A 69,824-nucleotide genomic window follows, 5' to 3' on the forward strand; every position below is an offset into this window, starting at 1 on the left:
GGGCATAAAGAGCTAAAAACAATTGTGGAAAATACAAATATCCTTATCATCTACAGTGGGGGCATATTATCCCTTATTATACATGAGTGATACTCAGAGTTCCCTGTATAACTGAACCTGCAGCCTTCTGTCTCTTTATGGTAACAAAACCCCTCAATGATTTCTAATATCCTTATCATCTACAGTGGGGATACATTATCCTTTATAATACGAGTAATAAGCAGAGTTCCCTATATAAGGCTAGGGCCACACGGCGCGATTTTGCCGCGATTCTGCGCTGGGCGAGTTGCGAGTCGCTGCGGTTTTTAAGCCGAAATAGCTTTGTTAACTTTGGCGCTGGCGTCAATGCAAATCGCGGCGAAATCGCTGCGCTAATTCACACGCGGCGATTCTTTTTCTACTGTCGCCCGGAAACGCCCAGCGAGGCAACTTCGGGCGACAATAGAAAACGAATCGCCGCGTGTGAATTAGCGCAGCGATTTCGCCGCGATTTGCATTGACGCCAGCGCCAAAGTTAACAAAGCTATTTCGGCTTAAAAACCGCAGCGACTCGCAACTCGCAACTCGCCCAGCGCAGAATCGCGGCAAAATCGCGCCGTGTGGCCCTAGCCTAAGTCTGCAGCCTTGTGCCTTTATATGGTCACAGAGCCCATCAGTGACATCTAGCATCCTTAATCCATATCATTTAAAGTAGGGGGCACATTATCCCTTATAATCAATCAGTGATAGTCCCCTGTATAACTCAGCCTGCAACCTTGTGCCTTTATATGGTTGTAGAACCCCAGTCCAGCCCCCAAGGCCCACCCCAGATCCACCCAAGCCTACACCACAGTAAAAAGGCCACATAGATATCAGCGCTAAAACTAAACCCCTCCCACACAAAATTTATAAAAAGCCATTGGTGGGTAAAACAAAAACATTGTTGGCTACAGTCCCACTTAACAGTTTTTAAAAAATCATTGGAGGTCAGGCCCCCCCCATAAGTTAATAAAAAAAACATTGGTGGCCAGGGCCCCCCATAAAAGTAAAAAAAAAACAAAAAAAAAACCCAACAACATTAGTGGTCAGGAACCCCTACAAGTTAAAAAAAAAATCATTGGTGACATGGCCCCCACTTAAAAGTTAAAAAGAAACATTGGTGGTCAGGGGCCCCCATAGAATATTTAAAAAAAACATTGGTGGCCAGGGGCCTATATAGTATTAACATAATACATTGTGGACAGGGATTTAATAAAATAAAAAAACAAAACACATTTATGTTTAGTGGAACTTACCTTAGATTCCTTTCCTTACTTTGGGTCCTTTCGAGGCTTCAGTACTTCAACTTCGGGTCTTTTTGCAGCTTTGAAGAGCCCCCCGCATAGTCTTTGATTTCAGGTACTGCAAAATCAACACATTTGCAGCATTCATTTGTGGGGCAAAGATAGAAAAAAATAATGTTCACCCCAGAAAACCATATAATTTTCAGGAAGTAGACATTCCCCTGAATCCAAATTGGGTATGCTTGTCTTTCTACTCCAAGCTGCAAACATTTCGTAAATTTGTGATTTTGGTGACTTTTACAAAAATCACCTCATAACTTCTAACTGGCAGCATCTTATCTACCAGATACTATTGGTTACCAAGATAAAACACCCCTTAATATGAAAGCCTGGGGACCACTGAACAGTTTGATACCCAATGTACATAGGTTTATTGAAGTACATAGCATGTAAAGACACAAAATCTACCTTGTGCATACTTATTTGATGGCTTACACTTACACTCATTTATAAACACTGGCAGTTTTATGTAGAATAAAAGCTACAAACAATTAGGGTGACCCCTGAAAACCATATAATTTAGTAAACTACACATTACGATGACTCCAGAATGGGTGAATATGTATTTCTACTCCAAACTGGGAAACTGCAAAAAAGCAATGTAAGAAAAAAAACTGCAATAAAATGATAAAAAAATCAAATAGAATTAGGCAAATCAATAAAATAAAATAACTGATCCGATAGCGTGATCAGAATACTCAAGGCAAAAGTCACGATATGAAATCAACAGTTTAAGGGGGGAAAAAAGGGAAAATGATAAAAATGAAAAAAAGCCTTGCAGCCTGCAGCTTTGTGCTTTTATATGGTCACATACCCCTCCGTGACATCGATTATCCTAATCATTTACAGTAGGGGGTACATTAACCTGTAAAATACATGAGTGATTCTCAGTGTCCCCTGTATAACTCAGTCTGCAGTCTTGTGCCTTTATAAGGTTAGAGAGCCCCTTAGTGACATCTAATATCCTTACAGTTTTTACATATCCTTACAGTACATTTACAGTGGGGCAATATTATCCCTTAAAATATATGAGATACAAAGAGTTGTCCATATATATCACATCCTGTAACGTATGTCTTTATATGGCCAGAAAACCCCATTGTTAAATCTACTATCCTCATCATTAACAGTAGTGGGTACCTTATCCCTTATACTATATATGGCATACGATAAGTGATTATGGCTTAAAAGAGGGGTTACATTATCGCCTATACTACAAAAGTGATACTCGAAGTCCCCTGTATAAGACAGCCCGCAGCCATGCGCCTATATATGGTCACAGACCCCCTGACCTCTAATATCCTTATCATTTACAGTAGGGGGTATAATCCCTTACAAAAAGTGAGTGATACCCAGAGTTCCCTGAATAACTAAGCCTTCAAATTGTGCCTTTATATAGTCACAGAACCTTACAATTTACAGTGGGGTATAATATTCCTTAACACACATGACTGATAGTCAAAGTCCACTATATAAATTAGTCCCCAGCAATGGTCACAGAATTCATTATAAAATGCTTATCATTTAAAGTAGAAAGTACAGTATCACTTATAATCAATGAGTGATAGTATTCTTCATATATCAGTCTGTAGCCTTGTGCCTTTACATGGTCACAAACCGTCAGTGACTTCTAATATCCTTTAATGTATGATAGGGGGAACATTAACCCTTATAATATGTGAATGATACACAGTGTTCCTTGCGGGTGGGCATTTTCCCTTATAATATAGCATTGATACTCAAGTGTCCTCTGTATAACTCAGCCTGCAGCATTGTGCCTTTATATGGTTACAGAACCCCACAGTCCTTATAATTTAAAGTAGGGGGGGGGGATATGATCACTTATAAAACATGAGTGACACACAGTGGTCCTAGAATAACTCTGTAACCCTGTGCATTTATCATTTCAGAGAACCCCTCAGTGACTTCAAATATCCTTATATCCTACAGCCTTGTGTCTTTATTTGGTCTCTTAACTCCTGAGTAACTTCTAATATCCCTACAATTTACAGTAGGGGTAAAGCATCACTTGTAATCTATGAGTGACTAACTCAGCGTTGGGCCTTCTGGTCACAGAACAGAACAGGGGTACATTATGCCTTAAATTCTTGCGTGATAAACGGCGTTCCTTTTATAACTCAATCTGCAGCCATGTGCCTTCATATGGTATGGGAACCCCTTAGTGACACTTATTATCCTTATTTATATTGGGGCAATACTATACCTTAAAATATATGAGAGATACAAAGAGTTCCCCATATAAATCACAGCCTGCAACTTATGTCTTTATATGGCCACAGAACCCCACAGTGACATCTACTATCCTTATCAGTAGGAGGTACCTTATCCCTTTTATGTAAGTGACACTCAGTATAACTCAACTTGCAGCCGGTCTCCTTTAAATGGTCACAGATCCCCTTAGTGAATTCTAATATCCTTATTTACAGTAGAGGGGAAATTATCCTAAACATTAAGTGACACCAAGAGTTCCCTGTATAACTAAAACTTCAACTTGTGGCTTTTTTATAGTCAGAGAACCCCTCAGTGACTTATAATATCCTTATAATTCACAGTGGGGGTACAATATCCTTTATAATTAGGGATGCACCGAATCCACTATTTGGGATTCGGCCGAATCCCCGAATGCTTTGTGAAAGATTCAGCCGAATACCAATCCGAACCCTAATTTGCATATGTAAATTAGGGATAGGAAAGGAAAAAGTGGAAAAAATTCTTCTTTTGTGATGTAAAGTCATGTGATTTTCCCTACCCGCCCCTAATTTACATATGTAAATTAGGATTCAGTTCGGCCAGGCACAAGGATTCGGCCGAATCCTGCTGAAAAAGGCTGAATCCTAACCGAATCCCGAACCAAATCCTAGATTCGGTGCATCCCTATTTATAATACATGAATAGTAGTTTTCTGTATAACTCAGTCACAGAACCCTTCAGTGACTTCTAATATCCTTAGCATTTACAGTAGGTGGTACATTATCTCTAATAATACATGAGTGATAGAGTTTACTGTATAACTCAGCCTTGTGCCTTTACATAGTTACAGAACCACTCAGTGGGGCTCATTTATCAACACTGGGCAAATTTGCCCATGGGCAGTTACCTATAGCAATCAATCAGTGATTAGCTTTTTGAAGCCTGCTGCAAGTAGAACAATAAATGCAGCAATTTGATTGGTTGCCATGGGTTACTGTCCATGGGCAAATTTGCCCAGTGTTGATAAATGAGCCCCAGTGACTTCTAATAGCCTTATGATTTAAAGAAGGGGTTACATTATCTCTAATAATACATGAGTGATACTTAACCTGCAGCCTTGTCCCATGAGGCCCTAATTCATATATAATTTCAATAAATATTGTCAGTGTTGGACTGGCCCACCGGAATACCAGGAAAACTGCCGATGGCCCCAGGTGTCAGTGGGCCCTCCTGCTTCTAAACATTGGCCTATTTCATGGTCATTATCAATTTCTATGAGAACAAAGAAGCGAAATAGACGGATTAATAGATTATAGTATGTAAAGAAAAAAGACTAGGAGAATAGAGGTTGAGTGAGGAGAGGAAAAATAATATTACTGAGAGTGGCCCCTGGTCTAAGGTTTTTGGGTGGCTCCTGGTGTCCCAGTCAGACACTGTGTGGGGGCCCTGAGGTATCAGTCCCAGTGGGCCCAGGACCAGTCCAAGCACTGAAATTGGTAAGGCAGTGGCTTAACTAGATGTACTGGCCCCACAATACCCTGGCCCAACATATACAGGTGTCCAGTTTATCCATATCGTGGACACATGATTAGGCCTTACTGTGCACCTATAATTTATGGGCCCTCTACAGCCGCAGGTCTACCTTGCTCTGTTCTCCCTGATCCACGCATGGTAGTTCAAGGTTCCAAGTCGTTGCAGTTTCCTGAGGATTGATTAAAAAAGACTCTCTCGCCTGACTAGGCTCTTCGCCCCTGCGCAGCCAGCATCGCTACTTGACAACTCTGAACCCCTTCTTCTCTGTTCACAAAATCGCTGTCCTCTGCAACCTCTCCTCTCTTCTCCTCCTCGAAAGGCACGGATAAGAAGCTAGCTTTACGGTATGATTTCACGTAAAAAAGTCCCGCCTCTGGTACTTCCCCATGCGCTGCTGTATAGAGTGCTCCTTCAAGCAGCTTTGGCTCAGCTTGGGAATCGCGCCCTTTCCCTGAGTGGTTGTTGCTAGGAGATACAGCACGCTGGAACTGTGGGAGGCAGGATGAAGATTTGCACATTCCTAACCACCAGAGCATACTTGCTTTAGTGCCACTTCTGCTGCTGCGCGCATGCAGACCCTCGTACTCTATTTCGATCAGAGTCAGCTGAAGTGCCATGCCTGATAGTCTATGCTGCGAATGAGTGCACCCAGGCTGTGCGACATACTATCTGCTAATCCTCATGCCAATATTACCACTCAAATTATTCTACATTCACTATAAGGTTATTATTAAATGATTGCAAATGTAAGATGCTAGTATTAACTAAAATAGCATTTTGGTTTAAATCACCCATATTGATTTGTTCAAACACTTTTCCTCCCTTATTTAATTTCAATTTTAGTTTTGACCTTAACAGATATTTGTAGGCAAATCAGTTATTCCTAACTTGCTTATGCTTATTACATGTCACACTGTGTTTTGCAACTCTCTCATCAGCATGCTAAAATGAAACTGCAGAATTTTATGCAACTGCTTCTAAAGATACAACAAGAAGCAGAAATATGGAGACTTTTTAAAAGGGGAACTGTCATTGCTCCCAAATTGCCACTTATAGCCAGTAAAATCTGAAATCTGATCTGTCCCAATCCACCCCTTTTGCATGACTATCCATCACAAACATGGAAATATATCAGCGGCGCATGCAGCACACCACACTGACCCCTGGATTACTCATTTCAAAGGTTGACAGCGCTGACAGTGTATCTTGGGCTAAAAAAGCATGTCTATTTTGTGTGGTTGGGAATTGTGCATGCATTGTCTCAGCGTGCCCAATGTTTAGACGGAGGCATTATGTTTCACAGTGAGTGGTTGGAAGGGTATTTAGAGCTTTTGTGGCAATGTGGTCACTTATTTTTCATCGTTTAGTTTTTAATATAGTTCCAGCTATACTGTATATGCAAAGAGTGGCCTATACAATTAGAATTGAAGGCTCTGCATGCAAGTTTGTAGACTGTGAGCTGCAGTCAGAAGGGTGCTTACTGTATGTCTACAGTTGTATATCGGGGCTTATTCTATTGACACTGGGCATCATTTATCAACCTAAGCATATTTGCTCCTCAGCAGTAACCCATCCCATCAATCAAATTTGTTTTTAAAACACCATAAATTATCCGTGAATTTTTTTTTTTTAAAGCAGGCATGCATCTTGTTTTCTTTCCATGTTCCTGATCACCCACATTAACAGGCCTGTTTCCCACTCCTTCCAATTTGCACCCAAATTGTTGGTAGCCCAACTACTAAAAAGCACTGAAACAGACTTAAATATTTCCCAGTATATCTCAGTAACAGGCAGTGGCGTAACTAGACTCCTAGGGGCCCCGGTGCAGAAATTTGCAACCGGGCCCCCCTCCCGAGCAAATGTGCTGCAGGAAACAATTAATGATCCAATGTCATAGGACGGAACTTAAAAATTATTTTTACATACAGAAACTAGTACACTTTTTTAGGGCAACCTACTATACAACTAAAATAAAACAGTAACAGTATTGTGAAAATAATCTGGTGCAGACTGCAGTGATTAAAAATCAGGGAAGCAGGAACAGCATTGGTGGGTTTGGGACATCTTTGGAAGTGGGCTTGTTAAATGTTTGTGCTCCGCTTATTGGGTAGAAGTAACGCAGTAGCATTTTCATGTATAATTGCCCAAATATCATAGCAGGATGAACACAGTGGCAATCTCATGTATAATACCCCCAGAAATCATAGTAAGATGAACACAGGGGTGACCTCATGTATAATATCCACATAACTCATAGCAGGATGGCACAGTTGCAATTCCATGTATAAATAGCCCAAGAACTCATAGCAGGATGAAAGCAGGGGCAATTCCGTACATAATATCCCCAGAACTCATAGTAGGATGGCACAGTGGCAATCTCATGTATAATACCCCCCAGTAATTTCAAGTATCAGGCAATATTTTAGTGCCCTTTTTAATTTTTGGAATGTTTTTTTTAATGCAGTGCAGTTGCACCCCTGGTAGTTACCACACTGGAATCATATAAGGGGAATCGTATAAGGGGAATCAATATAAGGGTGATCATATAAGGGGAATCATATAAAGGGGATTCATATAAGGAGAATCATACAAAGGGGATCATATAAGGGGAATGAAAGGTAGGAATATAAAAGGGAATCATATAAGGGGACTCATATACAGTAAGTGAAATAAAAGGTGGGAAAATAAGGGGAATCATATATAAAGGGGAATCATATAAGGGCAATGCCCTACACTAGGAGGGAGACTGAAGACAGACATTCCTGTGATTTGGGGCAGACGCAGCAGCTGCAGCAGCGGTTCAGGTGTCAGTGGCAAAGACTTGGAGAAATTGGGGGGTCTCTGGTCTGTGCCAATCACAATGCGGGGCTGATCAATGTTACTGTTTTATATGTATTGTACCTACACTGATATCCCACTTCAAGGTAGGTATTCATTGCCCGACTCCCTTGTGTTTGTGCAACTTGTACTTTGCATTCTGTACACAATTCATCCGAAGTGGCTGAACGAGCAGCGTTTTGGCGCTAGTGACTCTGTGAGACGCGTTTAAGCGCACCTTGTGTTGCCATTCTGATTTCATTGGCTTTCCTGCCAATATAGAATAGATTAGCCTGCATTCAATCCTGTGTATTTACCCACACTGCAGGAAGAAATGCCACTCTGATGAATCATTAAAACCTAATTTCATATACAGTAGCTTGTCAAAATCTAAAAATCCAATAACTTTCTCTTTGTAAAATCGCTACATCTCTATGAAAACTTCAGCTACCATGAGCTCCTGTGACACCAGGCCTGGACTGAGATTCAAAATAGGCCCTGGCATTTCAGGTACACAGAGGCCCAAATAGGCCATACAGCAGCCCAAACAGCCTCCCATCAGCCCAATATATAGTGATTGTCTATGGCAACTTACAGCAGCCCCTCTGGCATTTGCCAGAACCACAGATTGCCAGTCCGGGCCTGTGTGACACTGTGCACGAAGGTAGGCAGAGACAGAGAGAGAGGGAAGAAGGATTTAGCTGCCATCTCTAGCTGTCAATGTGATCTCTAGTTGCTGCTAACGAATGGTGCTGTGCTGACCAGACACGCTGCCAACGGGAGAGAGGAGGACAGACGGGAAGAAGGAGGGAGGCGACAGGGGGTCACAGGGCAACACAGCAGATGCCTGGGAATGCCAATTTAATGGTCACATGCAGTGGTTTAAGGGGGCATCGGAGGGGAGACATAAGGGGGGAGGTAAAATGAAATACCAGAAATACCTGACTCCTTCCAATAGAGGGTATGTGCTGAGTATGGAGCTTCTTTGCTGGAGACTGGAGCAAGGGAACAGGACGGGCCAATGATTGTCAGGGCTACCCTTAATCTAAAGCCGCACCTAGAATTATGTGGGAGGGACTCCGACCCTGGTTAAGTGCTTGGCTGCCTCCTGCCTGAAACGTAGAATTTACGTGCAGGCTGCAGCCAGGCACACCGCAGATAGTCGCTAGCGGAGCAGGGTCCTCAGCATGCAGGCAGCTGAGGGCGGAAGTGATTGAAGCGGGCGGCATGCTCCACACATGTGAGCATCTCACTCACACATGCTATCTCCAGCTCATTACCAGTCCGGGCCTGCCTCCCACTCCTCCTGCCTGATCAGCTGCAGTGCCCCGGCACGCCTCGGCTCCTACCCACCGCCTCCTTCACCTGTAGCTTGCGGCTGCTGCTGTAGCTAGTCCCTCAGTTCCACTATACCTGCAGCTCACCTGTCTATCCTGCGCTCCCTCTTCTTTCTATCACCCCTTCTTCCAAGCGGGACTTCGGTAGACACACAGCCCAAGATCAGCCGAGTGCCTGGAGGGGCCTGTGCGCGTGGCCTCGATGTGCTGCCCCAAGTGCAATATGTAACTAAGAGGGCCTGGGATTCGCAATAGCGCGAACCACCAGCGGCCCCGAGGTGGTGCGGACCCTGGTGCAGTCGCATCTTCTGAACCCCTGGTAGTTACACCACTGATGTCTACAGTTGTATATCGGGGTTTATTCTATTGACACTGGGCATCATTTATCAACCTGAGCATATTTGCTCCTCAGCCGTAACCCATCCCATCAATCAAATTTGTTTTTAAAATACCATAAATTATCCGTGAATTTTTTTTTTTAAGCAGGCATGCATCTTGTTTTCTTCCCATGTTCCTGATGATCACCCACATTAACAGGCCTGTTTCCCACTCCTTCCAATTTGCACCCAAATTGTTGGTAGCCCAACTACTAAAAAGCACTGAAACAGACTTAAATATTTCCCAGTATATCTCAGTAACAGGAATAGATTGGTGCGTGATCAGGGATGTGACAAGGCAGGAATCCTGATAAACAACAGCTTGTCCCCAACATAATAATAAGATAATGTTTATACTGTTTCATAAAGAAACAATATATTATAAAGCTTTGAACAGGAGAAAAGTGCTTGTTTCAGGTCTCTGCAGTCGTTACTGGTAGAGAAAAATAGGGATTTAGAACTGGAAAGCCATTTTTATTTTTGCTCATATGCGCAACCCAGAGCAACAGTGAGGAGCAGAGAGGATCAGGGAGACTGGAAGCAAGATGGCACTCTCTGGGTCATGCATTTTGCACAGGAAAAAAGCAACTACACAAGGTCTGAGCTCAGTGATTATAACCATTGGGGTGCCTTTCCATAAATTCTTCTGATGCAGTGACTTTGTACCAAACATTAGTTGGATAATTGCTTTTATAAATAGGTTATGTGAATAGTGAATGCGTAGATCAGAGGAGTGTTGTGCATTCATGTGGTCACAAACACTGTTTGCTCTAATTTCTTCTCAGCTATGTGAGAAAAAAAAATATTTTGTGCGCACATTTTGAACTTGTTTGCGCACTTGTGCACAGGTCAGAATAAATGCAAGATGTAATGTTTTCAAACAAAATTTTTGTCCGCACCACAGTTTGTTTTGTGTGCTGGCCTCAAAATTTGTGTGCGCTCTTACAAGTTTAGGGTAAGGGCAAATGGGGAGATTTAGTCGCCCGGCGACTAATGGCCTCTTCTTCTGGGCGAAAATTTCCCCGAACTGCCTTCCCGCCGGCTATAATGAAAAAGCGACAGCGGGGATTGGCAGCATTCGAGGTTGCTTTCATTTGCCAGAAGTCGCCCGGAAAGTTTTGCATTTCCTCATTATACCAGCCGAGAAGGAGAAGGTAGGGGAAGGCAGATCGGGGAGATTGTCGCCCAGAGGCGATTAGTAGTCAGGCGACTAAACCCCCCCTGAATCTCCCCGTGTGACCTTAACCTAAGAGGGAACATTAGTGACAAGCTATGAACTGGATTTGAAAGTCTTTGTGAATTCCCGTCTTGGTTTTAGAGCAGGGGTGTCCAAACTTTTTGCAACAAGGGCCAGATTTGGTGAGGAGAAAATGTGTGGGCGCCGACCATTTAGCCCGACATTCTTTGAACCATTCACACCGTTTAACTAATTTAAACAAGGAATCGAGTAGCCGTAGCGATTTGGGCACATTAGTAAAATGATCTGCCTCTTCGTCTTTACTGCTGCCTGTGTGCTGAAGGTGTTAGCATTAGACACGTACTGGCACGGAGAGATGTGCTGCTCTCGCATACTTTAGCGCTGAAGGTGCAATAGAAGTAGTGACGTGCCAGAACAGTAAAGTAAAGAAGTATGTGAGAGCGGCGCATCACTACGTGCCAGTATGTGTCTATTACTAACACCTTCAGCACACAGGCAGCCGTATAGACCAAGTGGCAGATCATTTCACTGATGTGCCCAAATATTACTGCTACATGTACAAGATACCTGATTATTATTAATATCTTGAAGGAGGCTGAGGGCCAGTGTAAATTTGATAAAAGGCCACAATTGGCCCCTGGGCCGCACTTTGGACACGCCTATTTTAGAGATATTATAATTAATTCTAACTGTTCAACTTCTCTTCAGCTATTGCAACACAACACCTGCCATTAGTTAAACTTATATACCAGCATTTTATCATATAAATTAACTACATTTATTTAAAGCAAGTACAATATCAGTTAACTACATCAGTGCTTAGCCTTCCAAGCTCTTATGGAACTGAAAGTCATAAACATAACGTATTGCAGAGGCCTAGTCTGGAACAGAAACTTAGAATTGGGCAGCTATAAATGTAGGTTGCTCATTTTCTTAGAATTACTCTTTTATTTTAGATTTCTATACAAACTGTGACCTCTGCATTCATACCATGCCCTTTATTTAGTGAGTTGCAGTAAAAAGAGATTTACTTGGGGGAGGGTTGACCCATCCATAAACTGCAATTAAGTCTGCCAGTCACCAAGTCTAAACATTATCTACATGTGGTTTAAGCAGAAACATTTTCTCTACTTGCTCTATTTAGACTGAAGATCACCAGCTCAGGAGCATAGGCAGTTTTCAGCACTTCATTTGCTGAAATCTCTTGTGTTATCTGATGTCTGGTCACATTACTTTGGGAACACATTTATTTACAATTGAATTAGAGAATCAGCAGTTTATACATTTTTTATGAATTATTAAGGCTTTGCTGACTCAAAAAATGTTTCTGACAGTCAGAAAGATTGTTAAAAAACGGATAAATGCGTCAAAGTCAGAACTATTCTGTTTGCTAGAATGTCAATGACTAGTGGTGCTCAGCAGCAGACTAGGGTTCCCCTTCAACAGTAAGTGCAACAATACAAAAAAGTGCCAAGAGAGCATTTTGACACAAGTACCTTAAATGAATGGGGCTTTAGGTGCAACTGACTACACAGAAATTAGCGAGACCCCCAACTGTACTTGCTGTCCTAAATGACTCATAAAGTGTTGCCCGATGAAAGAATATGTAATTTTATGCAATTTTCAGATATACATTAATTAGAATACAGTATTTCATTGGTTTGAAGGTCATTTGATATTATATCATATAGCAAATATTATATTATATAGCAGAGTGATCCATCATTAGACTTTATAGCCAATTAGAAAAAATGCTTTAGTATAACTCACAACTTCCCCAATGTACACCAATGTACACCATAACAGAAGTATTTTTGACATATGAAGGATTGATAGTCTTAACTAGTGTAGTGAAACTTTCATGCTAACTATATTTAAATTGTGCACTTTTTCAGAAACAGCTTTGACTTTGTGGCCTGGCTCCCTGGTGTGACCTTAGACAAACAATGGAAATCGCTGCACACAACATTCTGCCACCAACATCTGTAAGTACATTATAGTTTACCTAAATATTCTTCTGTCCCATAAACTGGTAGAATATACTTTTATTTGGAGTTTTCTTGAAGGTGCACTGGTTGTCAACTGTTTGGTTGGATTTAGTGGAATAGCAATTGTGGATTATTGAGCCATTAACAAACGTAATTTCAAGAGCAGCAAATTCACTGTCCAAGGCATTGGCCTTCATGATCTGTCTGATCTCTCGTAGATCTTTGCCTATCTGTTGTAAATCCACCACTGTAATTACTTTAGGAATCAGAAAATTATGTTCATGACTGATGTTTCCTTTTTTCATATACTTCAAATAAATGATGCTTAGATTCTGTCTGCAGACCAAACTTGGCATAGGGAATAGGGAATATCAGTCATGCACGTTCTGGTCAATATGAGTCTTAATATGAACATTTCACATCAGCTCTGTCTATTCTGACACAATTTGCAATTGATTATTTGTGGTTTTTGAGTTATTTAATTCAGCAGCTCTCTGGTTTGTAATTTCACCAATCTGGTCGTTAGGATCCAAATTACCATAGCAACCATGCATTGATTTGAATAAGAGACTGGAATATGAAAAGGAGAGAGCCTGAACAGAAAGATGAGCAATAAAGAGCTGCAATAACTATACTTTGTAGCCTTACAGGGCATTTGTGTTTTAGATGGAGTCAGTGACCCCCATTTGAAAGCTGAAAAGAGTCAGAAGAAGAAGGCATATAATTCAAAAACTATAAAAAAGAAAAAATGAAGGCCAATTTAAAATCTTCTTATAATTAGCTATTCTACTCTTGTAAGTCTCTTCAGCAGAGAGCGCCAAACAAACCTACAGGCAATCAGGTGGAACACAAAGTTTAAAGGGCGTTAAAATAAAAATGGCTAAAAGATTAATATGTATAAAAAATATACTAAAGACAGCTTTAGAGGAACACTTTCAGTGGGTTCAGTAGTAGTTGGTAGTAGTTAACACTTAGAAGCTAGGTACACATCACTAATATAAGATTAGTATAATATTTGTAGTTAGCATTCAGTTTTTGTTCTTTGTAACATGTGCATTGATGTTCTGCAACTGTCAGGCTTGGAATTTCTAATTCTGTCTCCTGGGGCTTAATTACCCTAGCTACCAAGCAGCAATTTAGAAGTCAGAATAGAAGATCAATAGGGGAGGACCTGCAAAGAAACTAAACAATAAAAAAACAATAAAATGGAACCTGTACAGTCAGTTTCTGGTTGCCCGGGTGACAGATCCTATTGATCGGTTCAAGTTTTCAGATGCAGGCTGGAAACATGTCGAATAGGAATGATAACAAAAACAAAAATCTTACAAAAGAAATAAGTAACTGAAAAGTTGCTTAGAAAAAAAATCCATATAGCAGTTTGTCTGTTGTTGTTTTGATTGAGGAGTGATGTAAATGACTGGAACAATAGACTCCCATTTACACTGACAACACTGGTTACTTCCACTTCTTTCTATGCTCCCTAGCAAACCTGTCACTATCTTTGCAGAATGTACATTTCGGGGCAGATTTATCAAAGGTCAAAGGGAAAATTGGTAGTAAAAAGATTCAAATTTCAAGCTATTTTTTTTGTACTTCGACTAGGTAATAGTCCAAATTCGATTCAAATTTGAAAAAAAACGTAAAAAATTGGAATATCGAAATTTAAAACTTTAAAACTGCGACCATTTGCCATCTAAAACCTGCCGAATTGCTGTTGCTGTAATTCTGGCTAAATACAGCAGGCCTGTGCAAAAAAAACTGCCTCAGAAAAAATGAATAATGCCTTCCAATAATTAACCCTTTTTATCCATGTGTATTTCATGTTCTCTAAGCTAGCTCTGTCCTAGTTTTATAACTACTTTCTTGAACTCTAACTACTCTTGTTGTAGAGATGGAAACTGAGGGACATTCCACAGTTCACATAATAGCCCTGCAGTAATTGGAAAATGCTTTAAGTAGAACTTACGCAAAATTACACTAAATTAATTTAATTTAAATGAATATATAGGGAAGGGACTTCTTAATTGGCATAGAACTAGTGTATTGCAATAACTATTGAGCAGGGTCCTCTTTAAATCCTTTATCTTTCAATTTCGCATGTAATCTGTATGTTTAATTTGTACACCCATATAATAATATGTACAGAAGATCCAGAATATGAGTATTGGAAAATATACAGGGACAAGGACAAGAAAAGGTAATGGCAATATGTTATGCAGTGAATATATTTGCTTTTTACCCTGGGCTGTGTTAGATTTTTTTTTTACAAGGCCAATGCAGTGGCCCAGGGAAAAGAAACTAAGTTTACGGCACCACCTTATTAAACTTGTCCTTTTTGAACTTACATACTTTCCAACCGATGTTTTTTTGCGGAACAGTCCAGATTTTGACAATTGAACCCTCAGTCCCTGATTTTTAATGAAATGTCCTGAGTCTCTCTTTTTTTAAATAAGAGGCTTTTTGGCAGAGAGCCCAGAATACACAGCGCCTGCATTTAGATACAATTGTAACTAATGAGCTAAGCAAGCCTCTTGGGAGAAATGAGTCTAGCAGCCTAAAGGGCAATTTCAAATACATTAGCAAAGCTTGAACTACACTTAAAATATGACCATAAAACCCCCAGAAAGGTATTCAGACTTTCCATAACCTGCCACATGTTGTAAAATAGATAGGGGGTGTGGTCAAAAATGGGCATGGCAGATCTTTTTGTCCCTCTTTATATTTTTCAAATGTTGGATGGTATGGACTTAGACTTATGTATTTGTAGTGGCATAACATTTTTGAAATTTTATGCCACTGCATATGCACAAGGCAAATTTTGTGCTATGGATATCTACTATAGGTAAGTATATAGTAAAATGGCTGCATGCCACTGCTTTACTTTTTTTCTCGGGCTGGTGCGTTCTTTTCCTAAAAGGGGGCACGTTTGGGTCTGTCATCTCAGGCATACCTCCCAACATTTAGGAGACAGAAAGAGGGACAAAAAGATTTGGCGCTGAAATTTTTGTGGCCACGCCCACTTTGTGGCCACACTTCCTAATTACCATGTTAATAGTGGGGTGTTATTACCGTTTTGCAAATGAAGGAGAATTGCCCATAAGGGTAAGGCCACCTTGGGCGTTTTGTGGGCGTTTAGCGCAGAGTGAGGGAAGGCGTTTGGGGAGATTGGTTGCCGCACGAGGCCAGGCGACCAAATCTCCCCAAAAGGCCCAATGTGGCCTTACACTTAAGATGAGTCTTAAGTTCTGGCTGTTCAGTGCAGCAGATCAAAGAGAAACCCGGGACTGTACAGTATAAATCCGTGACAGTGGGTTGAGCTGTCAAAAGCGGGTCTGTCCCGCTCAAAACGGGACAGTTGGGAGGTATGACAGGTGACCAGGTGCTCCTGGTTGCTAAAAACTGTGCCAACCTAGGTTATTTCTGTAAGAACACCACGGAGTGAGATAACCACCAAAAACGACTTTGGTGTTTAAAGAGCATCTATCAGGCACAGAAAAATGCACAGGCTACCCTAGGCTATAGCCAATGGCCTAGTGTGATAAGGGGGCCATCTACCTTTTTTCCCAATTATTATTTCTGGTTCCAGTGTGGGCAGCCATATTGGGGCATATACAGTATATATGCACTTAAGGAGTGAATTGCTTGAGGGGCAAAATAATTTTTCCCTCTACTGGAGTATGGGCTGAACTAGCTGGCACCTCTGGTGGGGGATTTTCCGATGATAGATGCTCTTTAAGGAATTTGCTACAGTAATTGCCATAATACAATAATGCTCTCACAACTGATTTTACATACCAGGGATTGCATTTAAGATATAACAATTGCTTGAGGTTAAGCCTGTAATTATAATGTAGCTTAAAGAGCAAAGTAATTAACAATAATAAGGGTGTCTTGTTTGTAAGATAGAAAAAGGCTCACCCACTAGGGATGTCGCGGACTGTTCGCCCGCGAACTAATTCGCGCGAACATCGACTGTTCGCATCCGCCGAATGTTCGCGAACGTCGCGCGACGTTCGCCAATTTGGGTTCGCCTTAGCTGGCGCTTATTTTTGCCCTCTCACCCCAGACCAGCAGATACATGGCAGCCAATCAGGAAGCTCTCCCTCCTGGACCACCCCCACACCCCCTGGACCACTCCTCTTCCATATATAAACTGAAGCCCTGCAGCGTTTTTTCATTCTACTGCAGTGCTCTGTATGTAGCTGCTGTGGGCACTGCTTCTGATCTCTCATCTGCTGACTGCTGCCTGTAACCCAATAGTCCTTGTAAGGACTGCTTTTATTTTCTTTTTTGTTTTTTTACTTTGCTACTATAAGAGCCCAGTGCTATTAGTCTAGCTGTGTTGGGGAGTGGGACTGGTGTGCTGCTCCTCCTAGTAGTTCACCACCACCAGCACCAACCAGAGTCAAAATTGTTACAAAGTATCTTATTTGCACCTGTTAGCTGTTCTGAGCTCTCTGCCAAAAGCTAATTAAGTTAGAAACTGTTTTTTTTTCTGGCTGTTCAGTGCAGAGAAAAGAGGGACTTTCCAGTACAAAAGAGGGACAGGGGGTTGAGTGGTCAAAAGAGGGACAGTTGGGAGGTATGCAAGTGCCACCTAGCTGTGTGAGCTTTTTCACATTCTGTCTAAATAACAATAATAATTCCGTGTCCGTAAACATCACCTGAGTGATGTTTTTACAGCAGCAATAATATATTCCGTATCCCCTACTGTATACGTTGCCCTTGCAGGCATTGTTTGCCCAGTCTTTAACCAAGTGCCACCTAGCTGTGTGAGCTTTTTCACATTCCGTGTCCAGAAACATCACCTGAGTGACGTAGTGTGATTTCTGCCCTTTACAGCACAAAACGCAGCGCTGTGTCAACAATGTATTTTTCAGATACATTTTTGCCCTTGATCCCCCTCTGGCATGCCACTGTCCAGGTCGTTGCACCCTTTAAACAACTTTAAAATCATTTTTCTGGCCAGAAATGTCTTTTCTAGCTTTTAAAATTCGCCTTCCCATTGAAGTCTATGGGGTTCGCGACGTTCGCGAACCGTTCGCATTTTTGACGCAAGTTCGCGAATATGTTCGCGAACATTTTTTCCGCCGTTCGCTACATCCCTATCACCCACAAATCACTTGAGAGTAGTCACTCAAACCACAACAGCAGGTACAACTGGCATTGGGGGTTACTGTCTAAGGCATCATGGGCTGGGATGTCACCTACCTGTTTTAGGACATTGTCCTAGACATATTCTATAACCCAGTCTTGATATGTCTAGCAATAGAATGCATTTTTGTGTTTATTTGTGATTTACCACATACAAGTACAATTTGGCTACATGTGCCATAGTGAAAAATGGTGAAATTCACAGACTGGCCTGTGGAGCAATCCATTATATTCCAAGGCAGAAGGGCAAAAAGTACAAGGAAGTTTGCTACTGACCTGATTGTCTGTCCAGCATACATTTACTGAAAATCATACGAAATATCAGCCCTTTGCAAACATGACACATATCCTGATGCACCCGTAGACTAATTACTACTCATGCCTAATTCTAATATAGTGTTCTTCCAAAAAAAAAATAATAATAATAATCTGCTGGGTGGGATCAATAAGTAGCCATGTAGACTACTTACTACTCATGCCTACTTCTAATATAGTGTTCTTCCAAAAAAATATACACCCAACACCTTACTGGAAAAACACTGGAATGTTGCTGACTTTGTATATAAACTTCTAACATGGACTATATATTAAATAATATAGTGTTCTTCCAAAAAAAAATAATAATAATAATCTGCTGGGTGGGATCAATAAGTAGCCATGTAGACTACTTACTACTCATGCCTACTTCTAATATAGTGTTCTTCCAAAAAAATATACACCCAACACCTTACTGGAAAAACACTGGAATGTTGCTGACTTTGTATATAAACTTCTAACATGGACTATATATTAAATAATATAGTGTTCTTCCAAAAAAAAAAAATAATAATAATCTGCTGGGTGGGATCAATAAGTAGCCATGTAGACTACTTACTACTCATGCCTACTTCTAATATAGTGTTCTTCCAAAAAAATATACACCCAACACCTTACTGGAAAAACACTGGAATGTTGCTGACTTTGTATATAAACTTCTAACATGGACATATGACGTCATCAGGGCGCCAAAAAAACACTAATGGGGGTGGGTATTTAAAGCCTGTTTGGCTATACACATTATATCCTTGAGAAAGGTCCCAAGGAGGGACGAAACGTCGGATTAACATGTAACATTATATGAATATCACCTTTTCACTTGAACTACAGTGTGTGCTGATCCTCCATTTGCTATATATATTATATATATATATATATATATATATAATGAATAGAAGATCAGCACACTCTGTAATATTTAGGTGAAAAAAATTGTTGATTTATTCACACATCTTATCTGACGTTTCGGGCCCACATGGGGACCTTTCTCAAGGATGAGAAAGGTCCCCATGTGGGACCGAAACGTCGCATAAGATGTGTGAATAAATCAACACTTGTTTTCACCTAAATATTACAGAGTGTGCTGATCTTCTATTCATTATTACTACAAACTTGATTGTGCACCCCTGGCTTCGTCATTGACTGAGTGCGGGCACTGTCTGATACTATATATATATATATATATATATAAAGAGCAGAAAAAAGCCAGCACAGCTCGTTTAAAAAGTCTTGTTGCCTGGGTGCTAACAGCAAAATAGTAGTGTATATCTGGAGACAGGCGAGCACACACAGGTCTTAGTTGAAAAGCAAAAGGTGTTTATTAAACAAAAAAACTAACGTTTCGGCTAGCACTCTAGCCTAAACTAACGTTTCGGCTAGCACTCTAGCCTTTCTCAAAGTGAGAAAGGCTAGAGTGCTAGCCGAAACGTTAGTTTTTTTGTTTAATAAACACCTTTTGCTTTTCAACTAAGACCTGTGTGTGCTCGCCTGTCTCCAGATATATATATATATATATATATATATGCAAAAGCAAGGGTCTACACATTTACCACAGGAAACATGCTACTCTTATATATACCTTGTACTCTTTGTACCTTGATGCTCAGGTTTTGACCTAATACATGTTTATAACTGTCCATCTTCACCTTATTACAGAAGATACCCCTTCTGTGTGCCACACTGATCTTCAGTGTACAAGCCCTGCAATTTACCCAGAGTCATCATGGGAGGACTGTCTCCTCGAGCAACAGGACCATTTAGAAAGAGAGATGGAAGAAGCCAAGAAAATGATATCTGCTATCTGCTAGGAGCTCACTTTTGTCTCACTAAGGACAGTCTGTGCATGCATTGTCCCCCCTTCCCTAAAGCTTCACTGTAACTGATTGGTGGCAGACTGGGTTTTTTATATATTGTGGTAGAGTGACCAAAACGAAGTCGGAAACTGTGTGTTTTCCCATTAAGTTCTTCATAGTGGGAGAGGTAGGCAACAGGAAGGGTGTTAATAAACAGAGAATAGGTTCTCTGTTTAAAGGCTTTGGTGGCCAAGTCCTGGAAGCAGGAGTATTCTGGAAAGAACAGGCAAGCAAGGTACTCCAATCCAGTAGTCCAGCTCACAGATTAGAGCTCCCTTTCCACAGGAAGAATTTCCTGTGGAAAGGTATTTAGTTCTAGTCAAGCTGTTAGGAAGGTCTCTCAAAGCAGGACACAGAGCAGGAAGGATACCCGCCTGTGTGAGGAACTCCCAGAGGGGCTGCACTTGCCACTGCGAGGTGCAGAGAGAGACAAGACCAAGTACCGGAGAATCGATCTGTGTAAGAAAAGCCAAGAGGCTGAACAATCCCCCAGGAGATTCATGAGTACAGATGACCCCAACGTATGTGTTTGCTTACTGGTAGTCCACAAGGGGCCCAGTTTAGTAAGGGAACTTCATGTGTGAAGGTAGTGCCCAGTGGGCAGGATTTATTTTTATGATTTGTTTTGTATCCTGAAATGGTCACCCCTGTGTGTAAATAAACTGCCTTAAAAAGGTGAAAAGTGTCTGTTGTTGATCCCGCAGCTTACAATATATATAGGTAACTGTGGTCCACCCTCCTTAAGCTGCCTCTCTAGGTACAGACTCACTGGTGCCTATATAGAGAATAAAACCCTGACCATGGTTAATATAACATTAAACCGTAAATATACATATGATAATGTTATGAATTGTGAAGCTCTCTAAATGAACTACACAAGCATCTTGTATAGGGGACATAGTGGACATAATAACACAAACATAGTTGGGATAAATTTCCAAAGGCATTGACAGATCCACAGTTTTGAATCTTCACAAAGTAATTGGCCAAACTTCAATAAGCATTTTGCTAAGCAGTTTGGGGGATGAAATTTGGGGGATGTTATAAGGTGTATGGGATTTAGTTCACAGGGGTACGAATTGGGACCCGTTATATCTCATGCAGCTTTACAGGACCATTCGAACGCACAGTAACATCAGAAATCAGCATATGTGCAGTACAGTAAAACTGAACGTCTTGCTACATGATTTTTGCTACACATTTTACACGTGCAAATGGTCCTGGATAGCTGCAAGTGTTCCTTGACAAAACAGTGAAGATTTGACATGGAATTCAGAGCAAAAATACCCTAGGCCTGGGCATATTGTGCCACTTCTGGGTAAAAAGTATGCAATTGTATTTGCTGGGGTTACAACAAATTAGCACCCCAAGTGAATATCCTACTCCTTTAAGGTTCAGTAAATGATTAATTTGTATTTGCCTTCAGGGATTGACCTTTCCTTGTTAATAAACCAACTAAAAGACTAATAATCAGGCCTGCATTGCAATCTGTGGCTTCTGGCAGATACCAGTAAGTTTCCCTATTAACTATTTATTGGGCCTCTACTTGAAATGCCAGGGCTTATTTTGAGCCTCAGTCCATATAGTTTAATTTGACACTGTCATCATCAGCTTCAGGAACACAACTGTAACATATATAAATAAAATCAGATGTCATGCTGACAGAGTAGGAGGAATTCAGAAAAATGAGAGAGATAAGGGAAGGATAAAACCGCAGTAGTTAAAACCAGACCTTTTTTAATTTCCAATTCACATAAACATATCTGGAATCATTAAAGAGTTTGGTTTACACTTAAATAGACTATAGTAACAGAATCCAGTACAGTACATTGTTATTATGCCTGGATACAGTATTTGGTTTCCTATTCAGGCCCTGCTATTAAACAGATCCCTCCCTGAGGACGAACAACAGAATCTGTTCACTCTGCAAGAAGACGGGGCGTGCCCAGAAGAACAACTGGTGAGGACAGTCTTGTGCTATTCCCTCCTGAAATTATTTGCTTAATACAAGGTGCTGGCTATACTGTGTCTCTGCTTCATTTACAGGTCATCATCAAAAGTCGTCTGGATCAAAGTATGAGTGAAAATCAGTCACTAAAGGTAAGATGTGCATCTTATTTCATTCTCTCTCGGGTTGCCAGAAATAAGTGAAACCCTGTATAGATACTTATATAAGTAAAGTTCATACTAACGCAATTGTTGTTATGCTATATCCACCACATATACACTGTAACAGGCAAATTAAATTAATGGTGTACACTGGTGGTTGGGGGCAAATCAGCATTTTTTCGCAAGAGGAGAAAATGTTGTGTGTGACGTTGGTGAAAAGGATTCCATTAATTTGTTCCAGTGTGCCAGATAGTGCTGCTTGTAACAATACAGTACTCTGTGTGTACTGGAAATAGGCCAAGATACAGATACAACTTTACCCAGATTATGGGGCAGATTTATTAAGGGTCGAATTGAAAATTAGAATTTTCACATTTTTTTTATGGTTAAAATTCAAATTGTAAATTATCCAAACTCGATTCAAGTTTTAATTCCAATCTATCATACTTTGGTCCTTTAAGAACTCGAATTCGACTATTAGCCACCTAAAACCTCTATTAATTATTAATAAAACTATAACATCAATAAGAGAGGTCCAAGGACCAATTTGGACATGTTAGTAGTTTTCCTGACATTCAAATTTTTTTCAGGAGAAAAAACTCGAATCAAGTTTAGTCGTATTTGATTCTAATTCGATTTGAGTAGGTAAGCGAGTTTTTCGATATTCAATTTTTCTTAAATAACCCCCCAATCAAATTTCAAATATATTGGAAGTTTAAAAAACTCACATGAATTCAAAATTCGACCTTTGATAAATGTGCCTCTATCTGTTGCTTCTGACTAATTAAACTTATGTTAATATTGCAGAATGAACTTTTGAACTATAAACAGGAAAACAGAAATCTGCAGGGAATAGAGGTAAGACGAGCAGTCTAGTATGATTAGGCAAAAATGTTGTAAAGCACCAATTAATAAAATAAATAGTCACTGTAATTCTTAGGGACTTATTTATCATGCTGTGTAAAAACATGGTGACAAAATACACCAGGCATTAATGTGTAAAAAAAATGCAAATTTATCAAGCAGTGTACAGGTATGGGACCTGTTATCCATAATGCTCGGGACCTGGGGTTTCCTGGACAATGAATCTTTCCGTAATTTGGATCTTTATCTACTAGAAAAGAATTTAAACATTTAATAAACCCAATTGTTTTGCTTCCAATAAGGATTAATTATATCTTAGTTTGGATCAAATAAAAGATACTGTTTTATTATTACAGAAAAAGGAAATCATTTTTAGAAATTTGTATTATTTGGATAAAATGGTGTATATGGGAAACAGCCTTTCTGTAATTCGGCACTTTCTATATAAGGGGTTTCCGGATAACAGATCCCATACCTGTATTGCATTTCAGTATTTGTGTAAAAGTCCAGTTTTATTGAAAGCAGCCCCTTGAAAATGGTATGGGGATAAGTTTGCATTCATCCAAGTTTTTTTCTGTCTTGTTTCCTTGTTTTTTTTCCAGCGGAACTTGCAGCTTGAATTTTTTCCATTGACTTAAATCGATTACACAAGATCTGAAGCTGTGTAAAATAACAGCATCAAATCTGACGTTCAGGCAACGTCAAATAAAACACACACCTTAAAAAAGTCATCATTTATTTTACAAAGCTTTTAACAACATTTTCTGGCTTTAATTGTTTTACACAGTTTGATAAAATTGTTGTTCACCTTTGAGTTAATTTATGATGTGGAGAGTGTTATTCTGAGAAAATTTGCAATTGGTTTTCATTATTTGCAGTTATTTATTGCGTTATTTAACTTTTTAATTAGCAGCTCTACAGTTTGCGATTGAAGCAATCTGGTTACTTGGGTCTAAATTACCTTAGCAACCATGCATTCATTTGAATAAGAGACAGGAATACAAATGGGGAGGGCCTGCATAGAAAGATGAGTAGTAAGAAGTAGCAATAGCAATACATTTGTTATAATCTTACATAGCATTTGTTTTTTAGATGGGGTCAGTGACCCTTATTTGAAAGCTGGAAAGTAAATGCAAATAATGAAGAACAGTTTAAAAGTTGCTTAGAAATGGCCATTCTCTAACATACTAAAAGTTATCCTAAAGGTGAACCACTCCTTTAACACTTTACAACAGGAAATATTCTAATATTTAGCCTAAGGTATAATCTAAATATACTGTAATAGGGAAGAATATCATTGATTAAGTAAGAAGTATTATGAGAAAGTATAATAATTAATAGAGGGTAAAGTTACACAAAATACATTCATTTATGTGTATGAGAAAACTCAGCAAATGTTTCCTAGTCCAGCAGGGATGCCATTGCAAGGATAATGTGCTTTGTTTTGCTCAGTGTTTTGCTGCCCTGTGTTTTGCTGTATGTATTAGGGATGCACCGGGATTCTACCAGGATTTGGCCTATTTCAGCAGGATTCGTCCGAATCTTTTTGCCCAGCTGAACTGAAACCTAATTAGCATATGCAAATTAGGGACTGGTAGGGAAAGCACGTGTTTTTTTGTAACAAAAAAAGGAAGTAAAAATGTTTTCCCCTGCCCACCCCTAATTTGCAAATGCAAATTAGGATTCAGATTTGGTTCGGTATTTGGCCAAATCTTTCTCGAAGGATTTGTGGGTTTGGCCGAATACAAAATTGTTGATTTGGTGCATCCCTAGTATGTATAGCTGCTTTTGCTCAGCTTTATTGTTTTTGGTTCCCCAGGATGCGCTGCAGCAGAGATTGGCTACCCAAGAAAGCTCTGTGCTTCAACTGAAACAGGAGTTACTGCGGGCTAATATGGACAGGCATGAGCTGCAAAGCCAGAATGTGAGATATGTACCAGGAATACTCCAATATGCTGTGTGAGGGTAAATAAATGACAGTGCACTGAAGGGGCATAAAGGAGAATTCCACCCTAAAGTAAAAAAAACCCTACCCCCTACCCTACATAGACCCCCCAGCCTAACCACCACCCTGGGCAAATGCCCCTAACTCCCCCCCCAGCCTAGCTGCTACCCAGGCAAATGCCCCTAACTCTTTACTTACCCCTCGGTGCAGATTCAGTCCAGCGGAGTTCACAGCAGCCATCTTCTTCTCTTCGGTAAGTAAGTGCCGTATCGGCACATGTGCAGTTGGAGCATTTTCCCGGGTTGCGACAACGAAAATGACGAAAATTGCTGAAGCGCCACTCTTATTCCGAAGATTACGGAAGAGCCGGAAGATGGCTGCCATGAACTCCGCTGGACAGAATCTGCACCGAGGGGTAAGTAAAGAGTTAGGGGCATTTGCCTGAGTAGCAGCTAGGCTGGGGGGGGGATCTATGTAGGGGGGGGTAGGGTTTTTTTTATCCCTAAATCATAGCTATAATTAAGGGAGACGATCCCAAAACACGTTAGGTGTATTACAGCATACTGCCTTAATAAAGCCTTTTCCAGAAGTGCCGTCCAACATTTCAAGTTTGTTACACTGATAACAAAACCTCCAAAGAATTAAGAGAGGTTCCCAAACTTTTTCATATGACATATACAGTACATACCAATTCTAAACAAACGGTATACCTTGAAATCACTGCAACCTTGGAAGAAGATGTCGTCCAAGCAATTCTTAAAGGTATTAACAGACTCTGTCATCACAGCATCACGTGGCAAAGTTTTCTCACTGTATTCTCACTGTATTCTCACTGTATTCTCACTGTATTCTCACTGCCTCAGCATGAAGAACCACCAGCGCTGCTTAAAATGAAAGTTTGGTTACTTAGGTCTAAAGTGATGACCCGTTGTTCTTTTTTATGTCAAAAAGATCTGTATATAGTGTCGTTTGATTCCTCTAATGTTAGTCATATGTACATGAAAGAAAAAATTGTATAACCTTCAACCATTATGTATTGGTGCCTCCCTCACCCCCAAGGTACTTGGGATTTTTTCTAGATTTAATAAAAACACTTAGATCTCATCTTCTTCTTAAAAAAAGATGGTATTGTGGAATATTATACAGAGGTCAAAGCAGACCCTACATCCATAGTTGATCTAGCTAGTTTCTGGCTTCAGGAGCATGCAAAATGTGTGCCTAGCCCTTTTTTTCTAATGGCCAAAATTGGTTCTTTCTATCTACACATTTTCCTTAGCTTATGTAAATTTTTGTCAGTGGAAAGCAAAGGGCCCTATCTGACCTATATAATGCACCTAATTCCCTGACATCTGCAATGTTCCTTTTTATATGGAGCTGAAAAAACTGTTTGTGATAAGAGCCAGATTTGTGGAGAGCACACGCATGGGGGGTGTGCACGTGAACATGGCAGGTTCTAGGACCATGTGGCCTCTGGGCACTGCTTGTGGAAATCGGCCCTGTTTGTGTTAGAATGCAAGCATAAATGTAATTATAAAAGAACTCTGTGACCGCTCCCATGATTTTGAGGTGTGAAGGTGCTTCTTTTTAAACTATGGGCACATGGGGTCTGTTTCTTGGCTTTCCAAAATCCGCTCCATGTGACAGCAGCGGGCTGAGCCCAGCGTATGGACTGTATAAAAGCAGGCTGAGGAAAAAGTATGCCCATAGCATTAAAGTTGCACTTATTACAGGTATGGGACATGTTATCCAGAATTCTTAGAAACTAGGGTTTTTCTGGATAACTGATTTTTCCGTAATTTGGATCTTCATACCTAAAGGGTACTAGAAAACCATGTACATATTAAATAAACCCAATAGGCTGGATTTGCTTCCAATAAGGAATAATTATATCTTAGTTTAGATCAATTACCAGGTACTATTTTATTATGATTATTATTATTATTACTACAGAGAAAAAGGAAATAATTTTAAAAAATTTGCATTATTTGGATAAAATGGAGTCTGTCGGAGACAGCCTTTCAGTAATTCGGAGCTTTCTGGATAACAGATCCAATTCCTGTATCATTATTTTATCATGGCATGGTCTACTTATTAGAACATGTCAAAGAAGCGTGTGTAAGTTGTGTAAGTAAGATGATAATTGGTCCCTGTGCTTGGTTCCACTCAGAGCCCAGAGCAGTCTTAATTTGCACTACCATGGAAAATATGCCACTGCCCACCTTAAAATTAAATGCAGGCCATGTGGTGTTGAACATCCTAAATGAATCTGTTTATTTTTTAGGTGGACTTACAGAGAAAAATGGAAGAGAGGAGCCAGTTTATTGCAGACTATAAGGTAAAAATAATATTGTAACAAACAGTATCTATTTAAATGGTATTTACCAGAGCAAATAAGAGTATTCATATAAAATCTGTAATATTTTTTGCTTTCAAATAAAGCATCTTCAGAGATTAATATGGTATATAGTAACATCCCGCTGTATTCTTTAAAGAGGATGTTTAAAAATAAATAGATTGTGTAAAAAGTATGTGCCTACCACTAAACAGGTACAGTGCATATTTGAGTTATTATTGTAATCATCATCTGCAAATTTCCCAAAGCTGTCTGTGATGGTTTTCATTCATTTAGCCCATGATACTGTATATAGTAGCGGTAAATTAAAACCAAACAGACTTGCTTCAGACAACTAGTTTCCCACTAGTTTGAAATAGGTATTTACCCACAATATCCTAAGAGAAAAGAATTTCTGTCCCTAAACTTAAATTAGAATTGGTTGTTCTAAATTGACACACGACATCAGTCATATACAATGCTATTTTACCATCTTTACTCCAATGATTATATTGACCATTGATTAGTAATTGATATGATTATTGGGCAAATACATTCCAGTTGCTATAGTTACATTTAAAGCATAGATTTCCCAGATCTTCAGCGTTTTGTACATTGACTTGATCAAGTGTTGCGTCCTGAGAATTTCTCTAAAGGTCCCTTGTAATGCTCGCCAGTAACCTTGATAATGAATGTTATTGCAGAAAGATTTAACCAAGAAGGAATGGCTTATACAACAACTGCAAGGAAAGCTTGATGAATCTCAACGGAAGCTTTCTGAAGCCAACTATCACAAGGTACTGGTAACTTTTAATTGCTGGCCCCTCATTGACTGATGCAATGACCCGTGTTCTTGTGGTTTATCAGATTACATTGTTCATATAGAACAAGCTGGGCTATCCGGCACTTAAGGGAATCCACAGGACCAAATTATAAAAGTAAAGGCAACGTTTATCGATTAAAGTTAAAAAATACACATTACAATAGGCACTACGCATTTGTGTCCAATAGGCACTTAGCCATGGGCCCATGACTAAGCGCCTATTGGGCAAGAAACATGGATTCCCTTAGAGTGATGGATAGCCCAACCTGTTCCATCTGCATAATATCGATTTGCCATTCCCTGAGCTGAGGGGCGGGGGATGGTGCACCTGGACTAGTGATTCTGCTTGGTGGGTTATCTACCTTGTCATTCTGTGGCACCTCTCACTTCTCTTTGTCTTATCAAGTTATATTGTCAACACCGTTGTTTTGTTGATTTTTAGCAATTTATAGATTAACTGTGTGATGGTCATTCCACGTGTTTCAATTATTTATGTGAGTTTGAAAATATATTTCTATACAAACCATGGCTCACGAAAAATTATACAAATGGTTATGATTATAGTTTTCTATTAGTGCGAGTGTAAAATGTTTGTGTTTATTTAAATGTTTTGTTTCAGACTGACCTTCAGAAAGAGTTGGATCACCGGAAGGCTCTTCCTCAGCAGTACATGAATGAAGAAGATGATCAGGTAGAGCTGAGTGTTTCACGTTACTCTATATATAGTGGCCACAGTTGTATCCACTTCTGCATTCTTTTTCTCTTTACACGCTGTGTTCTGCAGAATGGCAGCAGGCCTCTGTGCTCCATTTTTCAGCAAGTTCTTGCCTGTGCTCTGCTCCTTAAACATTTTAAAGTAGAGTTCAGCTTTAACTGGGATTCAAATCCTTGTTAGACAAGCACTAAAGGGTGCTGACTTGCACCCCTGGGAAACGTAAATGATTCCAATGGAATTCTACAACAGCAGATAAGTATAATATATCAAGGAAAATTGTCACTAGACATTTACGTGATATGGTCACCCCCTAAATTATATATATTTTTTAACCTGCAACCTAATTAGATTAGGCAATAGACAATATTGAATAGAATAAGCGTTGGACAATATTGACATCAAGGGGTCTATGTATTAAAGGTCGAGTTTTTTTTTGTGAAAAAAACCTTGAATATTTGGAAAGAAACAAAACCTCACATTTTTAGAGATTAATTATGCTCCAAAACCTCAAAAAATCTGAAAATACTCCAGCTAAAGCCTGTTAAATTCATGTAAAAGTCAATGGCAGAGGTTTAACCATTTGAAGATGCTTTTTGCCTTCATAATTTTCTGGTGTTTGGGGTGCTGGTTTTCTCTGAAAACACTACAAATTCAGGTTTCTGGGCACTAAGTTTTTATTCAATATTCCCCCATACACTGAAGGAGTTATGTCATAGTAGATGTAGATTTACTATGGGCTTGGAAACCAAAAACAATAATTTTAGATGTTTTCTTTTATACAGTAGACAAGTAAATCATCATTATTTTTATAGCAGCAACAAGTTAACCAATGCTTCATGTTCAACAAACAAAAATGTGATTAGAGGGCCCTGCAATCTGTAGATTGTGGCAAATGCCAGAGAAGCTGCTGTAAGATACAATAGACAGTCACTATCATTGGGGCTGTGGGAGTTGTTTGGGCCTCTGTGTATTTGAAATGCCAGGGTAGATTTTAAATCTCAGCTTGGACCTTCTGCCATTTTTTGTTTGCTTTCCTATTTATCATACCGAGTGGTTTACTGTATTTTGTTCTCTTGAGCTGCTTGTCAGAATTTACTATTTCTATTAACTAGTGGAGAAATACAAGTAACAAAATGGTAACCACACTGTTGTACCTACTTACATTTTCTCTTAGTAAGTCATTCAGTCACTTTACAGCTTAAAAGAAATATGACCTTCCTGTTTTAAGAATAGTACCATTCCCTCTACATGACGCTCTAGGGAACCATGTTTGCAGTCTAGTATTTGAGAAAATGCAGCACAAGGCCCATCATGCTGTGATTTTACTACACACTGGGCAGTGATATTTTAAAGGGGTTGTTCACCTTCAAACACTTTTCAGTTCAGTTGGTTTCAGATTGTTCACTAGAAATAAAGACTTTCCAATTACTTTCTATTTGTGACCCTTTTTCTAATATTGAAGTGTAAAGTAAAGAGTTGCAGTATTTCTGGTCAGGTGATCTCATCACAAAATGGGGGTTCAAGGCAAGAGATGTAAAAGGGCAATATTTGCTTAAATATATACACCAGTTTGGTAAGATTCTTTAATATGCCACTTAATATGATATAAACTATCTGTTTAAGTATTCATTTTGGGGGTATAGTTTTCCTTTAAGTGACAAGGGTAGGGAGGCACAGTATAAACACAATTATATTGTCCATAACTTTTTGTTATATTGATTTTTGCAGCAATGCCACATTCACAGAGCACCCCAGTCATGGGCAGCAGCAACTCATCCACCAAAGTGCTGTACTTTACTGACCGCTCTCTGACACCCTTCATGGTCACTTTACCAAAGAGGTAATGGTAAATGCAATATTAAGCTACATACAATTTCAAGATAATTGTTGTTTGTAAATGTATATAAAAGAAAAAGCAATACTGAACAGCTATATAACATTGTAAACAAAAATATCAAAAACATCTTGTGCTTCACTTGTACCCTATAGCTCCTAAAAATGAAAGCTGACCCTTCACTGATCATACTAAGCCCTATAACAGACCACTTACAGACCCTGTGGATATAGAAAAAACCTAGGTACGGAAAAATAACCTAATGTTACAACTTTATTAAAGGAACAGTAACACAAAAAACAGAAAGTGTATCAAAGTAGTTAAAATATAACGTACAGTTGCTCTGCACTGGTAAAACTGGCTTCTTTCCTTCAGAATGGGGACAGCCATTCAAGCTGGAAAAAGGAGAAAAAGCACAGGTTACATAGCAGATAACAGATAAAACACCATATTATTGGACATGGCTTATCTGTTATGTGCTATGTAACCTGTGCCTTTTTTCCAGCTTGAATGGCTGGCTGCATGGCTACAGAGCAGCTTGTTTATATAAACTATAGTAGTGTTTCTGAAGCAACTTTTGCCAGTGCATGCTGTATGTATACAGTATTATATGTTAAAGCAATACCGACATGTTCCTATAAAAATCATAGGAACGTGTCCATATCAAGGAGGTGCTGCAAGCTGAATAGTTTCCACTAAAATCCCCCCTCAAAGCCACCCCCAGCCCCTCGAAGCTTTGTAAAAGCCATCCCTCTGACACTGCAAACGGATCTTCTGAGTTGCTTCAGTAACGCTGAACTGGGGGCAGAGTGATCCTTCCATTGGCTGGAGTCCTGTTCTAATTTGTAATTAGCCTATGGAAGGATTGCAACGCCCCCAGCCCAGTGTCATTGAAAAAATGCAGAAGATCATTTAGCAGTGTCAGTAGGGTCGGCTTAACAAAGGTTCGCGGGTCTGGGGCGGGGCTTTTAGAAGAAACTATTCGGCCTGCAGCACCTCCTTGATAAGGATACGTTACTATGATTTTTATAGGAATGTGTTGGTAACGCTTTAATTACTTTAAAATGCTTTCATTTTTGGTGTTACTGTTGCTTTAACCACTTGCCGGCTATAGATTATAAATGCTACAGTGCCAGCTCTTCTGCCATCTCCTTAATTAAAGCTGCACTACCGGTATGTGATGAGTGAGTTCTGGCAGGAAAGTCCCTCAAAACCAATAAAGAAAACACTTGCTGTTAATACAAAATATGGCCAGAGTGTCAGACAAGAAGGGTTACAAAACTACTCTGCCTACCCTGCTGTGCCCTTTGGAGCTCACTGTATAATTATCACATGCTCACCCAAGCCTTAACACAGCCTTCAAACCCTTTGCCCTGAGTCCTTGACCGTTGACCAAGTTTGGGTGGAAAGGGCAGAAGACAAGACAATGTTAGCCTTAGTCATCTTGCCCTACTATTGCTACCATTTCCTAGTTAACCGGTCTTTATACTTAATAATCCTGACAGAAGCGCTTTTTCTTCCAAAGATAAGAAGGACTCTGGTTGCCTAATCTCCTTCTAGATAATGTGCCGAGACAGTTGAACCTCCCTCCAGTTAATTATTATAAATGAGTGTTCTCCATCAATAGGTTAGGAGAGGTGACACTGAGGGACTTCAGAGCAGCTATTGGTCGAGAGGGAAGTCACAGATACCACTTCAAGGCTTTGGATCCTGAATTTGGAACAGTGAAAGTAGAGGTAAGAGTTTTTTAAAAAATGAAATGCAATTCGTGGGAGACTGGATTCACCATAGGAATGTCTATACCACGATATCCATTGATGAAATACTGTCTGAAGGCTCCTCTCTTAATTCTCTTTTACATACACCATTAAAAGACATTCCTAAAAACATGCAAGATAACCCACTTTTCATCCACACCTATAAAACTTGGCATACTATCCGCAAAAAAACGAATATATCTTCTTTTAACTCAATGCACCTCACTTGGATCAGAAATAAAAATTTCACTCCAGGTCTAAATTCTACCATATTTAATTTATGGCAAACACAGGGCTTGCAGAATATCAAAGATTTAATTACAGACAAGTTCACCTTACAGCCAATGGCGGACTTAATACAGAAGTACCCGTTTTTACAGCTCCACCAATTTCAGTTACTACAGTTGACTCATTTTACTTCGCAATACTTGGCCAAACTTACTGACAAAGATAAAAACAACCCGATAGATTTCTTATGGCTTAGAAGGGACACCATAAAATCAACATCCCAAATCCACAGACAAATCAGATCTACGTTAGACATACACAAGTCCAATCTCCAGAAGTGGGCCACAATAATCCCAGAAGCAGATAATGCAGACATTCTTCAACTTCATACACGAGTTATGAAGAAGTTTCCAGCCAGCACTTACCAGGAGATGGCTCTACAAACACTACATCAGACCTATCTAACCCCCCTAAAAAGATATCATATTGGCACAACAATTTCAGATAAATGCCTAAAATGTGGTGAAGCCAGAGCAGACTTAATTCATTGTTTATGGTCATGCCCACGTATTCAAGAATTCTGGGGGGAGGTCGCCAACTATTGGAACAATGTCTCTGGGAAAATAATGTTACCTACAGCAACATGGGCTATATTCAGTAAATCTCCTTCTGATACCAACATTTCTAAACCAGAAAAAGCTTTGGCTGAACGCTTAGCAGCGGCAGCTAGAAAAGCGATACTCCACAAATGGCAATCTTCTCCACCTATGTCTTTGGTGTTACAAAAATTGCAACACATCTTTCATATGGACTGGGTGGAGACTTTGACGGACAAAGAAAAACATACAACAAAGTTCATTGACACCTGGTCCACTTATATTAACACATTACCGCACACCACCAGACAATTAACCATACAAATATTTCAGTACACTACATGGTATGAATCGGAAATTACTACGTGGAGCTGTACCTGTCCAGGAGGCGGACCAATTGCTGTTGAACACCACAATCTCACAGACCACTATGGAGGCCCCCAGGAGTCACTACCTTAATAGATTGCTACTGAATCAAGGTACCTGTGAATGAAAATTAACAATTTAATACCATTACCTACAGAGTTTTAGTTGATACAGGTTGTCCATAAAGCTCAACTCTGGAGATGGAGATATTTTGTAATTTTGTAATGGTCACTTTGACAGGGTGCAGATATGTTAATTACTATCTTGAGTTCATATTCACTTGACTTGTTCTGACAATTATTTATTTTATTTTTTTTTGCTTTATGTATAACCTGTGTACATAATCATCAAGTACAACAGAAATAAAAACATTATTGAAAAAAAAAATGAAATGCAGAAATTCCTTGCTCAATGATCCTATTAATAAGCTTCTACATATTAATAAGGAACCTGAATAAATTTTTGATAGCAATTCCTCATGGAACAAAGTGCAAGGTGCCCTAGTCATGGAAATCCTCTAGTAGGTTGAAAATATTTTTCATGATGCAAAGTTGTTTACTCATGGTTGTGTTAGTGGCATGGGTAGAAATACATTTCAGGTGTTTTTATGTTGGGTGAAATATGCATTAGGAGGGAGAAATTTTTTTTTACTAACCTTCTATACCTGCTCCGTGCATTAAAATGCAAGGTTCAAAGTACAGGACACAAAAAAACTTTGGAATTAGCACCTGCCTTAAAGGAGAACTACACCCTAAAAATGAATATGGCTAAAAATGCCCTATTTTATATACTGAATTTATTACACCAGCATAACATTTCAGCTTGTCAATAGCAGCAATAATCCAGGACTTCAAACTTGTCACAGGGGGTCTCCATCTTGGAAAGTGTCTGTGACACTCACATGCTCAGTGGGCTCTGAGCAGCTGTTGAGAAGCTAAGCTTAGGGGTCGTCTTTGCAAATATCAAGCAGAAAAGGAGGTTGGCCTGTAATATAAGCAGGGCTGATAATTAAATTCTGATGCTAGTTGCACTTGTTTCTGTGCTGCCATGTAGTAATTATATGTATTAATTACTAATCAGCCTTATATTGTGACATTTCTATTCTATGTGTACTGTATATTGTGAGTGGGTCCCTAAGCTCAGTAAGTGACAGCAGCACAGAGCATGTGCAGTAAATCAGTAGAAAAGAAGATGGGGAGCTACTGGGGCATCTTTGGAGACACAGATCTTTACTGCTAAAGGGCTGTGGTTGCCTTGGGCTGATACAGAAGCTCAAAATACAATGTACAACATTTCTAGCCTACTTCTTTTTGTTAAGCTTTAGTTCTCCTTTAAGGATGTGTTTCTTCCAAGACTGAGTGGTGTGCTGCACCTACACATGCTGATTTGTATCTAATCAATCATGTGGCTCTGTGCCAAAATGATGCAATTCCCACCAACACTGATGTGAACAATTAATTAAAGGGATACTGTCATGGGAAAAATGTTTTTTCCAAACGCATCAGTAAATAGTGTTGCTCCAGCAGAAATATGCACTTTAATCTGTTTCTCAAATGAGCAAACAGATTTTTTTATATTTCATTTTCAAATCTGACATGGGGCTAGACATATTGTCAGTTTCCCAGCTGCCCCCAATCATGTGACTTGTGCTCTGATAATTTTTTTGCTGCTTTACTGCAAGTTGAAGTGATATCACCCCTCCCTTTTCTCCCAGCAGCCTAACAAAAGAATAATGGGATGGTAACTAGATAACCACTCCCTAACACAAGATGACAGCTCTCTGGTAGATCTAAGAACAGCACTCAATAGTAAAATCCAGGTCCCACTGTGACACCTTCAGTTACATTGAGTAGGAGGAACGACAGCCTGCCAGAAAGCAGTTCCATCCTAAAGTGCTGGCTCTTTCTGAAAGCACATGACCAGGCAAAATGACCTGAGATGGCGCCTACACACCAATATTACAACAACAAAAAAATACACTTGCTGGTTCAGGAATTACATTTTATATTGTAGAGTGAATTATTTGCTGTGTAGTAATAATTACTTTCAAATTTACACATACATATAATAACATCAGCGTGGAAACGTCCCCTTTGTGGGCCAATAACAGTTCTTGGTTCAGTTTCAGTTCTTGCTTTTCTTTCCCCAGGTGTTTCATGATGAAGATATTATTCCAGGCTGGGAAGGTAAAATAGTAGCCTGGGTGGAAGAAGATCACGGAAGCATTTGAATGATATTGATCATTGGTACAATGAGAAACTCCATGATACGGGTCTGGATATTTTATCATGCTGCCAAAAGAGGATTCTGCAGGCACCAAAAGGAAAGCTCATACATAGTTCCAGCTGCAGGAAAGTGGATCCTTACTAGTTGCTGGTGATGCCGTTAATGCATCAAACGAGACAATATACATTTGGGATAGCCGCAATGATATTATTTCTTAGGATTTATGTGGTCCCTGCCTTGTGGTTGCCAGCAGCCTTATAATGTATGAAATACAGTATGTGATGAAGAGTATTCAGTATTTTTCTACAGGTGCACTAAATCTAGTCTTGCAGTTATAGCAGGGCAATATGTAACAGGTCCCTTCAGGTTAGACAATCCTTAGATTGGGTCAAATGCAGTAAACTATTTGCCATCTACGTAGTCTGCATATCATTGGTTGGAACATGGAAACATAAATTCTACAGCATAGGCCACTCAGATGGCCAGATTGTTATTGCTGTAGAATTTAATCTATGGTACAAAAATGGTTAAAGCATGGATATTCATCCTGGGCCTGTACATCTCACAAGATACGGTGTAGGAGGCTTATAGTTCAGTGCTTATCATACACATATTAAAAAGATGTTTTCAGATTTTTGCCTGAAAACCACTAAATCTTCGGATTATTACACAAAACCCATCGCAGATGAAGATATCTTTGGGACTTCTCCCATTGACTTATATGCAACCATGGCAGGTCTGAGATGCCGGATTTTCAAATTCAGACTTTTTCCATACTCTGGGCATAATAAATCCCAAAAAATTCAAGTTTTTTTTTCATTTTTTACTAAAAATTCTGGTTTTACAGTAAAAAAACACAATTTTTTCAGGTCTTTAGCATTCAGACTTTAATAAATAACCCCTGTAATGTTTACATTTTACATGTGTGCTTTTGAAGATTCGTCATCATTTCTAGAAAGCATTATATTTGTATTTAAAATACTTGAGGCAGTTCATAAATATGTATTATCTAAGGCTGTGGACAGCAATCTTTTATCTCAGCAGAGCTGATAGGAAACACAATACAATATAAACCAGGGCTTCAGCTATAGGTTCATTGCACATGGTACAGTATGTTTATTCCCCGCATTAGATTAAAGATTGATTCTCAAGCATTTTGTCACACACGACAGAAGTAAATTTACACAGGCAATAAAATGAATGACACACATCAGTTTGTGTTGCTCATGTGTTTAGCAGCTAATACAGAGAATTGCTTCCCATTCATTGTAATGACAGTTGCCTTGACCTTGCGGGGGCACTTGGTGCAGCAGTGGTTGTTTCCTCAGGTCCGATTGGCAGAAAAGAAATTCTTGATATTTTATCTCATGCCAGATGTATTCAAGTCAAACGTATAATTTACATTTTTGACGTTACTAATGGCATATGTACCACTGCCCCTATTAAAGTATGGGGAATGCTATGGTCACAGGCCTGCTCAAAATATGGCTCTGTGATCCCCACAAACAGATAGAATTTTTAGTGACAAGCTGAAAAGAAAGGCTAATAATTTGTTAAGGCAAAAGCAAACATTGCCATTGTACTCCAAATTGTTCACCTATGAGCAAGATGGCCTCTGCTTTTAAGTCAAGGCATACAAAGTAGAGCATCCGAAATTGCAGCATTTAGGAATCTGGGCAAACAGTATTTCTTGTGTTTTACGCCCCTAGTGATTCCATTTGCTACTAGTGGAGTATGATTATAAATGATATCAAGGAGGGCCCAGTGTGCACTGTAAAATCACTAGGAACAAGTATAAGTGTATGGGTCCATAAGATATTTTGCACTTAGTGCACCAACACTTGTGTCTACCCAGCTCACTATATTCTCTTCCTACAACTTCCCTCCCCTGCTTATTATATAGATGCAGAAGCGTAAAGACTTGGACTGGTTATTTTTTGAATAGATACAGTATATAAGATCTGTAATTCTATGGTTTCAGGGCCTTCTAAATTTCAGTCTCTTCGGATATTGGCAGTAATAACCTAAAACTCACCCTGTTTGATCTTTCTGCTTTTATGCAAACTACCTCTCTTAACTGCTGCTTATAACCATAAAAATAATCTGCCCTAAATCGTCACTTCACTCCTTCTACATAATATATCAGTGTCCCAGCCTACAACCAGTAGCTCAATGCTTTGATCTGTTTTTATCATAACTAACATAACCTTTAGCTGCTACAACACACGCTTACTCTTGGTTTCCTTATAGAGACTAGAGATGTCGCGAACTGTTCGCCGGCGAACTTGTTCGCGCGAACATCGGGTGTTCGCGCTCGCCGGAAGTTCGCGAACGTCGCGCGACGTTCGCCATTTTGGGTTCGCCATTGTTGGCGCTTTTTTTTGCCCTCTCACCCCAGACCAGCAGGTACATGGCAGCCAATCAGGAAGCTCTCCCCTGGACCACTCCCCTTCCCTATAAAAACCGAAGCCCTGCAGCGTTTTTTCACTCTGCCTGTGTGTGCTGAAGAGATAGTGTAGGGAGAGAGCTGCTGCCTGTTAGTGATTTCAGGGACAGTTGAAAGTTTGCTGGCTAGTAATCGTTTTGATACTGCTCTGTTATTGGAGGGACAGAAGTCTGCAGGGGTTTGAGGGACATTTTAGCTTAGGTAGCTTTGCTGGCTAGTAATCTACCTTCTACTGCAGTGCTCTGTATGTAGCTGCAGTGGGCAGCTGTCCTGCTTCTGATCTCATCTGCTGACTGCTGCAATAACAGTAGTCCTTGTAAGGACTGCTTTTATTTATTTTTTTGTTGTTTTACTACTACTACTACTACTACTATAAGAGCCCAGTGCTATTAGTCTAGCAGTGTTGGGGAGTGGGACTGGTGTGCTAATCTGCTGCTCCTAGTAGTTCAGCAGCACCAACTTTAATTTTTTTTTTTTAATATTCATTTTTTTTTTATTTTACTTTTTTTTATTTTACTACCGCTGTAGTAGTGTATAAGTTGACCTTTTAGGCATTATTTGCCCTGTAGGCATTATTTGCACACTGTTTTCTTCAACCCGCCATCTAGCTGTGTGACCTTGTTCACATTCTGTCTAAATATCCATAATATTACCGTCTCCAGAAAAAACACCGGAGTGACTTTTTTCAAGCAGCCATAATATATTTTACGTAATCCGTATCCACCGCTGTAGTAGTGTATACGTTGACCTTGTAGGCATTGTTTGCCCAGTTTTTTGGCCGCAGCCACTGAAGCACAGAGGCCAGAAAAAATATGCCATATAAATGCTGAAAATAGTCATTTTTTGCCATACGTTGACTCAACGTATATGGCAAAAAATGACTATTTTCAGCATTTATATGGCATATTTTTTCTGGCAACTGTGCTTCAGTGGCTGCGTCCAAAAAAACTGGGCAAACAATGCCTACAAGGTCAACGTATGGCAGTTGTTTAAAGAGAACAGTAGATTACTAGCCAGCAAAGCTACCTAAGCTAAAATGTCCCTCAAATCCCTGCAGACTTCTGTCCCTCCAATACAGAGCAGTATCAAGCAGATTACTAGCCAGCAAACTTACTATCATCTGTCCCTGAAATCACTAACAGCTCTCCCCCTACACTATCTCTTCCAAGCACACACAGGCAGATTTTTCAGATACATTTTTGCCCTTGATCCCCCTCTGGCATGCCACTGTCCAGGTCGTTGCACCCTTTAAACAACTTTAAAATCATTTTTCTGGCCAGAAATGTCTTTTCTAGATGTTAAAGTTCGCCTTCCCATTGAAGTCTATGGGGTTCGCGAACCGTTCGCGAACCGCTCGCATTTTTGCGCAAGTTCGCGAATATGTTCGCGAACTTTTTTTCCGACGTTCGCTACATCCCTAATAGAGACTCCATGAAACATTGACATTGTTTCTTTTAATGGTCCTTGCAGTCACTTATTCCATAACATTCTCACATTTCTACCAAAAGAGCTTACATTCATTCCCATCCCATGTGCTGACAACAGAAAAGAATGCCTTTCTTATGTACATGTCTTATGTAGAGCAATGTTAAGGGATGTATTATAGGCTAAAGTGATAGTTTGCCTTAACCTTAAATATATGTATGTCTTTAGTTTCAGAGATGAGAAAAATCTGCAATGTTCCACTGAAAATAATAAGGTGGCACTTTATTTTTACATTATCTTTATAGTAAATAACATTTTTTTTATGCCTTTTAGAATAAAAATGTTAATTTAGAATAAAGACTAAAAAGGATCAGTTAAGCTCTTGTTTAAAGGATCAATTGTGTCCATTTACATAGTCTAAAGATTGCCATACATTTAGGATCCAATCGGCCGCTTAATGGATCCCTTTGGCAGCTTAAATCTGCTCTTGTATGGCCACCTTGAGGCTAAGGGCAAATGTGGTGAATCATCTGCTGTCAGAGAAACTGCAGTTTGAAAAAGATTGACGCCAATACCTTGTCTGCTGCAAATGGGGGGTTCCCAATCTTTATTCCGTGGTGCTCTTGACACTTCACAGTGATCAAACGTTTCGGGACCGCATGGCCCTTCCTCAGTGACAATCAAACAGAAAAGCTGAGCAAAATTAAAGCAGTTGTGACCCCTAGTGGTGGTCCACAATTATTACGTAAAAAAATAAAAATGTAACCGTTTGTGTCCATCTTGTTACAGTCCATAAGTGTTATACAACATTTTACAATAAGCGAGAATATATCATGATCAATTTTCTTTCATATTTGCCATAAAAATTCATAAATATACAATCAATAAAAGTCTTATACTTTACTGATAATTACTTACTTTTATTGATTGTATTTTATATTGATATTTATTACAGGTGGAATTTGATGCACTTTATACACAATAGATATTCACACGAATGAATATAGTTTTAAAAGATTCAGTGCACCAATCTGTTATCTTTCAAACAAACATGTGCTTCTGTCTGATATTTCATCAACCAGCATAACCAGTTTCAAATCCATGAATTCGTGGATAGTGCTTAAAGGGGTGGTTCACCTTCAAACAACTAGTTGGTTTCAGATAGATCACCAGAAATAATGACTTTTTCCAATGACTTTCTATTTTCTATATGTGACCGTTTTTCTAATATTGAAGTGTAAAGTTTCATTTTTCACCTTCTAAAGCAGCTCTGGGAGGGGGGGGGGGTCACCGACCCTGTAAACTGTTCTAAATTGATACATTTAGTTGATACATTTCTTATCTTTGTCCCTGCTGAGCAGAATCTCTGGGTTTCATTAAAGGCAGCTGTTAGAATTGATACAATAGTTGCTAATACTCCAGAGATGCTGCTGAGAAATGGATCAACTAAATGTTGTAAAATTGTAACATTTCAGAGTCTGATTTACTGAGCTGCTAGACTCAAACATCAGAGACGCGAACATTCAACTTTAAATTAGATTTTGGAAAAACAGTAAAAAATAAATAATGGAAAGTAGTTGGAAAAAGTCTTTATTTCTGGGGAACAATCTAAAAACAACTGAATTGAAAAAAGTGTTTGGAAGGTGAACAACCCCTTTAATGTTCAGATTTGAAATGTATGCCATTAAAACTGCCTTGTGTTCTTGATCCTCATAGAAAAACACATATGAAATGAAATACATTGTTATCAGGTATGGCTATACAGATGAAGGTCTGTGGGTTAGACGCAGCCCCCCAAGTCAATTTAATGGTCCCCTGTGCCCTCTAAAACAGCGTCATCCTACTTTAATTTGAGTCGTGAACGTTATATTTATAGGATTATTGGCCCACAGCATGGAAAAGTTAGGCATGAATGTTTTTTTTTTTTTTTAAATGTTTATTTTTTATTTTCAGCATAGATCAAGAAGGATCACAATACACAGGGAAGGCACCATACACAATCACTAACAGTGGTAACTAGTATGTATAGTGTGAGAGAGCAATTACGCAGATGCATGCCTTTCCAGGGGTGAAAAGCACGCGTCTACAAGAAACAAGTAAACCATTGTGCGCTGTCAAGGAGCTAGTCAGTCAAGGTGGGGGTTCAGTCGATTGGAAGGTGTGTACTGGATCAGCAAGGTAACATTAAAGAGAGAGAAAAAAAGGAAAGGGTGGAGGGGTCAGGGAAATAACAGAAAATAAAGAAAGAGAAGGAAGGGGAAAGGGGAGAAAAATGCAGAAACTTCATCAGTAGATTCCAGACTGCGTATTACATATATCTTGTCAAGAGAAAAGAACATTACAGTAACATTACCCATATGGTGGTATAGCCTAGCACTCATAATAAAGCAAAATTATGCAAAATAATGTCCCAAGTAAGGCAATCCAAAGGGGGGGGGTGTGTTTGGCAGAGGACTCTCTCAGACACTTTTAGGAAATAGAATCAAGATATTGTAGCCACTGGCGCCAGGTCGCCCAATGCTGCAGCATCGCCTTAGGGGAGTCCGCATGCGTTTCCTCAAATTTGCGTATCTCCTCCATTTCCTTCATCCACTCAGGCAGAGTGGGCGAGGCAGCATGAATGTTTAAAAGGACTACAAAATAGAAGGCAATCAAGAATTGTGTTATATGGAGATTTTATACATAGAATTTGTCTACACTTCTGAAATATTTCTGTTGTTAATCTGTAAACACACACACACATATATATCAAGAACAGACAATATATATCAAGAACAGGCACTGAACACTGGGTAAAAAATCCATCCCATTTTCTGTATGTAAGTTGTATACACAATTACAATTCATTGTGTAAAATAAGAATGCTTCTTTTTTGCAATGATTTGTAAACCTCTGGCTGGAAACAGAATCTTTTTTTTTTTGTTCTAATTGTACAACAGTGTAATTATTTAAACAGAATCTTTTTTTTTTTTAAGATTTGTGGCAATTTTTACACTGGTAACGCATCTTTGTATTGTCAAATGAATCTGCCACGAAAATGTCACAATATTGTTTTGGTGTTTTTCGACGCTAATTTTAAAAGGGGCTTCAAGTCCATATTGAAAAAAAGTTTGTTTATTTTATTATTTAAAGAAAAGAATTGGTTTTAAGTCAACAATTGTACATACAGAATATATGTTTTGTGGCCTATCCTATGTACATAAACAGTGATGTTTTTACCCGTCTTGTGTTGCCTAATTTATTTTCTGTTTAAGCCAAAATGAGTCATAAATTAATTATTAAAAATAAATTATTATTAGATTATTTTGTTATGAACAAAAAATATTATTCTATTTTTGTTAGCAGAAATCTTTGAGGCTGTTGAAATATGTAACAAAAAAATTACAGGGGTATTTGTGACTGAAAATACCTGGATTTTAAAACGACAGAAAATTTTGAAAGGAGTGTAACTGATTTTAGTTCTGTAACGCAGGGTATTTCAAACCCAGAACTAACTCCAAGGTTCTTGTCTCTGCCCACTCTTCTGCCTTTAGCAGCCGCCTTTGGCTTCGGGTGGAGCCCTCCGCTACTCCGTCAGGTCTTATTGTGGGAGAACCAAGGAGAGAGTTCTGAGTGAGTAAGGGAACCAAGCGTGGTGTTGTAGAATGGGAAACAAGGAACGTAGTCAAAAGCCAGGCCAGGTCGGTAACAATCAGTCAATACGGTACAGGTACAGGAGATGTAGGAATGGCCGGGGTCACAGGCTGGGTCTGCCTAACTGCTAGTTGATCCAGAGGAAGGCAAAAAAAAAACCCATCTGAAGCCTCTCTAATTTGCCTCAGAGGGGGAAAAATTCCTTCCTGACTCCAAAATGGCAATCGGACTAGTCCCTGGATAGACCTTTACATTGGGCAATGATTTCCCCATTGAAAGCTGTTTAAATATTTGAATTTCGTGCCGGCCGGTAACGTCACGTTCAGGAACCTCCAGAAACAGCGGACTGTGCGAAACTCAGAAGAAGCGCATTCAGAGACATTTCGCAGAAGAGGACGGACGCGGCAGGCATCCCTGTCGCACCCCCACTAGAGCACCAGGGTGAGTTGTTACAAGTTCATTTTAGTTATGGATATTTTCTGCACTCTAATTGGGAGAAACTAGAACCTCCCACCTGCCCCCCCCATGAGGTACTAAGACCATCTACCTTTGATTTGATTTGCCTTGTCCCTAACAGTGGATCCAAGAAACCTGACACTTCTCTTGTGCAAAGAGCAGCCAGGAACCAGGAAACTGCAAATCAGCTTTGAAATTCACAGCACCCCATGGAGTGAACCAAGGCGTGATGGGGAACATTGGTAGCAGCAAACTGTGGCCAACCTCGTAAGTAACTTCTGTGGCTGTATCAGCAGGGGGTTCCAAACGTACGGTGTGTACAGTAACGATCATGTGTGATGAGGGAGAGTTCTCCCTGCAGTATTGTTGTGTGACAAGCTCTTCTCCCCTCCCTGTGAGTACACCTGTTCCTTAGCTCCTCAACTGCCCGCTCGCCTCGCTTTCACTCAGTAGTGTGCTAGTGTGTCTCTGCTATTTCTTGTGCAGATACAACCTCAGAGCTCGCTAGTTTAACAAGTTCTGTTTGACCTTGGGGCATAATTAATTGTTTAATGTTAAAGCTTTATGTTATTGGCAGGGCCGTCATTAGGGGGACACTGGGGGTACAAGTGTACCGGGCCTGGGCCTGAAGGGGGGTCTGGCTGTGCTGCACTTTTCAAAATAGGCGGCCCCCCTAGACAGCGCAAAGCCGTGCCGCCTCTCCTGAAGTGCCGAACAGCCAAAGCCCCGAAGCCACGAAAAGACCCGAACCGAAGTTGAAGTCCCGGAGTGGCGAAAAGACCCAAAGTCACAAAGCGAATCGAAATTGAAGTCCTGAAGTGGCGAAAATACCCGAAGTCACGAAAGGAGCCGAAGTTGAAGAGTTCAGTTATACTGAAGATCAATGTGTGTTTTTTGATTTTTTTTAAACCCCTGGCCACCAATGTATTATTTTAATACTCTATAGGCCCCTGCCACCAATGTTTTTTAAAAAAATATTCTCTGGGGCCCAATTTGTTTTAACTTGTAAGGGGGGCCCTCAGGGGTGCTTTGCCAATGAGGCAAGTTGAGGCTGTCGCCTCAGGCGGCAGTGCCCCACTAGGTACCAGGGGCAGCAAAAATGCTGCTCCAGGTACTTTAAGAGCAAATTTCCGGGGGAGGGGGGGGGCAGCAGCAACTGCTGCTGCCTCAGGCGGCGGAGGGGCCAGGATCAGCCCTGGCGCCAATGTTTTATTAGGGGCTCTGACCTTCAATAGCTTTTTATAACTTGTGTGTGTGGGGGGGTTACTGTTTTTAGCGCTGATGTCTATGTGGTCTTTTAACTGTGGTGTGGAGTGGGCGGGATCCGGGGTGGGGCTTGGGAGGGCGGGGTACCAGGTAAAACAACTGTGGGGGCTTCATGGGCCCTGTAGTCCCAGACCTGCACTCTCCTATGGCCAGCGTTGCCCCCTGATTGTGCTCCCCAGCTCTTATCGTGGCCGCAATTGCTGCTGCTGTATTAGCAGGAGGCCAAACACACCCACATTGGTTCAGAAACACTGGGGATGCGCAGTGATAAAACAGTTTTTAAAATTTCCCATGCGCCAATCCCCATTGCTCCGGTCCCGATGATGAAAATTTGTGAGAATAAAAGGGATGGGACCGGCGACGAAAGTCATCTGGCCTAGGGGTTCCTGCTATGTAAATCCGGCTTGAGTCAGACGCTGCTCGTACTGACAAATGCTCAAACCTGTGCTCCCCTGTGTTCTGTTTTAAAGCGTTCAGCCACAAGAGCCCAGGAAGGATTGCACACAGCTCTTTACTGACACAGGTGCGTGTAAGTGCTGAATGCAGGTGGAACACAACGTGCTGCATTCCACCTGTGCTCGGTGCTTACATGAGCCTGTGTCAGTACTGGCCCCTTTAAATAAATTAGATTAGAGTCCTGCACCGGGTCAGGTAACCACAGAATACCAGCAAAGTTGTCTAGTTCTGTGTAAAAAAGTCCCTGATCCTCTGACATACCTCTCAACATTTTGGAAATAAAAAGAGGGACAAAAAAGTTGTTGCGCATAGTGCGCCAACATTTTTGGACCAAGCCCCCTAATTACCATGTTCATTTTACAAAATTTGGCAGGTTATGAAAGTTTGAACATATTTCTGCAGTGTTTTTCAGTTATTACAGTTTTGCTAATGAAGGTGAATTGCCCTTTAAGCTTTGAGTCTAACTTCTCCCAAAGGACCTGTTATCTTATATTGTTACAATTATTTATTTGCTTATCTCAAAATTGTTACAAAAGTATCTTATCTTCTGCTGTGGCTGTTCTGGGCTCTCTGCCAAAAGCCAATTAAGTTAGAAACTTTGTTTTTTTTTCTGCCTGTTCAGTCATGAGAAAAACTGGACTTTCCAGTACAAATGAGGGTTGAGCTGTCAAAAGAAGGACTATCCCTCTAAAAACGGGACAGTTGGGAGGTATGCTCTGACCATACAGGCAGTCCACAGGTTACCCTCCTGGATACCCAGCGAATGTGCGGAACTGGTGCCTCCCACCCTCCCTAGTGGTGCAGGCCAATTGTTTGGTAAATTTGCGCCAGAGTGATGTCACTTCTGGGCAACGACTATGTCACTTCTGGTTTTGTGGATCCCGAATTGGAAGGTAATTTTATAGGGTCCAGTTTGGGTAGCAGCTCTGGGTAGGGGGATGTGTTGGGTGGCGGGTAGGGGTCGGGCTAGCCATGCTGGACTCCTTCCTGAGGGTTGTGCAGATTTGAGCGCTCGTCAGTATGAGCCCTAAAAACACTCAGCCTTTAGCCTTTGTGACTAATAATATCCTTACATTTTACAAGAGGGATACATTATTCATCATATAGTAAACAAGAGCCATCAACATCCTGTAAATGGGGTTAGGGGTAGAATGAGCGGAACTCAAGAACAATGAGCCTGGGGGCTGGTGATGATGGGACACATCACACAAATGATTTTGATGGTGTAGGTAGGTTTGCTAGATAGCTCCTATATGCCTGTGCTATACTGTATCTCAAGAAGCTTTGTGTAGCATATGAATGCAATAGAAACCTTTTGGTGGAATAAATGTTTTTAGGTTTGTCAGGAGACTGGTGTCAAGGACCCAGTCAATTTAGGCTGAGTATGATGTTATGTGGTTGATAAATATGTGCTAGGAGAGGTAGGGCCAGTCAGTATATGCCTGTAGTGATGTCATGAGGCTAGTCAGTAGGTAATGGGAGTTAGGTTATAGGGTCAGTCAGTATACAGCGAGAATCATCATATATGACCTTTTATTATACCCTGGGTGTGATCTTACAAGGCCAAAAATCATTTTTGCTGAGAGTGGTGTCATGAGTCCAGTATGAATTTGCTGGGAGCAGTATACTTTTACTTTTAGACACCACTGCGACAGGATTTCATGTTCATGTTCTATTTGAAGATAAAGTATGTAATCTGCACTAACAGCATTAATTCAGACCTCTTAGGCCTTTACCCAAGCTTTGCTGGGAGCCCAGTATGAGGCATTGTGTACTAGAAGCAAATCCAGTGAGTCAGTTAGAAGCAGTGTCACTGAGCTCAGTGAATCAAAATAAACATTTCATTACCAACAACATATTCTTCTAAATCATTTACTTGCATCAGTTAATGATTTAGCTGTTGTTGTCCTCTGTCACATTTGGCTACTGACTATAAATTAAGAAAGGCCTTACACCTTATTCAGAGATACAAGGAAAGTCTGAGGACGTTGACATACTGTAAATGCAAATTATAATTCAAAATTACAATTTATATTCAGTTTTGAAACATTGACATAAGTAAAAAATATATATTCTGTAGAATAAAGAAAATAATAAAAACATATATATTAAGAAATAGAAAAAATATTTATTTTGTAGTTGTAAAGATGTTAAGCCATTACATGTTATTTTCTTTTTCTAAGTTCAAACATTTAGTTTGAATTCAGTTTGTCAAGTGAAGACATTTCTAGGGTTGGCCAGTTACAGTTTGTTGACTAGTAACCCTTTCGATCCTAAGGGATTTGAAAATGAGGCTATTGCCCCCTTGCAAAACAGGATAAGGCTGCAGAAAACCAAAATCTCGATTGTCAGAATTTAAGTTTTTTTAAAATGTAACAGAATTATATGGAACATAAACAGAAAAATACCTGTACTTTTTTTTGTTGGAATCCAGCTGATATCCTAAAAACCACCAGTAGTGTCCATTGAATTCATTGTGAGGTGACAGGGATGGTTTTTGGTGCTTCTCTTTTAACTAAAAATCTGCTGGTGTAGAGAATACCCTATCCTAGGGCCTAAGGGCCCTTCTCCTTGAGGTGGATCTTTTGCACATTCCACCACAGGGGAATGCAGGGTGAAGCGCAGTCCATTGTTCCTGATGGCATTGTACTGATGTAAGCACATGCAAGTGGAGAACACTGGTGGGACATGACTTGTAACTTTCCCGCAGGTGAATGTAGGGTGAAACAAGCATCTTTAAGAGCCCCAAGGACCCTAATAGTCAGTATTTGGTAAACAATGAAAAAAGCTGAAAGCTACACCTACTAAAATGATGATTGTCAGTAGGTTTAAAGCAAAGCATTGCTGCATGGTAAAACTGTCTTTTGGAGGACAAAGGTCAACATCCAACTTGTGCTTGAGAATGTTGAAATTATTTGTAACTGGTTCAGGCTATATCACTAAAAGTTTATATAAAGAATTTAAAAAAATAGGACCATCAGTTACATATCATATTCAAACATGTTTTCTATTGTTTTATGTGCAAAAAGATATACAGTACAATTTCCTATCCTGAAGGAAAATGACATGGTCTACATTGCATGGGCTATTTTTCTGTAGCGCTTAATGTCATTTAGGAAGTCTTTCATGTTGTTAACTTGTGTGAACTCTTTTCAGAATGTCTGATGTTCATGTGAGCATTACAGACCACATTCACTCTCAACTTATGGATTAGGGCCAACAAGTCTTGCTGACATTTTTAGGATGGCTGCTAGACTGGATTTTAGGTTTCACTATGGACCTGGAAACTCAAGTAGCTTTCTATGCCTTCCTGGCATCTGCATTGGACTCTTTCATTTCTTCCAGACGTGTAAATCTGGTTCTTGGTGATTAAGTGGAAGACAAATACATTTCCAATTCCGACCAATGCCTTTAACAGCATGATGGTATAATTCAGATCTTCTTTCCTCTTGTCTGTGCCACAAATATGAGCATGATTATGTCTTTTATTGCTTTAACTTATTTTTTGGAAATCCCCATAGAGACAGATAGGTAACACTATTTTTTAAAAACACAGAATCAGTTTGCATAGATAGTAACAAGATACTTAAGGGGGAATGCAATATCTTTCACTAGAACAAAAAATGGTCGCTGGCGAACGTTAGCAACCATGTTTGCGCTATTATTGACTGATTAAAGACCAACGACTTCCTCACAAAGTTTGCAACCCAATTGCTTTTGCAAACGTTTGCAGTGTATGTAATAACATTTTACAATTGCAAACCATTTTTTGCAACAAAATATTTAACAAAACTGCAGAGTTGGTGTTAAAGGTTTTCACCGCGCAATTAAGATGCAATAAAAGCCTAACGAACAATATTACATTGTGAAAGGTGAATTTTTATTCACAAAGTTTTGCTCTTTATGAATTTTATTACATTTCATAAATCTGTAACCACTACCTTTATAGAATAAATTGATCAGCCTATTTTTGAAAAACAAAAACCATTATGTTATTGTTCTTAGTTATGTGTATTGTCAGTTCTCTGCTTGAAGAAGTAATACTAATGTAGTGTTAGACAGGGCCAGATTCAAATCAAAGAACAAATTTAATGTTCATTTCAGTTCTACGTTTCTCCATAGGGTATATATGAATTTGAACGTAACAAATTAGGAGAATGCTTTCATTGAACAGAATCGGACCCATAATTATGGGACAAGACAATTTGCTATTACTAATTTGAGAATAGTTTTCATTTTGATGGTGTTTGATTTAAATTGATCTACTTAAATTTGCTATTGTGGCTACCTTCCTGGCAACCTACATAATGTAAAATATGAGTGCTCTGAACCCATTGTATGCATGCGTAGCAGCAGGTGCATTAAGTATCCTGCACCAGAGTCCAGGTGGTGATTCCTGATATTTTGACTAAAAACCCCATTGATGGAGCTACCTTATGGATAAGAAATAGGGGGGTTACTGGAAATGTTCCAAAGTTGAAAGTCAAGAGAAAAGGGTAGATTGTGTGAAAAGAAGAATCAAATGCTCTCAAGCAGCCTGGGATGTAGGATTGTGAAACTGTTGCCCTGAAGGATAATGTCAGAATAATGGGAGAAGAATGAAAGATGTTTAGTTTTAGTAAGGTTACATAATAATGAGAGGATACTGAGAAAGACATTAGTTAGCACTGTTCATAAGATAGCACACAGAACATAAGACTGCGCAGGTGTAGCTGGAGAACAGTAGGGATGTGCTTCCTCAGGCACTGGTAAGGGAGAATAGGTGGTATGTAATACATAAGTTTCACTGTGACTGTAGAATTAGAATGTTAAGTTCAATAATATCCACCAAATAGAAAATACTGTATAATCAATCATGACTGTTTTTGTTTTCGCATGGGCTAAACCATACTAAGAGCTGTAGTGTAGCAACATGAAGTAGCCATCTTAAATAAATACTGCCTGAAGAGTTTGCCAGCTTTGTGTGCACATAGCTCCCTGTCATTTCTTGTTTATGCTATTGTCACTGCAGGTATTAACAAATCCTTTCCGGAGCGATCTTTAAGCTTTACTATTCATGTTCAGTCTAGAACAAACCCTGGTGATAAGTGAGGGCTATTAAATCTTAGGATAACCTAGTGAGCTGCTGTCACTCCATTGAGGGTTGTGAGTGGGTTTAGTCTTCCACAGAGGCTGCAGAATGCCGTCTGACTACTAAACATTTGGATTCCCGTATGTAACAATAGAGCTTTAGTGTACACACATCTCTAGAAGATAGAGTGTAGGTATGGTGCAGGCATGGGCTATTCAGTGTTAGAAGCATATATTAAAAAAAAAAAGAAACAGATTGCGAAAATGTTAAGCAAATGTATTGGATCTAAGTAAGAATCATGGGTATCCTTGAGTCAGAGATTGCACTCACACATAGGTAAGCACTGCACTGTGATAGAGATGGTGCACTATAAGCACATATGTCATGCCTGGTGATTAAAGAAGAATAGTAATGGTGATTGTTTAGTTCCTATACATCACTCAATGAATTTTCCATTTCATTAAGAAGTTTCATATAGGCACCCAGTATCTACCCCTGACATCTGCGTTGACAGATGGTTGGACCAAAGTTATAAATAGATATGGGATCTGTTATTCGGAAACCCATTAGCCAGAAAGTTCTGAATTATTTAAAATGTTTAAAATGATTTATTTTTTCTCTGTAATAATACAACAGAACCTTGTATAATGAATCCTTATTCAATCCAATCCAATTGGAAGTAATAACTGTTTCAATGATTTTTATTAGACTTAATATATGGTGATTTAAATTATGGAAAGACCCCATAGCTGTAAACCCCAGTTTGCGAGCATTCTGTATAATAGAGCCTATAGCTGTAATTGCTCATTAGTATCTAAACAGAGAATCCAGCTTTGGTCTGACATATGTATGTACAATTGGAAGATATCATGGTCTGTGCTGGGTTTTTTAAAATAATCCAAAAATGTGTGGTTTTCGGGCATCAAATCCGAAAAAATTGTACGATTCGGATTTTTTCACAATTTTATCGAGTCTTTTTCCACACCAGATTTTTTCGAGTTAATTTATTGATAAATATGGTAACAATATGCACGAGAGTTTGATTGAAATGGTTTTAATAAAATAATGAGAAATTTTCGGATGTCAGTAAATAACCCCATAATGTTTATATATAAATCCATGAAAAGGTTTATTCCAAACTCAGTCCTGCAAAACCATCAGTCTTCTCCAAATTCCACTCCACATTCACACAATGGTTTACCGTAACCTTGTTGTTAGTAACTAAAGGTTAATCATGTTAAATGTGATATATCTAACAGCAGATAAGCAACAGGAAGTGTATTAGCTGAAATAATAACATATTTGGATACACATTGCACTTCCTTTTTTGTATTCTTTATAAATCATGGAAACTTCAGGAGAAAACTTTTTTTAAAAAATACATGACTTTGCAAATGTTAATATAGTCTCATGTAATGCCATATAATTGTATATGAGTCTGTATGGTCTCCTAAAGGTGCCCTTGTATATGCCTGACTTTAGTTACATCTGGTGCAATGTAAGAGGGGGAGAAAGGGGGTTCTCTTAGGGGCACATTTACTATTGGTCGAATATCAAGGGTTAATTAACCCTCGATATTCGAATATCGAAGGATTTACCGCATTTCGTTCGATCGAAGGAAAAATCGTTCGATCGAACGATTAAATCCTTTAAATCGAACGATTCGAAGGATTTTAATCCATTGATCTAAGGATTTTCCTTCGATCAAAAAAAAGCTTATGGGGACCTTCCCCATAGGCTAATATTGGTGCTTGGTAGGTTTTAGGTGGCTAAATAAGTAGTCAAAGTTTTTTTAAAGAGACAGTAGTCGGAGGTCGAAGTAGCCAATTCGATGGTCGAAGTAGCCAAAAAAAAAACTTCGAAATTCTTAGTTAGTTCAATTGAATCACTCGAGCTTAGTAAATGTGCCCCCTAGTGTTTTAACACTGTTTCTCTAATTTTAAAAAGCCTAATTCTGCATATTTATTTCAATAGACCCTTTATTTAAATTGAGATCTATAGACTTCTTTTCGCCTTAAAGAGACCCCAGTACTCCACTGTGAAAATCTAAATTACAAAATCCTTCAAAATGCAAGTCTGGCCCCTTAAAGGACCAGTAACATCAAAAATTTTTTTAAAAAAATTCGTTAGAATACAACGAAAAAAAAAACCAAGACAAATTAAAATTTCAAATTGCAAAGCATTTATTAAGAAATAACTTACCGAAACTCCACTTCCTGTCCTCTTCAGAAACGGCGATATGGCGACCATCCATAGTGCGGTGCTGGATTTGTCCTCCCTGGCTAGCTCCCATAGTCTACTGACAGCAGGAAGACGGTGCTGGAAAGCGGCCCGACTGGATGAAGAGCTGAAGTGTTCAGTGTGTGGCTCCTTCTACAGGGAGCCAATTATCCTCCCCTGCTCCCACAGCCTGTGCCTATCCTGTGTGCCCGGAACAGCCTCCTACTCACCCGGCCCTGCAGCAGAAAGCGATGCTTAGCGAGAGTGCCCCAGGCGGGTGGCAGGGCACACAGACATCGCTGGTTGTCTCTTCATCCCGTGGGAACTACCAAGGAGAGACCCCCTGCTCCCAAACATGGACCACCAGAGCTGGGCCAGAACTGAAGCTGTCAGCCTTAGTACTAGCAATCAAAGAATGGATCCAGCAGAATGCAGGCGGCGATACGTAAAGTCGGGTTTTGCGCTGCTGAACATAAACACCTGCCCGACAGCGCTACTTAGCATTCTGCTGGGTCTTAGTGACCAGTGCTCCTGCCTACTTCTTCCTGCCTAGGCTCGGCTGTCGGTAACGATTCTGATGCGGCTATATGTAAAGTCGGGTTTTGCGCAGCCGAACATAGACACCAGCCGCACACCGCTTCTTCAGCCTTCAGCCTGACACCAGTGCGGCTGGTGTCAGGCCGGTGTCTATGTTCGGCTGCGCAAAACCCGACTTTACGTATCGCCGCATCGGAATCGATGTTTTTAATATGTTTTTAATCGATGAATTTAATATTCAGTGCAATTTAATATTCAGTGCACTAATCTGTTAAGTGTTCTTGTCTTAAGTGTTGTCCAAAGCTGCTCAGTAGTTTTCAAAGCAATCATCAAAGCAAACAGTGGCTATTACTGCTCCCTAAATTTTTACATAACCTCACAAACACTACATTTACCAAATTTTGCACTAGAAAGAGGAGAAATCTGTAAAGATCTAAGCCTTAGGGTTAATTCACACGAGGAGATTCAGGGAGATTTTGTCGCCTAGTGACTAATCGCCTCGTCTTCTGAGCAACAATCTCCCCGAACTGCCTCAGCGTGTTTTCCCATAGGCTATAATGAAAAGTCACCGGCGCTAAAGCACACGCGGCGATGCGTTTTCCATAGTCGCCCGAAGTTGCTCGTGTGAACTAACCCTTAAAGGGGAAGGAAACCTCCTCGGCGCTAACCCCCCTCCCGTGTATTGTCCCCCCTGGCCTACCCCTCCCGCTGGGCAAATGCCCCTAACTTGTTACTTACCCTTCTGCGCAGGTCCAGTCCTGGGAGTTCACAGCCGACATCTTCTTCCACACGATCTTCTTCCTCCTTTGACCAGCGCATGCGCAGTAGGATCATTTCGCCGGTACGATCTACTGCGCCAAAACGCCGGTCAAAGGAGGAAGAAGATCGCGTGGAAGAAGATGTCTGGGGGAAAAAAACGTGTTTGTGGTATTTTTCCCAGAGCATACTTTTTAAAATTAGAAACTGTTCAGCAGCTTTTAGGACTTCCTTAACTCCCACCAAAAGCTTGACAATCATAAATCGATCCCTTAGGGTCGAGCAGTATATTTGCCACATGGACAAATTGTGTTGCAGTGACAATTCAAGATTGCAGTTGTGTTGCTCAGAGTGAATGAAATGGACAGCTGTTTGTATTTAGAGGACTTGTGTATATATATATATATATTATTAACACTTTGTATTTTATTTCCAGAATTGGGGGAAAGAAGAAAGAAAAATCTAGTGGTAATAAAATCAGTTATTTGTTCATACAAAACATGGCATTGTTTGTAATGATTATGCAAAAGCTTAAAAATTTGTTTCTAGGAAAAATTACTGCCAATGAGGCAAGTTGAAATACTCACCTCAGCCCCCCCCCAGAATTGTTAATGACAAAGTAATTGCCCCTCCCAGCATTTCATGACAGACACAGGTGGGCAAGCCATAGTGCAACAGTTGACTAAGGGGGTTATTTACTAAACTCCGAATGCAAAAATCACAAAGAATTTGTGATTTTGTTTTATTAAAATTGGACTTTTTAAAAAATCACAAATTTTTCGGAATGAGGATGAGAAAAGTCTGAATCTGAAAATCCAGCATCTCAGACCTGTTGAGGTTGCATGTAAGTCAATGGGAGAAGTCCCATTGATTTTTTTGATGTGCCTGGGTTTTTGACAATACCCCAAAGTTTTCAGGCAAAATTCTGAGTTAATAAATAAGCCCAAAAAACCTGTTCGGATTTGGTCGGAATGTTTTTCAGAAAATATTGAGATAAATTCGCACTTTGATAAATAACCCCCTAAGGGATCAAAAATCCATGCTGTAATGAGAATAGGATAAACTGCTATACGGCACCAAATATACTACATTTCAGTAGAGTTGCCAGCTATCAAAAGGAGTAGAGGATAACTCTCTAAAATTATTGGCTGTAAGTCCTGTAGCAGTGCTGTATGCAAGATATTTAAGTCCACCTTTAATGAAGTAAAAACATGCAATCAACTATTTTGAAGAAATGTTACACATACTGTATATTTATATATACACAGAAAAAATATACAGATGACTAAATGAATGATTACTTCTAGGTTCCAAGAAGAAACACTCTACTAAACACACCCAAGTAAGGATAACGTTCTATTAAGTAACTATTGCCTTATTACACCTTCCATTACTGACATAACATTCTGCACAATAAACATCACTTACTATCCGTATCTGCTTGCAGTATCTGAAGAAAAGCAGTACTAAAACTATTCAGTAGACCCCTGGTATTCAATGTAGGATCTTTTATTTTAGTGCTGAATAACATGTGGAAGATTAGATGCTGCAAATTTGGAGGTTTGAGCTGATTTTGGAAATTTCACCTCAAAAGTTCAGGAAAGCTTTGTGGTATGTTCGCTTGGAGCAGAACTACTTACCCATTTAGGATTCATCACAATGAGTATTTTCAAAAAAAATATATGGCTTTCTGGAGTGAACTTACTTTTCATTTTGGGGATCCTACATGAAACTAAAACTATGCACATTGTGCATCAAACTGTTCAGTGGACACCTTTTATTTATATTTATGATTATGATTTATCTGGGTACCTAATGGTCTGCAGGAGATAAGATGTTGTAAACTGTAAAGTTTGAGGCCAGTTTTTTTTTTTTTTTTTTTTTAGAAATTTCAATAAATTTGGGAAAGGTTTTCAACTTGGTAGTTTCAAGTATAAAGACATAGTTACACATTTTGGATCTATCCGAATCTGATATTTCCAAAAATGTATGTTTTTTTTGGGGGGGGAACCAAGTGTTAGTTTAGTTTTTGGCCTAGAAATCTGAAGTATACTGTTGGGAGTTTTTAACAATACAAGTCAGAAATCTCTACATGTCTACATGACTCATTTACAACCAGAAATGCAAAAGTCAACTTGCACATAAAACTACTTCTACTCATTATAGGTTAAAATGCTCTCTTCGCCCCTCTGTATAGTTGTACTTGGCTATGCTCAATCCTGCCGGCCTCCCTCAAAGCGGGGGCTGCTTTTCCTTTTGATGCAGTGGCGACCTCCGAATTTGGCAGAGCTCCATGTTCCCATAGTGCCCTGTGTAAAATGCAGTGCAATTAACCAAAATAATAGGGTGCACCAAAATGACACCAGACAGACTTTGAAAATTTTCAGCACAACTGCATCCGATTTGCAATATAGTACATGTGCGTTAATTTTGGTAAATTGGGTGCAGTTGGGCCAGACACAGCAATGTTCCAGTGACACTGGAATTCTAGTGAAAACAACATTGCATTGTGGGGAAAAGACAGGGTGCTTGCACTCAAAATTGCACTTTGTAGAAGTGCCAGATTGGCTGGCAGGGAATGGGTTAATATTAAAGGGGACCTGTCACCCTAAAAAATCATTACAGATTCTTTTCTATTTTGTTTGTCAAGCAAAACAACTGTTACATACACTATATCAATGATTTAAATCTTGATTCCTTCAGTCTTGGAATCAAACAGTGACAGCAAGCAGTAAGGGACCATTTTGTGAACTTTTGTGTTATTAAGGCAAACTTTGCATCATCCCAAAATCTTGTTTAGGCACTAGAATGGGAAGCCTAATGCACAGGTTACACAATTATAGAGCATGAGTACATAGGGGGAATGTAAGGGAATCTATAGTGACATCTAGGAAGAGCAGAATGGAAAGTAAATGACAATGGGGCATAAAGGCGGGGCAGGCAATATATGATTGACAGATGAAATTTGCAAATGCCTTTACAACAGGTATGGCTGTTTTAATAAAAAAAAGATTTTTCGGTTTAATGTTTAATTTGAAAAGGATTTTTATTAAACAGCTTTTTATGTCTAGGTGAGAGGTCCCTTTTAAGAGCTATTTAGTTACACATGTAACTGCTACTTCCATCCCTTTTCTTTTTTCTCTCCCCCCACAGTTCATATCTTAAATACAATTTTTCCATACTTTCCATCTCTGTAACTGGGCTGCATTTAGTATTTTTCCCCCCACAGGAAGTGGTAGTATACATTTAAATAGAGACATCTAACTAAACTATATGTTTCCTATACTGCAGAAGCCACCCATTGATGCACCCACATATGACACAGTCGCAGAGGTTCCAGTGTATGCTGTTATGGACAAGACCAAACAAAAGAAACCTAAAGAAGAAAATGTTCATTATGCAGATATTGAAGTCTTACAACGTCCTATCAAAGGGACCTCAAAACAGAAGCCTGACATTCCCCCAAAACCAGAAGTAACAGAGTACGCCTCTATTAACATTCCAAAGACCTACAGTCCTGTCAAAGGTACTCTAGTCTAGTAAGCACTGCATAAGTACACCCTACAGTATGAATCATTTGTTCCTGGATATTATTGGACTTTATTAGATGCATCTTATTTGTAGTAAATCTTGGAATCTGGAACAGAACATGCAATGCAACATTTACCAACCTATTTAAGCTGTTTCTACAGAAGAGCTGAACCGCTACCTGGAGGACATTACTGTTCTTTCACTTATATGGGAACTGGGCATTTTTTATTTTCATGACTCCAAATTAAATTAGTTCTTGCTCTAGTGTTATGGGAAAATGAGAACGTGGGGTTTATTTACTTTATTTTCCCCGAACTGCTACATTTTTTTCGGTTTTTGCCGATTTTCAGGCTAATTCCAGTGCAGACCAGACCACTGACTTATACCCAACCTCGGCAGGTCTGAGATGGCGGATTTTCGGATTCAGCCTTTTTGAAGCATCGGGCTTTAATAAATCTAGAAAAATTCGAGTTTTGTTAACAAACAAACCCTGAAAAATGTGAGTTTTGCCCAAAAAAGCCAGCCCAGATACTGTAAATTGGAAGTTTAATAGATAACCCCCTTAGTGTATCTATTACAATTCGTATGGTTTCCTGACATAGTTCTGTTTTATGGCACTTAAACTGTCATCTTTTGGTACCAAGATGCCAAGAGGAAATGCGTTTCTGACAGTCACAAAAAGATGGCCTGAGGATCAAACAAGATATGCAAATCTTACTTCAACACTCCTTCTTGGGGTGTACCATGTTAGTGTGGTGCAAGCCTACATTTCTTTTCTGAGAATAAAGCAATAAAGTATGATGCATATTGTAATAACCAAATATGTTTTTTTTCTTTCAAAAGCAGATTTAATGGTGCTGACTCCAAACATTTCTACATATACTGTTATATACATATTTCTACATACTGTATACTGTTTTCATGATAATTGTGTTTAAGTAATAAAATCTACAGATTTGTATTCAACTGAATGTTATGTGATTGGTAAGAGCTGGAGTGCTCTAGGTTAAACATTCCCGCTAGAGAGCATTTGGCTTAATAAAATCATTACTGTTTTCAGGCGTTTTTCGCCGGATAGGTGAGCGGCGACAAAGCGCAGGCGGCAGGTCAGATGTAGTCACAGGCTTCAAAATATAATGGGAAAAGTCAAAGGTAAACATTACAAGGTTAGACTGTCAGGTGAAGATCAGCTGCTTTCTGCGTTAACATCCGGCAGTCGTGTTGTGTCGGATGTAATGTCGTTTTTACCTGTGACCTTTCCTTGAGTCCGATCTGCCGAAAAATGCCCATGGGCAACAACATGGGTGACTGGGGGGTCATTTACATAGTGCAGAGCAAGGTGCAACATTTTCTACATTTTGTGTCCTGGCTTGTAAATATTACTGCAGGTCTCTGCAGTCCCTCCATGAATATATTACTGTCTGCTTTCAGCAGCACTGTATTCATGAGGGGCAGGCAGGGATGACCCATAACTGCACCCTAATCTGCGTATCATTTAGACGCACAGTAAGGACAGGACTGGCTTGTACTGCAGTGTACTGCACACTGCACCTAGTGCTGTATTACTTTACAATGCTTTTTTAGCTGCAGTTACTCTTAGCTGCATAAAACGTATTATAATGGCTGAACGAGTACTAAAATTATACAGCAGTACATCTTTAAAACAATGAGCTCACTGAAGTAACTTTTTCTAACCCTGCAGTCATTTTCAGAGTTTTCCCTAGTATATAGGATGCATTCATGTAACTATAAGGAAAGTAGATCCTACATTCAAAAAGAGAAGACAGACGGGGCGGATCCAAGATGGCGACCTGAGCAGAAGCAACTGATAGCTGCTCCGTACCGCTCGACTCTGATCCTGCTAATTATCCTAGGCTCAACACCTTTTACAGCCTTAAACAGCTTGCTAAGGCACCGTAGTCCAGCATGGGCAAATCCGGTCCCAAGAATAATTCGTCCCGCATGGATAAATACCTCAGTGCGTCCCAGCCGGCTCCGGACCGCGACGCAGGCCACGAGGCGGCTGGTAATGGGCCGCCCATAGATGAAGGTGAGGGTGCGGCTCCTCCGGCTCCGGGCCCTTCCAATGCTGATCTTATGCAGGCGATCAAGGACACGCACGCGAGCACCTCCAATCAACTGGACACTATTAAGATAGAAATTTCGCACATTCGGCAGGATGTACAGTCCCTGCGTGAGCGTACCACGGAGGCTGAAAGTCGCATCGCAGTCCTTGAAGACGCAGTGCGGCCTATCCCTGCTGAGCTGACTCGCATGGCTAAGCAACTTGCAGAAGCTACAGCGAAAACCGACGATCTGGAGAACCGGCTCCGCCGGAATAATCTGAGGCTTGTTGGCCTGCCAGAGCGTTCTGAAGGCCAGCTACCAGAACAATTTATGGAGACCTGGCTCAGGGAGGCACTGGGGGCGGAGGTGTTTTCCCCTCTGCTGGTAATCGAGAGGGCGCACCGAGTCCCGACAAGGCCGCTACCCCCGGGAGCACATCCGAGACCGCTGATAATGAGGTTTCTTAATTACAGAGACCGGGACGCGGCGCTTGCCGCCGCACGCAAAAAAGGCCAGCTAACGTTTAATGGGGCTCCCATATCCCTATTCCCGGACTACTCCGCCATCGTGCAGAAGCAGCGCGCGTCCTTCGGAGGGGTGAAGAAGCGCCTTCGCACGCTTGGATACAGCTACTCCATCCTATTCCCGGCAAAGCTTCGCGTGATTGACGGTGAATCCTCTCGCTTCTTCGGCTCCCCGGGGGAGGCGGACAGATGGCTGGATGGTCGTCAGGGACGGAATCCCCCTCCTGCTATTCCTCCTGAGTAAAGCCTTGCTGGATCGGGCCGGCGGGTGAGTGCTGGCGGCTAAAGAGGGGGGGTCTGTGGGAAGGCCTTTGCTGTTTCAACTGTTCATGTTTCCAGTTATCCGGGCCCACGCTGGGCCGCAGCGGGACCGCTCGCCCTCCCACGGCCTATCCACCCAGCATGCGGTGCCCTGTAGAGGGAGTATGGCAAGTATGGCTCCACCAGGCACTTATAGACCCCCCCCCTCGTGGCAGATTCGGTGCCCTCCTGGAGCAGTTGGCTCATTCGACCTGGGCGGGTGTCTTACACTCCTGTCCTCAAGGGGCACCTCCTATCGGCCCGTGGATTTTCGATGGAACTTTACAATTGTTGGAGCATTGGCTCATTTATGGGACGTTGTGGGACTGTTTAACTCATTCTGGGAGGCATGGCCGGTGCTAAAGCTATGGGGCGCTATTTGGGTTGTCGGAAGGCGCCTAGGCACCGGGGCCGCAACTCCTGTGGTCCACCGCTGCATGTGTTTGAAGCCTGTCCTTATAGGTACGGAAGGCTACGTTCGTGACTACCTGTGCTAGCGGTCCTCGCTAGCTGTTCTCCCCAGAGGAAGTTCCTACAGTTCGGGGTCAAGGCTCGCCTATGTTTGGAGGTTGGGCAGGGTGGGTTTTGGGGTTTTTTGGGGTATGTACTGTTGTTTCCCATCTTTTCTCTTGCTCTATCTCTCCTTTCCCTACTTTATCTCTCTCTACATATGTACATGTGTATTTCAATGTCAGTATTAACACACTTGCTAATTGCTGCTGTGACTGTGCAATATTCATCCATATGAAAATGCTTAGATATTTTGCTTATAGTCATTATGCATGGTAGGAAAATAATGTCCTGGAATGTCCGGGGCCTGAACAGCAAATTTAAGCGTGCTCTCCTTTTTGACTATGTTAAACGTTATCACCCAGATATTCTTATGCTTCAAGAAACTCATTTGACTGGCCAGAAGCTTCTCTCTCTCAAAAAGCATTGGGTGGCTCACGCTTACCATGCACCCTTCTCAACTCACGCCAGGGGAGTCTCCCTTCTGATTCGCAAGGGTGTGGTTTTTGAATTCATGGATATCCGCACAGATTTTTACGGTCGATATATAGTTCTACAATGCAAGCTCGATAACAGACCCTTGACTCTGGTGAACCTATACTGCCCACCCCCCTTTTCATTGTCTCTGATGGACCATGTTTATAACCTGCTTGCTGCTCTACCACCGGCTCCCCTTTGTATACTTGGTGACTTTAACACTACGCTTGATCCCTTACAGGATAGGCTACGACAGACTCCCGGCTGCCATTCAGGTTTGAGCAGATGGATTGATTCTCTAGGTCTTTTGGAACTTTGGAGATGGAAACACCCAAGTGAGCGCCAGTTCTCCTGCTACTCAGCCAGCTATGGTGCGCTCTCACGCTTAGACATGGCTCTAGCGTCTGCAGACTTTGCCCAACTAATTGTCTCGGCTGAGTACCTCCCGAGAGCATTTTCGGACCACGCTCCGCTCCTGGTTTCATTGGGGCCCGCAACCACCAGGGAGCGCCCTAGCTGGAGACTGAGTCCGCTGTGGCTGTCCCACCCCCTTGTCCAGCAACGAGCACAAGAAGAGTACATTGCCTACTGGGCCACCAACAATGGCACGGCGCCCCAGGGCACTCTATGAGAAGCATCTAAGGCGGTTGCCAGGGGAGTCCTCATCAGCAGTATTGCCGCAGCCAGGAAGGGGAACAAGCTGGAAGTAGAACTAGCTCAGAAAACACTTGAGGAGGCGGAGGATGCCTACAAATCCGACCAAACAAACGTTACCCAAGCTAATCTGTCACAAGCACAACGAGACTTTGAACTTGCCCTTACAAAGCTTACCAGGAAACGGCTGCTGTACTCCTCCCAAAGGGTATTTGATCAGGGAGACAAGGCGGGTAAACTCCTGGCTAGACTAGCACACACCAGAGAGATGCAGACCCTAATTCCACGAATTCGTGACGATGTAGGGAACTTAGTAACCAACCCTCATGACATCTTAGGCTGCTTTGCCACCTTTTACCAAGCTCTGTATAGCTCCAAGACTTCCTACTCCCCTGAACAACTTGAAGGGTACTTGGACCGTATTGACTTTCCCAGACTGTCGCGCGATGAGGCCAGTTATTTGGATAACCCGATAACGGAACAGGAGGTGGCTGAGGCGCTATCTACAATGGCTAGCGGGAAAACACCGGGCGGAGACGGATTCCCAACGGCCTGGTACAGATTGCACGGGAAACACATAACAAAACATTTGCATGACACTCTTCGGGATGCTCTTGAGACGGGTGCCTTGCCCCCTTCTTTCCATAATGCCATCATCATCCTGATACACAAAGGTGATAAGGACCCAGAACTGTGCGATTCGTACAGGCCGATATCGCTCATCAACACTGACGCAAAAATTTTTGCTAAAATTTTAGCAACCCGCCTGTTGAAGGTCGTCTCCTCCATCGTTCACCCCAACCAATCTGGCTTTATGCCCGAAAAGTCTACGGCCACCAATCTCAGAAGAGTTTTCACCCACATGCAGACGACTCATGACAACAGTGGCACTAGAATAATGGTTTCTCTTGACGCAGCCAAAGCGTTTGACTCGGTCGAATGGTCGTACCTCTGGGCAATACTCCAAAGATTCGGCTTTGGCTCGCGATTCATCCGCATGATCCAACTATTGTATCAGGCACCCTCGGCCCAAATCAAGCTTGGCAACCTGCTTTCTCCACCCTTTCCCCTATCTCGGGGTACTAGACAGGGTTGTCCCCTCTCACCACTCCTCTTCGCTTTGGCTATTGAACCTCTGGCACTACGGATACGCCAAAATGCGAACATCGCTGGATATCGATATGGTCTATTGGAGGACAAACTAGCCCTCTACGCAGATGACCTTCTGTTATTCCTGGCGGATTATCAACATTCACTCACTGAAGCTCTATCTGTCCTTCATACGTTTGGTACTTACTCCGGCCTGCTGATCAACAAGGAGAAATCGGTGATATTGCCTATAGACCCTACCCCTGTCCAACCAGTAGCCACCTGTGGCCTCCGCTGGGTGACGGAATTCAAGTACCTCGGGATCCTTCTGAAATCTGACCCCCTGGCCTATATAGAGGATAACGTTACCCCGGTTGTTAACCAGTTCAAAACTGCTACGGGAATTTGGGCCAACCTGCCAATAACTCTGTGGGGGAAAGTCAACTTATTCAAAATGATATACCTGCCCAAATTCCTCTACAAACTTCACAATTCCCCGATTTGGATCCCCAAAACGATCTTTCAAAAAATAAACTCAATTCTCATTCCCTTCCTGTGGGCGAACAAAATACCCCGTTTCTCCTGGAAACTGCTCTCGGCGCCAATATCCAAGGGCGGCCTGGCGCTCCCCCACCTGCATCTCTACTTTCTCGCTAGTCAACTTCAATATATTCACAGCTGGCTGCACTCGGATGATACAGACACTGGCAATGTTCTACTAGCCCTCCGGGTGGGGTCGTGGGAAGCTCTCAGACACCTGCCGTTTAGGAAGCTTGGGGACTACCGATCATACCCCTCCACTGTCTCGACTCCACATAAGGCCTGGACTCTAGCTTGTCAAATCACTGGCCAGACACCCCCGATCATAGCCCCCTATCTGGCTCTCTGGAGAAACTCCCATCTCCCCCACCTAAAAAACCTTCAAGATATGCATTACTGGCCCCAAATGGGGATAAAAGTTCTAGGAGACTTGCTGGTAGAGGGAACGTTCCCTACATTGGCACAGCTGCAAGCCAAGGCGGGGGGGAAGGAGATCCAGTTCTACAGATTTCTACAATTACGGCATGCCTTTCAGGCACAATTCAACACGCTTAGTGTGGTCTACGCCTCCCCCCCGATGGAAGTGGTTCTCCGTACTCCCCAAACCTCTAAACTTATATCACGCCTTTATAACTCACTACTAGCCTCTACTCCTGCACCATTCCTTCAGGCTCGACACAAGTGGGCCCACTGCATCCCTACTCTATCTGACGACCAATGGGAGGATGCCACCGATTCGCTTTATCGTGATCTGATCTCCATCAAAGACAGAACGATCCAGTTCAAACTGATACACCAACTGTACAGTACTCCAGTGAAATTAATGAAAATGGGTCTTCGTCCTGATGCAAACTGCCCTAAATGCCACGCTTCGGACGCCTCCTTCTTGCATCTCCTATGGGATTGTCCACCGATCCAACAATACTGGATGGGGGTGATGGACTATATGGTGGGCAATCTAGAGTTCCCGAATGTACGCAATCCGGAAGTGTGCTTATTGAGTCTTATAGATGACCTCCTCCCGCTGAATAAATCTAGATCTCTGGCCAGGACTTTACTCTTTTATGCCAAAAAAGTGATCGTGATGACATGGATGGGTGACAAGCATCCCACCTTGGATCGTTGGGTCAACCTTGTTAATTCAGTGCTCCCCTCGATTAGAATAACTTATGAATCTCGAGGCTCCCCTGAGAAATTCCAGAAGGTGTGGACCCCCTGGCTTGATATTCACTTAGTTGAAGTTTAGTGATGCTTCTGTGATCCCTCTCATTTGATTTACGGCTAGCCCGTCTCTACTCTGTTTGGAACAAAATGAGCATACGTTTATAGTGCAGATACCTCTTTATATGTACTATGTTAAACACTGTGCATTCTCTCTCCTTCTTTCTTTCCCTCTTTCTTCCTTTCCTTTCTTTCTTGTTTATTGAAAAATGCAAATAAAAACCTTTTAAAAAAAAAAAAGAGAAGACAGACGTTTGAGAATGAATTCAGTATAGCAGAACAATCTGAATAAAACAACATTGGTCATGAGCATTTCCTGACTAACTTAATGAAACAAGGCTGGTGTTCTATGCTGAAATGTACTGGAACTGTAAGATCTACATATAGAAAACCTAGTTAGCGAACGTGGTGGGTGATCAACGATAAACCTTAAAGCAGGTTAAGGTGATACATCACAGCTGCAACCCTGAAAAGGAAGAGTCTAGATTTTCCTGCTGTCCATTATAAATGCAGGGCCATGAAAACCAGTATAAAGTAGTGTTGGCTTATGACAACAAGACAGACTTGAAGGACTGTCTCTGTGTAATGCCAGTATGGTTGGCACCAGGGTTTCGTTGCTTTGGAGGGCCAGGGTGTGCGTCTGTATCCGGATATTCTCCATAGTGTTTCTAAAGCAAACACAACAGTTTTACCAGTGTAGGGCAACACTGCATTATATTTTTATTACTTTAAAACAATTCAGTTTATTGATGTTACTGTTCCTTTAACAAAGAAACAAGCCAGAAACACTGCACATTAGGGGGCAAATTTACTAAAAGGCAAAGTAACTAACGAGGGCGAAAATTCGTGGCGTGATGTCCTTTCTGTACTTTGCGGATTTACTTCGCTGGCGTATCTTCGCTCCCTAACGCCTGTCGAATTTGCGCACTGGCGAATGGACGCAACTACGCAAATTCACTAAGATGCGGATTTTACTGAACTTTAACTCTTGCGCCAGATTTGCCTTCGCCACCTCAGACCAGACGAAGTGCAATAGAGTAGATAGGACTTCCTTAGTCCCAAAAAACTCTGGCGTCTTTTCCTTTCAGGGTGACAGTCTGAAAAAGAGCGTACATTTTTTTGGGGGGTAACTGGCCTCCCCCCTACATTTCCTAACATATGGCACATAAACTATACAGTGGGCTCATGTGTAAGTCCCAATACTCATAAACAGTCCCAGTATTCTACATAAAATGACTAATTGTGCTTAGTACAGGGGAATACCTATGCTGCCATAGTTTTATGGGATCTCTCTGTACAGGCTATGAACAGACTTAGGGGCTGTTCCTGCTGAATTGTGCTTAATACAGGGGAATACCTAGGCCACCATAGTTTTATGGGATCTCTCTGTACAGGCTATGAGCAAACTTGGGGACTGTTCCTGCTGAATTCTGCTTAATACAGGGGAATACCTATGCTGCCATAGTTTTAAGGCATCTCTCTATACAGGCTATGAGCAAATTTAGGGACTATTCCTGCTGAATTGTGCTTAGTACAGGGGGATACCAATGCTGCCATAGTTTTATGGTATCTCTCTTTACAGGCTATGAACAAACTTAGGGGATGTTCCTGCTGAACTGTGCTTAGTACAGGGGGATATCTATGCCACTATAGTTTCATGGTATTTCTCTGTACAGGCTATGAGCAAACTTAGGGGGATGTTCCTGCTGAATTGTGCTTAATACAGGGGGATACCTATGCTGCCATAGTTTTATACTATCTCTCTTTACAGGCTATGAACAAAATTAGGGGATGTTCCTGCTGAACTGTGCTTAGTACACAGGAATACCTGTGCTGCCATAGATCTATGGAATTGTCCCTAATAACTCAAGCAACACTTTCTCTTGACTTTTATTTTTCTACTGTTCTGAATGGGAACATGAAAACGTGGCTGAAGCAGAAAGAAATTCTCACCTTCATTTACACTGACTTGTATTCCCATCTTCTGGTCATTGAACCAACCAGGAATCTGTAGCCAGCAGCAGTCGGTTCCGTAATAACTGATGGTCAGTTGGGTGATGGTCGTGATACTTCCCCTGTTCTGTGTTCTCAAATAATCTGTATCTCTCGGACTGGTAAAATAAACCGCATCTCCTTCTGTGTTCCACTCGTAAGCTTGCATCTGTGGGTATTACATTTCCCTTCACAATCATTCCTACTTACACGATGTGGCGGCTAAACCAACACATAGATATTGAGAGTTCAGTCCCCAATTTATAAAAAACTGAGTCGCTGGATAAATACAGTAAGGAAAGGCACAATAGTGAAGCCCCATTGGTTCTGTAGGCCCTCTTAGTCAGCACATTTAAATTATACTCACAGGAGAAAGTTCTTCAAATGTACTGCTCCGTATAACCTTTGCACCTTCTGCTCTGCTGTAAGTTGAGAGATCCTGTGATCCAGTTGCATGTGGTGGATTCTACATCTAAACTCTGAGATACAGCACTCTGGAAAAAAATTGGATTCCATCTACATAAAAAACATATAGACCAATAGAAAAGTTGTCATGCATAGATCAGTTTAAAACAAACTAACATTTTTAAAGCAATATTTGCTCACCCTTTTCTGCTTTGTGGTTCTGACCCTTGAAACAATATAGCAGTTCAGGCATGTTAATCAGCTTCTGCTACATTGCGTCAGGAGTCAGAACTAGCAGTGCAAGGATCTGGTCTGCTAGTTGCTGTTGCATAAAAGGGCTTTATAATGCAAAAAAGGTCATCGATTACCTGTAATAAGTATCCTAGTGATGTCACTGGATATAAACAGTGCTTACTGAAGTCATATATCACATCTCATTGAAGTGTTTACATGGGTCTTATACGAAGAAATGCTACTCCTGCTTTCAGATATGAGAGGTGCCCCAATCTCACTCTAATGCTCAGAATTCCCTGTATAACTCAGCCTGCAGCATTTTGCTTTTATATGGTCACAGAACCCCTCAGTGACTTCTAATATCCTTATCATTTACACAAGGGGGATATTATCGCATATAATAAATGTGACACCGAGTTACTTATATAACTCAGCCTGAAGCCCTGTGCCTTTATATGGCCTTAAAATCATGCTTGATAAAACAGATTTCCTTGGGCCTTTAAATGGTCACAGACCATCTCAGTGAAATCTAAATTCCTTTTCAAGTAAACTAGGAGGTACATTATCCATAATAATACATGAGTGATATTCAGAGTTCCCTGTATAACTCAGCCTGTAGACTTGTGCCTTGAAATGGTCACAGAACCCCTCAGTGATTTTTAACATTGTTAAATTTACATTGGTGGAATCCCTTATAATACTTGAATGACACAGAGTCCCCTGAATAAATTATCATTTACAGTAGGGAGTCTTGTATCTCTCCTAATATATGAGTGATACTCAGAGTTACCTGTATAACTTAGCCTGCAACCTTGTGCCTATACACTGCCTTGCAAAAGTATTCACCCTCCCCCTTGTTACATTCCAACCTGTAATTTAAATGTTTCTTAATCTTATTTTATGTGATGGATCTGCACAAAATAGTCCAAGTTAGTGAAGTGAAATGAGAAAAACATATATAAAAAAATTTAAATACTGAAAATTGGCATGTGCATATGTATTCACCTCCTTTGCCATGAAGCCCCTAAAAAATCCTGGTGCAACCAATTACCTTCAAAAGTCACATAATTAGTGAGATAAAGTCCAGCTGTGTGCAAGTGTCACATGATCTGTCAGTATAAACACAACTTTTCTGAAAGGCCCCAGAGGCTACAACATGGTACCACAACAAACCTGCCAAGAGAGGGTCACCCACCAAAACTCACAGACAGGGCAAGGAGGGCATTAATCAGAGAGGCAGCACACAGACCAAAGGTAACCCTGAAGGAGTTGCAGAGTTCCACAGCAGAGACTGGAGTATCTTTCTATAGGACCACAATAAGCTGTACACTCTATAGAGCTTGGCTTTATGGAAGAGTGGCCAGAAAAAAAGCCATTACTTAAAGTAGGCACGTTTTAAGTTTGCCAAAAGGCATTGTGGGCGACTCCCCAAATGTATGGAGGATGATGCTCTGGTCAGATGAGACTAAAATTTCACTTTTCGGCCACCAAGGAAAATGCTATATCTGGCGCAAACCCAACACATCCCATCACCCCAAAAAAAACACCATTGCCACAGTGAAACATGGTGGTGGCAGCATCATGCTGTGGGGATGTTTTTCAGCAGCAGGGACTGGGAAACTGGTCCGAGTCGAGGAAAAGATGGATGGTGCTAAATACAAGGATATTCTTGAGCAAAACCTGTGTCAGTCTGCCTGTGATTTGAGACTGGGACGGAGGTTCACCTTCCAGCAGGACAATGACCCGAGCATACTGCTAAAGCAACACTCGAGTTGTTTAAAGGGAAACATTTAAATGTGTTGGAATGGCCTAGTCAAAGTCCAGACCTCAATCCAATAAAGAATCTGTGGTCAGACTTGAAGATTGCTGTTCACAAGCGAAAACCATCCAACATGAAGGAGCTGGAGCAGTTTTGCCTTGAGGAATTGGCAAAAATCCCAGTGACAAGATGTGACAAGCTCACATAGACTTATCCAAAGCGACTTGCAGCTGTAATTGCCGCAAAAGGCTCTACAAAGAACTGACTTTAGGGGGGTGAACACTGAAGATTTCTGTTTTGTCCTACAGTATTTGTTGTTTGTTTCACAATAAAAAAACAAATCTTCAAAGTTGTA

General features: G+C 40.7%; 1 protein-coding gene and 1 long non-coding RNA gene across 2 annotated transcripts in view; one reads left to right on the forward strand and one right to left on the reverse strand.

Annotated features, from left to right (window-relative positions):
• LOC121398977 overlaps positions 1-3,929 on the reverse strand; it is a 12,619-nt gene extending 8,690 nt beyond the window's left edge. Inside the window, exon 1 of the long non-coding RNA XR_005964669.1 lies at positions 1,275-3,929. This is a non-coding gene — a long non-coding RNA (uncharacterized LOC121398977). The remainder of the gene's footprint in view (positions 1-1,274) is intronic.
• Positions 3,930-18,924: 14,995 nt separating this feature from the next.
• On the forward strand, positions 18,925-36,584 carry LOC121398772 (dixin-like). Its single transcript, XM_041578074.1, has 12 exons — positions 18,925-18,961; positions 19,909-20,049; positions 21,968-22,065; positions 22,152-22,205; positions 23,022-23,072; positions 24,898-25,002; positions 27,305-27,358; positions 28,060-28,152; positions 28,798-29,068; positions 30,622-30,733; positions 32,355-32,463; positions 35,824-36,584. The coding sequence occupies exons 1-12, from the start codon at positions 18,925-18,927 to the stop codon at positions 35,902-35,904; spliced, it is 1,206 nt and encodes a 401-aa protein (XP_041434008.1). The 3' UTR covers positions 35,905-36,584.
• Positions 36,585-69,824: the final 33,240 nt, after the last annotated feature.

The sequence above is a fragment of the Xenopus laevis genome, chromosome 9_10S (assembly GCF_017654675.1).
Source record: "Xenopus laevis strain J_2021 chromosome 9_10S, Xenopus_laevis_v10.1, whole genome shotgun sequence".
NCBI classification, from domain to species: domain Eukaryota; kingdom Metazoa; phylum Chordata; class Amphibia; order Anura; family Pipidae; genus Xenopus; species Xenopus laevis.

Excerpts from the sequence above, each read along its gene's own strand:
- LOC121398772 (XM_041578074.1), top strand. The coding sequence starts at position 18,925 with ATGACGTCATCAGGGCGCCAAAAAAACACTAATGGGG. Across the intron at positions 20,050-21,967 it reads AGCCAAGAAAATGATATCTG|CTATTCAGGCCCTGCTATTA; the intron begins CTATCTGCTAGG and ends GTATTTGGTTTC. Across the intron at positions 22,066-22,151 it reads CGTGCCCAGAAGAACAACTG|GTCATCATCAAAAGTCGTCT; the intron begins GTGAGGACAGTC and ends CTTCATTTACAG.